Below are 69418 nucleotides of genomic sequence, written 5' to 3'. Positions count from 1 at the left end.
TTAACTGCTGGTCATGTAACGTGGTGCTTTGCATGTATTTTCATGTAAAACGTCAAATCGGTTACATTGTTGGAGTTAAAGAAACTTAATCACAAAAGAAAGGTGCAGTTTTGAGATATATCCCGTGTCAAGCTAAATATGTTTATCAAATTTGTTTATGATTAAGGCTGGGGTTAAAGATATAGCGCATATACCTATTTAAAACCCGGGTCCGCTCCGGCTCAGGCCGGGTTCGGTTGGGTCCGTTCATCGGCCCTTTCTAGAGGGTCCAAATTAGGGTCAACTTAGGAATTAAGAATGAAACACAGCGATGAATTTACATTTATTAATTGACTAATTGGCTATGAATTTATGTATATTAATTGATTAATTGGTAAACAAGTATTTGCATACCACAAAAGATTGTTCTACTCATTCCCTGCACAATCCTTCAGCTAACCCAGCCCGGCCGTTTTAAGTACTTAAGACTTGTTGTATTTTAAATTAATTCATATATATTACTTATTTTTTGAAATATTTTTTTTCGATATTTTTGGCCGAGTCACAATAGTTCAGCTGGTTCAGGGTTGAGTTTGATCCGTTTACGAATCAATATCTATATCATTGATTAAAAAAATCAAATGTATATTGAGTGATAACTAGGGATGTCAAAGGATCATATTCAAATTCGATATACTATTAACAGTATCCTCTTTTTTTTTTTAATATTCACATATTTAGATTCAAATTCAGATTCAATTACAAATGAGAAAAAGTCATATCCAAATTTGAATTCAAAATCTGGCATCACAATCCAAATCCGGTTTTTATATTCATATTCGATTCCGAATTTTATACTAAATCCAACGAATTTTCAAAATGTGATAGCAATGGACGTAGGATTAAAAAAAAAATAAATCTGATCCAAATTTGATTGGATATTTATGTATATGCAAATCTGAATCCAATGAGAGGTCATTTCTTGAATATAATTACAATCTGGTTTCTTAATCCAATATTTTTTTTTTCATATCTAACTTTTCCGAAACAGTTCAGTTGGATGTTTGATCCAAATCAGATACCTTGACATGCTGAACGATCACCCAAAAATGACGTGATAAATTTGGACCTCTCCTATGTCCACATGCCTAATATAACCATGAAACCTGATAATTTCACTCGCTCATTAGCCTAGAAGCTCGTTTGTTAGTTGGATTCTCACCTATATATGGTGTACCAACATCTAATTAAAATCAAGTGAAGGAGTTTAGTTCAAGTTCAAAAGTTGCTGCACCGGTAATTTAAAGAAAACCCAAAAATTCACTGATCGTCTTGCAAATTGTCGAAACAAAAGGTCAGAAACTTAATTTCTTAAGAAAAGCTCAAAAGTTTCAATAATTTCTGTAAAAATGTCTCCAACAGCTCGAACATATAATAATTTCCAACAAGTGGTCTGCATAAGTCCAAAAAAATTAATTTGCATGAATGGAAAGGAACGAGAGCCTCACAAAAAGGAATTTTATTGTTCACGTACATGCAGAGAGGTACAGTACTGTTTGGCGACGAAAGAAGAAGAAGAAGCAAGGTAACCGATCACCACAGCCCAAGAATCCTATGCCCACTTCAGTATAACGCCAAGGTGCACTAAATACTGTTTTCACATGGTCCAAAGTAAGGGTGTTTGGAAAACCAAAGAAAAACTTTCCAAGGAAAAGGATTCCTCCCAAAATCGTTTGGTCTCCATATGGCAACAGGTAAACATGATTAAATTCTTTGTTTGGTTCGCTTTAATTGTCTCTGAAACTTTAGTCAGTAACAACGGAGGATGAGAAAGGGTGAAAGACTTTTCCCTTAAATAATAGTTGGAAAATTTATATTATGCTATGCTATGGACTAGAAATGACCAAAATGTGTCTACTGGTCAAATGGAAGACCTCTTCCTTATAAGGGCAAAAGTGGAACACAAAAATTTTCCCATATAAAATTACTGAGGTACCCATTTGGTAAAAAGTGGTAGCATGTATAAGGAGTATGATAACTAGGTAATGAATCCATCTAAAAATAAAAAATAAAAAAATCCACACTATGCGCATAGGTACAGAGTTCAAGAACTGCATGTTTCAAAGGACAAAATGAACCATCATCTTATGACTCATTCGGCAAAAATAGAAGCAAAGTTGTAGATCGATGTTTGACTGCGGTGTGGAAATTATAATCGGCTCCGGTTTTCCAAATAAGAAAGTTTGCCGACAAATGAAAGAGTAGATTAAGATCAAATCGACTTCATGGATATTGGCTCCCAACAACAAGGCAATGACACCAACAAACAAGGGCAGTGCCATGGGCACCCCCCGGTGGCCTCCTCCGGTCTGATCCACCGGAAGATTTGCAATTTGCAAAAATCTTGATCTTGGATATTATTTTTCAGAAAAAGAAGAAATCTATGAGTCCCCACTTTCGAGATTTAATTTGATGAAATGATATTGGTGGCTCCCCTTAATAAATAATTTTGTCAACACCCGTGCCAACCAAGAGAATCCCTTGTTTCCTAATAGTCAAAGAGTTTAAATTCGGTTTCAAATGTAAATAAAGAAAAAATCCAAATCCAAAGTCCGATATCACAATCCAAATCCAATCTCATGAATTCGATTTTTATTATTTTTTATTTATATCTGAATCCAAAATTTTAACTGAATTTTGCCAATTTTCAGTTAAAATATAAAAGCATTAGATATATGATATTACGCTACCAGCCAGGTCCTTGTGTACGAGTGAGTTTGTCTAAAAATAAATGCAATTCGAATATGATTGGATGCCATTTCATTAACAGAACCCAATCAATCTGATTTCTTAATTATCATTTTCTTTATCCATTTTTTTTTATTGATTCGATCATATATCCAATTCAAATCAGATATATTGACATCCTCCCTTCACACCAGTCCATAACAAACAACCATCTCCAAAAATTGCAATGCTTATTCTTTCACATTCAAAAGTAAAGTAAGTAAAGTTCGGAGATAGATTTGCTAATAGCTGAAAATTTAGGGTGCTTTTGTTGTACTTTTTTTATTTTTATTATTTGCTCGCCCATAGATGTGAGAAAAACAAGAGACTCGACTTCAAGCACACTCTAGTTATATATCTAGAGAAAGAGTCATCAAGAGACGCAGGCTCAGAGAGTTATCCACAGAATTGTTAAACAGATGATAATGACATCTGTTTATACCATTATGGAGAAAGATATTTTATCAATTAAGAAAATTAATGTTTTTTCTGACAATTCAAGTGCAACGTCAATTCCCTGCCAATTTTCTTTTCCTTTGCTAAAGAGATGTTTATGAGGCTATTAAATACGAAGGAAATCTAGACATATAAGAAACATCTTTTCAACACCCTCCGGTGAAATACCTTAACAAACAATCAGCTTCGAAAACTTTAGCACCCATTTTTTTCACATTCAAAAAGTTGGGAGGTAGGTTTGCTAATAGCTGAAAATTGTGGGTGTTTATTATAATTATAATTTTTTCTATCGTTTATTATTTGTTCGCCCATAGATTTGAGAGAAACAAGAGACTCAAAAACACTTGAGTTTGATGTATAGAGAAAGAGTCGTCAAGAGACTGACTTAAGCGCAGAGTTTTCCATTGTTAAAGTGATGATAATGGCTCTTACAGCATCTATGTACACCATTCCCACCTTAATGTGATACCTGCCAAAATCTACTCGCACCATTTATTGTACGATCATATCAACCATCTAAATCACTACATATTCCTTTTCTTCTTTCTCGATCGGATCTTTCTAAAACCGCTGCACATCTTGTTTTTGCCCAGTCAAAACAAATATGAAGGTATGCGCTCAAGAAAGTTGTGGGAACAGTTTCGTTTTCTGTTGATTTCCATCTCCTTTTCTGTGATTTGTGAAAGTAATTTCGTTTGACATGCAATTGAGGGTTTGTCTTTGGTTTTCTCAATCTTTATAAGGAGGTGGTCCTGTCAGTGGAGTGGCATGGCGAAAAAGCGAAGCAGAAGGCCAGTGAATCCATCGCTTCTCTTTCAGGTACTTGGTTTTTCTTGTGATGATGTTGGAGGCGGTGCTCTTTCTTTTGTCAGAATTCCCGTTTTGGGGGATACAGAAACGACCCGAAAAACTAAAGCGATTGCAGCAGAATTATAGTGTCCTATGAGTTTACCTTTTTTTTTTTTTTGGTTGAGTTCATGCAGAGGAACTATTTGAGAAGTTGTTTGGCTACAGTAACAATCTGTTACTGCCATGAATCTAGTACAAAAATATAATATATTCATAAAACACTGTAATATGAACCTACCAAAAAATAGAGGTAGGTTCATGAAACACCCTAACAATTGTTTTATTATGAATGAATCTATTCCATTTTTTTGTAGTAGTTGCCAAATGACCTCTATGTTCCCCAAGTCTATATTAAAACTAAAGGCCAATCATCCTCTTTGAAGGGGCCTGCTTTGGCGCAAAGAAATTGTTGGTCTGAGCGTGATTGTGTGTTTGTTTGTGCATTATTTAAAATTCTTAGGATTTGAGAACTCTGGATTTAAAACCACACCCTCCTCCTTGTTTTCTAAATACAACAAAAGTAAAATAAAGACCCTTAAGTGTGACCTGGGATGGATCTTCAGCTTGACAAGGAAGAGATTTTACCATAGCTGTTTTACCAGCATGCCCCATGAGATCCATTCATGGATTTCAAACAATCAAAGGGCCCCTCAGGAACTCACCTGCGTACTGTCCACCTGTTCCAAATCAAATGAAAAACCACTTTGGTAGCGGGTCATGGGGTCTTTTGTTCCCTCGGCTTCGTTGTGATGTTCTGCGTCGAACAGGCGTCCATCACATATGCGTGGACCCGAATGGCAAGAAACTGACAGTTGTTGGAGATATGGATCCCACACTTTTGGTGACAAAACTGAGGAAGCTCTGCAAGACAGACATAGTCACAGTGGGTGATTACAGGGAAGAGAAGGAGGACGCGGCCAAGGATGTAGAGCCCATCCAGGACAAGCGGGCAAGGCGTGGTCACAAGACAGAAGACAAAAAACCAGAGCCAGAGAAGAAGGGTGGGGAGAATATGGTTGCAGCATTGGCGAACAACAACCCTCCCAAGAAATGAGAAAAGAATGTTTACGTGGTTGACGAGACAGAAATAAGGAGTTTTAGTTTCTCTATGTTTTTGGCAAATAGTATGTTGTGCTTTGAATTGTCGTGTGAGACGTGGCTGAATGAAGAGTCATGATATCACCCCGTTTTTCGTCGCCTATAATTTCTGTTTTCATCACTATATATGTATCTTTGACTGCCTTGTATGTTAGCTCCGCCGGCTGCCTTATAGTTCGTATGTTCAGTTGCCTTGTGCAAGGATTAAGGATTAGCTCCAGTTCTCCCGAGTTCAGCTCAGTTGGACTAGTTCCGCCTTGGCCAAGCCCAGCACAGGATTGAATCGAGCTCAAAGTTTGAACCTACTCAACCTGCTCGAACTCAATCTTGACACGGTTAAGCTAGAGGCTGGTGCGCTTTACCTTTTTTCAAATTTTAAAGGCGAAGGACAACATGCGAATTTGAAAAGGAGACATTCTTTTAGAAAGTCCAATGACCAGACACTCAATGTAGCGAGAAAATTGGTTTGGTTAATATTAGGAAACATGTTATGGACAAACTTGCTTGAGCCCAAGTGTGCCGACCTTTTGTAGTTCGAGCTCGACTTGATAAGAAACAAGCGTTCAGTTTTGACTTGAAGCGAGCTTGTTTAATAAATTAATCGAGCTCTAGTAGCTAGATCTGTTGTGCACCGGTGGAGCCAAGAATTTGCGGCTAAGAGGCATTAATGATCAAATTTAAATTTTTAAGGAGCATGAAGGTATAACAAAGAAGTACGTGCGTTGGTCTGCGCGAGCGATGGAGCTATAGGAATGCAACATGGAGTTAAGGAGATCAACCTGAGTTAAGGTTTTTGATCGCTTGGGGAAAAGTTCAGCGATTTAACAAAGGGGGAGATGATCATGTCTTGGATTAATCAAAGATAAAGAAGGCATCTTTTGGCCGATCATATACAATATGATGATTGGCCTGGATTGGTGGCACTTCTTTTTGACGGCACTAGGTTTTTCTCTCATGATCATGAAGATGTTAACAGGAGGTAGTGTTGTTTCCTTTGCCTCCTTCTTGCAGAACTAAAGGGGGCACAGGGAAATGAAGTAGACATTGCACCTTAGGAGGATGAGGGGTTACCTTCTGCCTTCAGCCAAGGGGTGGAACGATTGAACATGCATGCATGTTTTTCATTCACTTCCCTTCTTTAAAATTTGAACTACATTTGTTTTCTGCACTTGCAACATCTAAAGCTTTAACATTCATTGTTTCAGAAACCATTTCTCCAATAAAAGCAGCAGATTACGTTTTTCCTATCAACTGAGATGCATATGTAATTTTATGAAAAAATTAGAGTAAGAGAGTAGTAGCTGGGTTATGACAATTAATCAATAGATGGATGCACTATATCTATTTGCATGCATGAGAAGGCATCTTACGGATTATTTAAATTGCCTTTGTGACGATTTAATTAACTCAATTTGGCATTCAAGTAAAAGAGTACAAAAATATTTTGTATATATATATATATATATGAAACAAAGTCTAGATAAATGCAATTCTGGGTTTCCTGTGGGCCTGCGAATTATGTTCTGCGTAAAACAGGGATTCGTCGGATATCCATGGACATGAAGGAGATGAAACTAAAAGCAGTTGGAGATGTTGATCCGATAGATTTGGTGAACCAACTGAGGAATCTACAGTATACCTTCAACTCGAGTCTCATGTCTCTTGCTGCTCCGTTGTACTAAAGAAAACATTGATTTAAGTTGGGGCAGAGTACAACATTCGACCTCTGAGTGGGGGACGTCTTTAAAAAGAAGCTCTTCAACTATGCCAAATCGGTGTAGAATGCAAAGCGGAGAAATAAAGGATATACTGCAGCATTCTACCTTTGAGTTGTGAATCCCTTCTCAAAATAATAATGCCAAATATATAGGTGTAGAATGCTGAGCAGAGCCTCAATTTCCAAAAAATGGAAAAAGAAAAACTATCATTCTATCAATAATTTGGCCAATAAAAAGGCAAATTGCAAGTCATCTCACAAATTACGCTAGAGAGTGTAGTTCGATGTAGTTAATCGCTGTCCGAAAAAAATATGTTATTGGATCCCTATCCAAGTACCAAAATTCGACTAGTACTAATGAAAAAAGTACAATCGGGACAAGTTGAGGAGAGGAAGGATCCAATCAACTATATGGATCTTGGCTCCCAACAACAAGTGAATGATACCAACAAAGGGAGAGGCAGTGCTAATATATAGGCCTGGGTTTTTTTAAGCGGGTGAGAGGATTAAGGTCCACCACTCATAAAAGAGATAGAAGTCTTCCCATCCCCTTGCTTTAGGAGTTTTAGGTTGAGTCCATGTTAGTGATGACATTGGTGTACGTCAGGGGTGGAGCCAAGATTTTTTTTAGAGACAGGTCAATCAGTCCAACCTCGGATTTGGGTAGGACCAAACTGAACTTGAATCTAAAAAATACATTGAACAACTAAAATTTTTATAATTTTTTCAATGTATTTTTTTTTCAATCCCTCGGTCGTGTACTTTCCAACTTGTGTAACAAATACAATACTTCGAACATGCATAACACCCACAAGAATCCAATTATATATAAACGTGCCTTTCACACGCTTCTAATTAGACCAGTTATGATATGACACTTGAAGTGGCTTAAGGCCTCATATTTGAAAAATTTTGGATTTTGGTTCAATGTTGTTAGATGCATGACATGAAGATACTAAACTCCTAAAAAAGTAAAGGCGAAGAGTACTTGACCTGAAGTGCACACCTCACAAGGTGATGCGCACTCCATGATGATGCATACCATACCTGGTGTATGGTATGAAAATAGCTACTCCAGGCACTTACTAATGGCCGGCAGGATTTTTTCTGTACGATGTTTTTTTTAACTCCAACTTCCCATATAGAAAAGAGTTCCAACTTGCAAAATGGGTTTTCCATTGTCCATCTGTCCGGCGACGACATTTATGTCCCCCCGCTATTCGGCGAACTCTCCGGCAGCCATTTTTTATGTCTCTCTTATCTTTCTCTCCTCCTCTCTTTCGGTTGAACCTTGATGTTTGTCGACAAGAATAATGAGTCGGTTGTCCAAGATATCGCACACGTACTGTTTCATCTACATTCTATGAGACATCTGGATTTGATGTTCTGTGGAATAAAATTTATCTTAAGAAACAAGTCTAGTCAACATAGTTTCATCCACTATTGGGTATCTCTTTGTAAATTCTTACATGTTAAACTCTTTTACTTCCAATTTCACAAGTTTTACGAACTAAAAAAAGAGATTTTTTTTTTCTTTCATGCACGATCTAACAAATGAAAAAATGATTTGGACCTTTAGTTTTTGAATTTTCATGAAACCCTAGTGTATTTTGAAGAAACATGTTTTTTATCTTTATTTTTAGGTTTTTGACAATTGCACACCATCCTTTTGTAGTTAGTTTCAATGTACAGAAAAAATACGTATAAATAGTTTTCATATAATTTACTTTCTCAAATCATTTTTACCTTATTATTTTTTGTTTTTTACATTTTAAGGATATTATATATTTGAAAATATTGGACCCGATGCTTGCACTCACATACCCGTATCGCCTTGGCTCACAAGCTCACCGCATTTCTTCGCATAAACAAACTTAACAACATAGTTTTTGATACTATTTAAAAAAAAAAAAATCTTTCCGACCCCACTTGAAACTTTGATGAAATTGTGGTGGCTCCCTTAGTAACTTTTTTGCCAACTAGAATCCATACTGACCAAGCGGATCACTTGTTTCCTCATATATATTCAAACAAGAGTAGAATACAGTAGAAAGTAATGAAAGATCTTGGAGAGGAAAGCACCTGCTTTGGAAGATATTACATGCATCAGCACAGTTGATGGTATTAATTGTTTAAGGTAGTGGTTGGAATGTCAAGAAAGCAAAAGTGAAAGCAAAAGGCGAGTGGGGTTTCCTCGAAACCACGGTCTAAGCCAAGATACCTCAGGTTTTGGCCTCAATTTAGCTTTGTTAATGTGAGTCCAACAAATTTCAGATCAATCCCATACCGATAACGGGATGGGCATGGGCTCAAGTTTCTGCGTCAATGCTTTCTCACGAAACTTCTGCCATGGAACTAATTATCTATCTCTTATTTAAACTATTGCTTGATGACAATGAGATAGACGTCAATCAGATAACTCCTTGTGGCCCTCAAATATAAGAATTGGGCTGAATCTGCTGAGAAACGGTGGCAGTACTTTTTCTAAATGCCAATTGCAAAAGTACTTCCCATTCTTCTCCAAAAGTGATGCGGCTTTCTCTTGGAGAGTTTTTATATGGTACTCCATTTGTTGGCTGACCTCCGAAAGTTGAGCGCATACGCTGTTCTTTCCAATGTTTTCTGCCTTTTATTATTTTTTAGCCTGCAGATGTACGCAAAACCAGAGTCTCATGGCAAGCCGGCTTGAGTTCTTAAGTAGGTAGATAAAGAAATTGATTACGTGTCGGTGAACAATGACTGTCACAACATCTATCTATTTAGACAAGGCCTCTTCCTTTAGAGTTAAATATTTGGGTACTCTTCACCTTTAATTTTCTGCGTTGTCGTTGACAACTTACAGTCTTGTTATATATATATATATATATCCTCCCCCACAACATCACAGCCCCCATGATTATCTGCTCGCACCGTCTATCGAGAGATAGCGTCTTAAGATTGGTCCTCCCTCATCGCTGCCACCGTATCAGCTGCCATCTAAATCTTTTGCTGCCCCCTTTTCTTCCGTCTCAAGCTACCTAGCTTCTTTAAGCCATTAGTTTCTTGTGTTGGTGATCTTGTTTTTGCTCATAAATCAGATATGACTGTATGTGTTCGAGAAATTTGAAGAAGAACAGCTTTTCTGGTTTCCTTTTTTCCTCTTCTTCTTCTTCCTGGTGTGGCTGGTTTACTATGCTATTGATTATTGACGGTTTATCTTCGGTTTTTCAGACGAAGGTTGTCCTGTCGGTGCAAGCACATGGCGACGAAAAGGGAAAGGTCTTGCGAACTGTCACTTCTATTCTAGGTACTTGGTTTTCCTTCGGTCCATGTTGGTGCTGGTGCTTTGTATCAACCGATTCAAAGAGAATCAGATTTTTCCTCAGTCCGGTGTATGGTATCCATTTGTAGCTGCATTCACACCCCCTCTTCCCCTCTTCTTTGTCTCGCTTTCCTTTTTAATGCAGGAGTAATTTTTATTTTTCAATTTCACCGTGGCCTGAGTGGACAATTTATCATTAATTGCTCATAATTAATTGGCTTAGAACCAATTGTGGACCATGATCATTAGGCTACGTTTTTCCCGTCTACAATTTGATGAGAGATATCTCTCAAAAAATACAAATATAAGAGGGTACTAATCAATTATTAATAGAAAGGTGGGCAACATGGTAATTCCTGTTTGAATTCAACTAATCCAAGTCACAGGCAATTCCTGTTTGAATTCGATTCACTGATTCCGTAAATAATTAGACACTTAGATTTCATTAAAAGTTCAACTTAACTTAGTAGTATTATAGATTTCAAAAATCTAAGAAGTCTTCCCAAGCTGGGCCTTCTCTATTTCTTGAATCCCCGTAAAGGGAAGGGATTGGTGTATATATATATATATATATATATATATATATATATATATATATATATATATATATATATGTGTGTGTGTGTGCGTGTGTGAAACTCTAACTATCTAGAATCACCTAGTATAATCAATGCATGATTGATAAATGATTGAGAGAAAAATATGAGAACAAATTGAGAACTAATATTAGATGACAAAACTACTCATCATCTTTTTTCTCTTGATCATCCATGACAAACAACTCTTATTAAATGGCAGGGTGACTCTAAAATAAAAAGGAGTCACCATTCAATTTTCTTGTATATATATATATATATATATATATATATATATATATATATATATATATATATATATATATGAGCTTTGTGGTGACGTTCTGTGTCAAACAGGAATCGATGACGTATATACGGACACGCGCACTGAGAAAATAACAGTAGAAGTGGTTGGAAAGATGGATGCGATCGATTTGGCGGTCAAACTGAGGGACCGCTGGCGCAGGACACAGTTGATCAAAGTGTATCCTGTCGAGGAAGAAGCAGCCTGCACAAGTAAGGGTGCTGAAGTATGTGAAGAAAAAGTGAGAAGGGAACAAAGTGGTTGGACTGCGTGCACATGTTAGGACTGCCAAATAAAGAGCTTTTCTCCATGTTTTTAGCAAATGTGTTTTCATTATACTTGGATGTGCTTCCTCCTTAAGCTTTTACCACTTCCTTCATTGTTGTATGTATTATCTGAGACCTTTATTGGAATGATCTTAATACCACTTCTATTATTAATTCCGCTTCTAATTCGTCGTCTACAATTTTCCCTTTTTAAGTCACCATTTTATAAATTGGCTGATTTGCATTTCAGCCTGCATATATAGTACCTCCCCAGTCTGCCTTATATAATTTGTAAGTTGCCCCAATGTGTAGGTCTCCACGGCCCAACTTCAGCAGAGTTGGACTGGCTCGACTGCTGCTAAGCCCAGCTCGAGATTCGGTCAACCAGACTGAGTTTGAAATTATGGCCAACTCAAACCTGCTCGAGCTTGAGCTCGACTCAGCTAAGCTAGAGCTCGACTCATCTAAGCTAGAGCTCAACTTAGCTAAGCTAGAGCCAGCTACACGATTTTTTTTTTTTTCATCTGTGAATTCGAGAACAGGTAAAGGGCAATATGCAAATTTGAAATGGAGACCTCCTCTAAACAAATACAATTGTTAAGGAGAAACTACATTCACGACATTAGGTGAAATTATTGCAAGCAATGCTTTTTGAGGAAAATTAGACCCCATTTAACATTATAATATTGGACTAATTATCAATTTCTTATTAATTTAGATTCTTTCCCTAGTCGATATATATATATATATATATATATATATATATATATATATATATATATATATATATATGTATATATATCTTGCCCTGACGTCAATCGGATTAGTCCCTTTTTCGGCCGACATACATGTATATATAAGAATTGGCCTGAACTTGTGGCAGTAATTCTTTTAAATGCCAAATGCAAAAGTTCCCATTCTTTTTCAAAAGTGAGAAGGCTGGCTCTTGGAGAACTTTTATAAAGTACTAAATTTGTGGACCTCCAATAGTTGTGGTTATTGACTCAAGTGTTGGGCTGTTTTTTTCCATTTTTTTCTACTTCTTATATTTAATTATTGGCCTCCAGATGTAAAACCAGAGGCTCATGTTAGACCCGATTGGATTATTTATCTAGAGAAAGAAATTCTTAAAGCGTCGAGCAATATTGAGTCTTACAACATCTATTTAAACATTCATATTTCCCCTTTAACTTCACAACTAGCCCCCACGCATATTCATGAAACATTGTTTTCTAACATTCAAGCTGTTATTGATTTATTATCGAATATTAATTTTTTTCCACATTTGTTTTTTTGGAACAATTCCATCAGATATCTGATCCAAATCAGATATATTAACATCCATACCATGACCATGCAACACAATAAAAAAAAAAAGACCAGTATAACGGCCTTTGTTTCCTTGATATATAGGACTTTGGGGCAGCAATCCTACAAAAAAACTTACCAAAATACTGTTAATGACAGGAACGTATGCACGTAAGAACAAGGGGTAACATATTAGATTGTGATCAAATGACATTTACCGCTCCAACAAAAATGCATATAGTAAAATACCTCATGCATGCAAACAGAAGAAACTGAGCGTGGAGGATGTCTTGGCCTCAGTTTGGCTTGTTAATGTGAGTCAAACACTTAGATGAATCACTCACTGCCACAATATTTGTGATTATGGGTATGATTAATATGGCCGGATGTATGTTTGGTACTTGAGCTCGACCAGATAAGAGATAGAACTTCCCTCTTGCTCTCCAAATTAAGGGATCATCTTGCACTGACACCCTTCTAGCTAGCTAGGACATTTATTTATAAATAAGGCTTATCATTAGCTTAATTAATTAGACTACCGGTACAATCTTATCTAATTTTCACAAAAACTGAAGGGAAAGACTAAGAATACTGCAAGTACCCGACGATCTAGAGGAAAAAGTCACCTAGAAATTCCAGGAAGTACCTTACGAGAGGACCTAGTGCTTCGATGCCGTCTCCACTTTCCACAAACATGCAGAAACTACCGGATATTAGGTGGGGCGGGGTCTAATGCTTTTTGACGAATTGACACTGGACTTATGATCTATCTCTTATTTAAATTAATACTCCCATGATGACAATAAAGTATAATTAACTACACATGATATCATGCAAAAAGAGATCATATATTGCCCTGACCATGCTAATCGGATATAATTTAATTAAGTGCGTCTTTTTGCCCATATATATTAGAAGTGGACTGCTGACTCCGCCGGCCACGGCACTTTTTTAAATGCCAATTACGAAAAGTTTGCATTTGCGTCTGGAAGTGAGGCGGCTCTTGAAGAACTTTTAATGTTTTCCAATGTTGTCTACTTTTTATTATTTTTTAGCCCGCAGAAGCAGATGTAAAGAAACCACAGACTCAGTTATATCTCTAGAGAGAGAAATTCTTAAAGAGTCGATCGGCAACGACTCCTACAACATCTATCTATTTAAACCAGTCAACCTCCTTGAACTTCACAGCAGAATCCCTCCACCATTTCTGGTAGAGAAATAGCTAGCGTCCTGCATTGGTGTTATATCTCATCTCTAGGGCCATTATCAGCCATCTGAATCTCTGCCTATTCCCTTTGTTCTTTCTCTGGTTTTTCTGAGGATCCCTGTCCTCTCTTGGTGATCGTGTTTTCGCTCGTAGAAATCGATATGAAGGCATGTGTTGAAGAAAGTTGGAGGACTACTTTATTTAATTTTCTGTTGATTTTAATATCCTTTTCTCTGAGTAGTTTGTGGGATTTGTTGCGCATGCAGCTAACGGTTTGTCTTGCATTTTCTCAAATTTCAGTTGAAGGTGGTCATGATATTGCAGCTCCATGACGAAAAACAGAAGAAGAAGGTCATGCAAACCGTGACTTCTTTTGACGGTACTTAGTTTTTCATAATCAAGATGTTAACTGGAGGTGGTGCTGTTTCTTTTGCCACCTTCTTGTAGAACTGGAGGGGCCACAGGGGAATAAGGCAGACCCTGTACACCTTAAGAGGATGCGGGGTTGTCTTCGGCCTTCAGCCAGGCAGTGAAATGATTTAGCATGCACGCTGCAGTTCACCCCCTTCCCTTCTTTAAAAATTGAACTACATTTGTTTTCTGCACTGGCAACATCTGGAACTTTACCATTCACTGTTTTAAGAAACCATTTCTCCAATAAAAATAGTACATTACTATTTTCCTGTCAACTAAGATGCGTATATAATTTTATAACAAAATGAGGGTAAGAGAGTACTAGGCAGTTTATGATAATTGATTAATAGAGAGATGCACTATATCTATTTGCTTGCATGATAAGCTTCTTATGGATTAATAAAATTGCTTTTGTGACAGTTTAATTAGGTCAATTTTGGTAAAGTAAAAGACTAGTAACATATACATGAAACAAAGTATACATAAATGTAATCCTGGGTTTCCCATGGGCTTTCTAATGATGTTCTGCATCAAACAGGGATTGATCGGATATCCATGGACATGAAGGAGATGAAACTAAAAGTAGTTGGAGATGTTGATCCGATAGATTTGGTGAACCAACTGAGGAATCTCTGCCACGCAGACCTACTCTCGGTGGCTCCTGCCATGGAAGAGAAGAATGACAAAACCAACGAAGAAAGTCCCGAGAATACACCAGAAGATCGGCCTGAGGAAGAAGAAGAGAGTGGGGCCGAAGAAGAAGCAGGAGGACCGGAGAAGGATGCAGCCTTGGTGAAATGAAAAAGCAAAGTTTACGCGGTCCGACTGCATATTGCTATGACAGCAAAATAAAGAGTTTTTCTCGATGTTCTTAGCAAATGTGTCTTGATATAGTATTTCAGGATTGTTCTCGTCATGCTTTTTAAACTTCCTTGTATTGTGTAAGTCCTTGAGTTAATAATAATTTTCATGATTCCAATTTGGGTTTTTGGTCATCTCGAAATACTTCTGTTTTCCTCAATCTATATCTTTGGCTGATTTGTACGTATTTTGCCTGGAAGAAGCACACTGTTCTTGCCAAGATTTTGAAATAGAATTAAATTTTTTTTCTTCAATGGTAAATAAGTATGAACGTGGGTTGTAGAATATGTCAACTTCATGTTCTTCAAAGACATTTTTGGTCAGAACTGAGTCGATGAGCGTGACAAAAGTATTAACATGCTCCCCAAAAGTTGGCGGATCGGATTTGCTTGCTTTCATAGTCTTATATCTGTTTTTAGGCTTTGTTTCATTTTTCTTGGTGGACTGCCTAGGCCTGTTGAAGGTACTCTTATCTTTTCTTTGTTGTTTGATTTTTGTTTTTTGTTTTTTGTTTTTATCAAATTAATGGTTGATTCATGATGAACTGGCAAATTCACCCCTTCCTTAGGATCTCAAATTTATTCACTTAATGTTTACTTGAGGATCGGGTATTGGAGTACACTTATGAGAATTAATGTTGAGAAAATCGTTTCATGCTGGCCGATTCAGTAATTCAGCTGAATTATCAGCCAAATATAGTTTAAAACCCATCTGCGAAAATTGAATGAAAAACATGCAAAATTTAATTAAACTTAAAAAGTCTTAAAATATTTAAAAAATAGTTATAAGATGACAAGTGGCGCCGTGGAATCAGTATCCTGACAACAATATTGCTCACGAGAACACGTTGATGAAGGGATAAGATTGTTTGATGACTAAGGTTTCTTATGGGGTGACTTCATGCCCAAGTCAGGTTTTTTTTTTTTCTTTTTCTTTTTTTTTTTTATTGAGGGGCACTAATACCTTAAATTGTATCCCTTTGAGTAATTAAATGTATGTAAGGTAATAGTATATAGTTATGCAATTTATTTGAGTTCATGTGAGCAATTCCCCACACAACCCCATGTTTAGCTCTGTCACATGGGTGACTTGATCCTTACTCCCATAAGAACAAAGCTCAAACGTTAGTAGCCTCTGCAAGCACTGATTTAACTTTAATGTTTATTTAAGAAAAATTATCTTCAACATAAAACCTCTAAAATCATGTCTTTATTTCTTCTAAGCTAGTTTTAACTTTGCTTCAAGACGTGGGTGGACCTATAGTACACCCTTCAACTCGAGTATCATTTGTGACTGTTTACATCTTAGAAAAGTAATACACCTAAGCAAGACAATAGCTACGAGAATTGTGCACTAACTCGATTTATTTGAACTCTCTTGCCGCTCGGTAGCACTCTGCCCCTAAAAGCAAACAGTGATTTAGGTTGGGCAGAGTACAACATTCAACCTCTGAGTCGGGAACCTCTTTAAAAATTAGCTTCTCAACTATGCCAAATAGGTGTAGAATGCATAGCGTTGATGTACTGCAGCATTCTACCTTTGAGCAGTGGATCCCTTCAAAAAAAATAATGCCAAAAATATCGGTGTACAATGCAGGGCAAAGCCGTAATTTCCAAAATTTGAAAAAAAAAATCATTCTACCAATTTTCGGCAAGAAAATGAGCAATTTGCAAGTCACTTTATAAAGGACGCCAGAGAGGTGCCCAGTTCGATGTAATTAATCCCTATAAGCAAATAATATGTTATTGGATCGCTATCCAAATACCAAAATATGACTAGTATTAATGGAAGAGTTCAATATAAGTTAAGTCGATGAGAGTAGGGATCCATTCAACTACATGGATCTTGCTCCCAACAAGAAGTCAATGACACCGGCAAAGAGAGGGAGAGGAAATAGGTCTTGGGGGCTTTAGGTGAGCGAGAGGATTATAAATGAGCTTCAAGACCCCCTATTCTCTTGCATTAGGGGTTCTAGCTAAGTTGTCAGAAAGTGATGATATTGGTGCATTCTTCAACTTATATACCGAATGCATTCCTCCAGTACTTATGACATATATATGTATAACACCCAAAAGAATGGAGAGGCTCTTCTAGTCATACCAGCTATGGTATGGCCCTTGAGGTGGCCTGAGTCTTTCACTGTCCCTTTAGAGATTTGATAACTTTTGGATTTTGGTTCAATGTTGTAAGATGCATATGTATCAAGGCGTGATGTGCACGCATCACAGCCCATCAAGGTGTGAAACGCTTCAAAAAGTAAAGGTTAAGAGTACTTGACCTGATATGCACATCTCAAGAGGATCACTTGTTTCCTCGTATATATTAAAAGAAAGTAGAATACGGTAGAAAGTGTTGAAAGAACTTGTAGAGGAAAGCACCTGCTTTGAAAGATATTACATGCATCAGGACTAGATGATGGGATTAATTATTTGAGGTGGTGGTTGGAATGAGAAGAAAGCAAAAGGTGAATCCAACAATTTAGCTCAGGTCATGCCCTCAATTCGGCTCTGCTAATGTGAGTCCAACAATTTTCGGGTCAATCCCATAGCGATAACAGGATGGGCATGGGCTCAAGTAATTGCGCCAATGCTTTCTGACGAAACTTCGGCCTCATTTAGTATCGGAGTAATTTAAATTATTGCTTGATGACAATGAGCTAGACGTCGATCAGATTACTCCCTCTTGTGGCCCACATATATAAGAATTGGGCTGAATCTACTCAGAAACTTTGGCAGTAGTTTTTCTAAATGCCAATGGAAAAGTATTTGGCATTATTCTCTAAAAATGACGCGGCTATCTCTTGAAGAATTTTTATATGGTACTCCATTTGTTGACTGACCTCCAAAAGTTGTGCGTATTGATTCAAGAGTTGGAATGTTCTTTCCAATTTTTTCTACCTTTTATTATTTTTTAGCCTGCAGATCAGAGAGTCAAGTCATGCCGACTTGAGTACTTGCGTATGTAGAGAAGGAATTTGATAACGAGTCGATCAATAATGAATGTTACAACCTCTGTCTTTTAAACCAGGCATCCTCCTTTAGAATTAAATACTTGGGTATGTTTCACCTTTAACTTTCTGCGTTGCCTTTGAACATTCACCGTCTATATCTATATATATCCTTCGCCTCAAGATTACAGCCCCCAAGATTGTCAGCTCGCACCGTCTATCGAGAGGTAGCGTCTTCCATTGGCCATACCTCGTCGCTGCCACCATATCAGCCATCGAAATCTTTACCTGTCCCCTTTTCTTCCGTCTCTAGCTGGCTTCTTTAAGCCATTAGTTTCTTGTGCTGGTGATCTCGTTTTGCTCATTAAATCAGATATGAGGGTATGTGTTCAAGAAAGTTGAGGAAGAGCTCTTCTGGTTTCCTTTTTTTTTCCGTTGTGTTGATCTTCTTCTTCTCCTTGGCGTGGATGCTTTAGTATGCAAATTTGATTATCGTCGGTTTCTCTTTGGTTTTGCCAGACGAAGGTCGTCTTTTCAGTGGAGGCGCGTGGCGACGAAGAAAAGCGGAAGGTCCTGCAAGCCGTCACTTCTCTTCTAGGTACTTTGTTTTTTAGTTTAGTGATGTTGGTGCTGGTGCTTTTCTTCTGCTTCCTTTGTGTTCGCATGTTTTAAAACAAGCAAGCCAAAGTAACAAGTGCTTGATAGTTTCAAGCATTAACTATATGAAGATCAGCTCAAAATTGGCCGATTTAAATTGAGATCAACTAACAAAATTAAGATTTATGAAACATTTTTTAAAATGTCTAATGAATCTAAACAATTTTTGAGCTAGATGCAGAGAACAGTAACCTAATGACAATGAATCCAACTTAAATTGATAATATTAACTCCTGCCTACGGCACCCCTGCTCCAATATAATCAACATGGAAAATCATCATGAAAAAACATAACAGCGGAAGATGGTGATTTAAGCACAAAACATCGTTTGATCTGTGGTGGCTTTTCAATATGTGGGCCTTATGGTGATGTTCTGTGTCAAACAGGGATCGATCACGTATACACGGACACGGAAGGGAAGAAACTAATAGTGACGGTAGTTGGAAGTATGGAGGCGATGGATGTGGGGAAAAAGCTGAGGAAGCACTGGGCCACAGATATGATCAAAATGGGTACAGTTCAGGAGAAGGCCGTCGTTTCCACGAACAAGAATACTAATCCAGATCATTTGCGTATGGTTGCTTTGCATCGAGGGAAGGAGGTAGTGGCAGTCAGGAAGGAGAAGCAGGAGATTGTACAAGTAAAGGTGCGGGAGCAGAAGCAGGAGATTGTACAAGTAAAGGTGCGGGAGCACTACGAAGCCCGCCGCCACAGGTCCTAAAAATGAGAAAGGAACAGCACGGTTGAACTACTGAGACGGCCAAATAAAGAGCTTTTCTCTATGTTTTTAGCAAATGCGTTCTCATATAGTTGGATGTCCTCGTCTTGCTTTTATTTTATTAGTTGCTGTGTTGTATGTATGCATTATGTGAGGCCTTTATCAGAATGCTCATTATATCAGTTATTAATTCTCGATTTAATTTGTCATTTAAAGTTTCTCTTATCATCATTATCTTAATCTTAATTGTTGGGTGAACATAAAAAGTATTTTATCCTACCCCACAACAAACAAAAGAGCAGAAGCTCTACCCTTTCACTCATTCTTCCAAAGTACCAAACCTGGTTTTGGTGCATGGGGGCAAGAACGCCCTTGGCAGTCTTTACTATCTTAATTGGCTGATTTGCATTTTGCTTGGACAGTAATGGGTCTCCATGGCCCAAGTGCAACGGAGATGGACTGGCTCGACCCTGGGTCGACAAGCTTCAGTTTGAGCTGGCCAACACAAATCGAGTGTTTGAGCTGGCCAACACAAACCTACTTGATCTCGAGCTTGACTCTTTTAAGCTAGAGCCAATTAGGAGTGGAGCTAGAAATTTTTTGTGAGGAGTTGAATTAAAGTTTCTAAAATTTTGACATGAACTGAAATATCATTCTTCAAAAGTTTTATATAGGATCAATAAAATTTTTTAAAATTTACATGTAATTTTTTTTTAGCACCTTTGGCTCACACCCTAATCAGCCAACAATAGTCAGCCAATAAGATGTTTTTTTCTTCCTTAAATTCTAAAGAAATGAAGGCCAATATGCCAACTCGAATTGGAGGCCTCCTTTTTAAAAAGGCAAATACGACGCTCTCCGTCTACCAAAAGGATTGGATACATTTGTATTTTAGGACATATGTTATTGTCCTTTTATATATATATATATAAATATATATATATATATATATATATTTATATATATATATATATATGAAAGCTTTAGTAATTTGACTCGTTGTTCACACTTGCGTGACACATGGATAGTATCGTTTTCCTATAGTAGTCTTCCTCAAACGAAGCAGTGGATGAATCGATTAGCCAAGTACCAAGTGTTTTGATGGATCCAAACGATTTTATTAAGATCAGTGCAAATCGGCTTGTTTTAAGAAGTAAACTATCACTAATTAATTTAGAAACCTATATGTTCCCATTAGATACATTTTTCCCATCAACTTTTTTAGAAATTGGTCTGAAAATGTGAAAAATGCATAGATAGTTTGTTGAAAAAAGTAAAATAAGAGAGGACTAGTAAATAATTAATAGAAATGTTTCCCTTCTCTCCATTAAAGCATGTTAAATGCATTTTATCAATTTTATCCAGATATTCTGATTTTTTAAATTCACAAAACGTTCTTCAATCTCATAAAACTACTCATTCTGATCGGCCCATTGATTCTCACCATTCTCGCCTTCTAGTGATGTTCTGCGTCAAACAGGGATCGATCTGCAGGAACGGTAAAAACCAATGTTGGGAAAATTCATAACAAAACACAAAATGCAAAACTGTTTTTACCGAATCATTAAAATTGAAATTAAACAACAAAAAGTGAAAGCTTACCTTGATGCATCATGCCATAAGGCACGTGCATAGTACTCATAATAACAATTCGAGATGGCAGAGATTGCAGATCAATTTGAATATAATATATATATATTATGCGACCCGTTCATCCTTCCCCCAATAATTTTTGACGAAAATTAATAAAGTTGAGATCATGTGCTTCCGAGAAAGAAGGCCTCAAACAGATTAATTATCTTGAACCGAAGTCACATCAAGCACAAAGTAGTAACAATCAGAGGCTGATATAATGTAGAGTCGGTGATGTCGGATTTCAATCAGAGGCTGATATAATTTCCTAACCTGGTGTCAAAATTTTTTCTGTATCCAATTATTTTAAGCAATTTGTTCTAAATATCCAATCCTAGTCGAATTTATTGGCAGTCCTATGGAAGATGGAAGGCCCTTCCAGGAAGCTTCAAGAAGCAAACAGAGGTGTTGAAAATGCCAACACAAGTGGGTCCGATTTCATATGGTCTCAAGCCGCCTGCAAGTACGGAAGATCATTGAAAAACAAAGAGACAACAGAGAAGCAGAATATTTTTCTTCCTCATATTGGTCATGGCGGTCGGTCAAGATAGACGGCCGACTATCACAGTGGGTGCAAGAAAAACCATCTGCCAAATTCTCTTTATGATGTTATCACCGTCTGTTGATCTCCACGAGCCATTTCCTAAGTTACATCATCAATGTGTGGTGATTCGATGAGAGGTTGAAACTGTCTCTTTTTCCTGCCCCTGGAGTCCCACGACTGCGTTGGGACTTGAATGGAAAGCAGGATACCTATTTACTAGAGTGCATTATATCTACTGTTTGCACTTAACAGAAAAGCATCCATGGGAGAACTGACGACCAGATTTTCACTAGCCTACCAAACCAACCAACTACATTACACCCCCTTGGAGTTAATATATATCAAAAGTTGATCTACTTTTCTGATTGTGATCACAGCGCCAGGCCAAGATGCAACTGCAGTGCACATATACATGCCCGAGTATGATCAGTACCACTTGGCCACATTGTCTCCTGCATTCTTTTAAGATTGGAAGCTTCATTTGTGGTTCAGTACTTTTAGAAAAAGAAATAACTTTGCTTTTGTTGATTTTCCATGTTTCTTTTATGTCTCTAGCGGGAGAAAACCACACTAGAGACTTGAGACTCAAGTCAAGACTCACTGTGTTGTTGTTGGTCTTCCAGGGCTCCACAGAAGGTTCAATGGGAGTTGGCTTAAAGCTTATAAATTGTAAGAGCTTTAGAGGCTGTTTGGGAACCGTACCATTATGTTATATGTTATGGCTCATGCATCTAACCCAAAAAATTTATTGAACAATTTAAGAAGTGTTCATGAATTTGCTCTACTTTCTAGGGTAGATGCATAGAACAATATGTGTCTCACTAGTTTCAAAAAGCCCCTTGGAGGCAGTTTGGTAGGAGGAACAATTGGTTATTATTTGATGAATATGTTTCAAAATTTGAGGAAGATCTACAAAACATTATGTTACAATATTTCATAAACTTGTTTTAACAGATTCATAATACAGTAACAAACTATTATTGTTGCCAAACATCTCTTTAGAGATCAATACTTGCCCTTCTAAAAGTGCAAGACAAACCAAGAAGGTGTGTTTAATTGTGTTGGCTTCAACACCCCCCGATGGGCTCAAGCTAAATGAGCTGAGTTTGAAGCCAACCAAGAACAAACATTGATTCATGTTTCCTGTGAATACTCATCTCTCCCTCTCTCAAAAGGTCACTTCCTCGAGTGCAGTATACTGAAATGCGTTTGATATTTTACAAAACCAGCTGTTGTGATGTTAAAGTTACCAAATTGGCTGCCTTTTGATATTGTATAACAATTCAGATCGAGTTCCGAGCCTTTTCACTTCCCCAGTATGCTATTCATGCACCACAAGAACATAAAATTTGAGGATACTCAATCAACTGTGCATGTAGACGACCACATCCACGTGATTGCTTTCAAAAGGGATGAAAATGAGAAAAAGGGGCTTCAATATGTCGGAATTGTATACAAATTGACCCTAAAGAAATGAAGTGTACGGGTGTATATATATATATATATATATATATATATATATATATATATATATATATATATATATATATATATAGAGAGAGAGAGAGAGAGAGAGAGAGAGAGAGAGAGAGATCTCAAACCGTCCAATTGAACCTTCATAGATCGATGTTATGAAGATGCCAATAGGAAGAATGGAGCCCGGACGACTTCAAACGACAAAACGATGCTTCTAGAAGAGTGTTGGTTGTTGAACCAGCGAGTCAAATTGAGGGTGGGTTCGTTTCTCAAGGGCCCTACATGAGGCCTTCAACCATACGTCAACCGAACAGTAGTGGCGGAGCCAATATTTTTCATCCATGGGCCACTTGTGTTGGTGTCTTGCATATCATTTTAGAATCATAACAATGTGAAGTTAATACTTTATAATGAAATTTTTGATGGACTGGCATGAGCGGTGGCCCACCCCAGCGAACAAGTAGCTGCTACTATAGTTTGTAGATAGTAACATCATGTTATATTTTCTTTCTTGTTAGATTGATTGGACATTTTTTTAAAAAGTGTTTCGTGAATCTGCCTACTATCTGTGTAGATACACGACCCACACAGCCTCTAATGGTTGGCAAAATGTCTGTAAAAATTTTACCCGTTTTCAGAAAAGATTGTGTCAGTGTAGGTAGTGTGAAGAAGCTTTATTGAAGCTAACTAATGTCGATACTAATAAATTACGGTTCGACCCAAACGTCAGTGTTCATTTGGTCTTTACGGACGTTCAGAAAGTAAAGGAAGCTTTATTGTCATTTCATCCCCATCAATGAAAAGTGTTTGTATTGAAGTTTGGCTGCACGTTAGTGATAATGTATTATTGACGGGCTTTTCAGGTGCGTAAATGTTCATTTCTCGCATCAACAAAGATTTTCTTATTATTTTATGCAATTTACGATGATTAGATATCCCAATATGAGAAATCCAAATTTTCAGTACAAATGTTCAATACGCATATCCAAGATATCTTGTCAAATTGAAGGAAAAAGAAACATCATCAATGTAGCTCCCATCTATGAAGATTAGCATCAACAATGTACTTGATAAGCATTAAAAATGCAAACAACATCTTCACCATTACTGAAGCTTGTTTCCTCCTGCTGCTTCACTGTTAATGGTCCTGCATCAAATGAGAACATCCTCGACACTCGTTAAAGCTGCTTCCCAACTCTCTTGCGGTTTCGTGCAACCATGAATCAAAATATCATTCCAGAGTTTTTAACAGTGAGGTTTTTCTAATGCATTTTAATTTCACCAAAATTGTTTTTCTTGAGAAAATCTTTTTCTGAAACATCAGTGGTTTTTTTAAATGAAAAAATCGTTAAAGTTTGGTAAAATTAAAAGAAAGAAAAAGTTAATAGGATGATATATGACTACATGACACGATAAAATTGATGTCTTAGTGACGATAAAAATGATAATTTAATTTAATAGCAACAATGCCTTTTTTTTATCATTAACCACTTTACCATAGGAATTAAAAACGCGACAATAATATGTGCATGTCTTTTTAGAAAACATACGTGATACTATAATAATATGTGTAATTTGTGGCTATATATGCATTCCTACAGCCTCTATGAACCTATTCATCCTGCGATATGCAGCTGCGAGCCAAAAAAAATTTAGTGAGCACCTAGCGCTAATACAAAAAATTGGACACTTCAAGTATATATATATATATATATATATATATATATATATATATATATATATATATATAGAAAAATGATTGTGGAATGCCATATATGAATAGCTAAATGTTTGTTATGCAAATGTATATGGTCCATGGTATGTAAGTAAATGAATATGCAGGCAACTATCCACACAAGCCCCATGTGGCAGATGTACTCTGTTTTTTTCATTATGGTATGCTATAGAATATCAAGTCATTTGAGCTCAAGCTTGGTTTACGTTAGGGGGTGTTTGATACATTTAGAATCATGGAATTTTACAATCAAAATGCCTATTTTATAATAAATTAAAATTATTAAACAAACAAGGTATTTTGTTTTTTGAAATTAGGAAACTAAAACCTGGAATTTTGATTTCATTCCAGTGTGAAGAGGAATTATAATTCTGGACAAACCATCGAACGCCCCCTTAAGGAAATTGGTCAGTTAAGTAATTTTACGAAGGCATTCGAATGAAGAAAGGGGAAATGAAAAGGAAAAAATCTCACGTTGTCGAGAAAGAAAAATGTGAGGAGCTAAATGCATGGAGAGTTGATCAAGGACCAATGGCAGTGATACATGCAGGGGGTTGGTGTGTGATTAAAAATTTGTAGGAGAGGATTTGAAATTATAGTGTGATAAATCAAGAATTGCATGTTGCGCCAACACCAGACCTCGGCGATGGCTCGATTGCCCCTTAGCCAAAAAAATTCTAGCTCCGCCACTATCGCAGACCCGACAAATTCACATACTAAGTTAACATGCACGTACAAGTAAAAGTCCAATGCTGAATGTAAAATCAATGGGTAACAGAAAGAAAATCCATTTCCAATTCGGATCAGACACTCAAAATTAAATGCAGCAAGCCTTACACCGAGTCCCAATTGTAAAGCTTCCTCTACCAAACTTGCTTACGCAGAGTCGAGCTCCAACCAACATCCAACCTAAACATAAACCATTGACAACCATTCTCAAGTCGCAGTCATATATGTGTATATATATATATATATGGAGTGTGTGGCACACCAGAAATAACATTTTCTATGAAAAACCTGAAGGATGTCAACTCTTTCACAAAAACAAGAGGTATATATATATATAGTGGCGCACCCAAAATAACATTTTCTATGCAAAACCTGTAGAACGTCAACTCTTTTTTAAACTAAGATTTGGCTAAAACAGAGGTTTACAAAACCCTGACTGTCAAGAAAAGATGCCTTCATTAAATAGTGTTTTGGAAGCCAAACGGCGCACATCGAAGGTGAGATCCAAAACAAGGCCTAAGCCTCGAGAAGCTTTACATTCTAATAAAAAAACACGGTCCAAGTGTGAACTCCAAACCGGCAAAGTCAATGCATCTACAATTTAGATTTACAACAAGGAATTGAAATATCTAAAGTCCCTGTTTTCTGGTTCTCTCTCTCTCACTTACGAGCCCGCACGAACAAATGTACAATATAATGTAAAAGCATGATAATGAAAAGAGAATGATCAAATGAGAGCCATCTAAAACCGTGTTTGTACAGATTCTCAGATCGTGTGGATCAAATTTGGTTGTTTAGAATGCATTGCCGTCGCGGCATGGCGAAATTGACCAATGCATGCTGTTTAGTCAGCAGAGGCGTGGCGTGGCCTACAAGGCCAATGAGGACAATCTTACCACCCTCTCTTCTTCCTCGAATCAACCACCTCTCTCTCTCTCTCTCTCTCTCGCTCTCTCTCGCTCTGCCCTCCTTTCTCATTCTCTGTATTTCCTTTGACCCTTTCCGATCTTTTTATATCCTCCCCCCTTATTATCACAGCCCCCACAATCTGCTTGCACCATCTGTTTAGAGGTAGCCTCTTCCATTGGTCATACCTCATCGCTACCACTAAATCCTTACCTATCCCCTCTGTTGTTCCGCTAGTTTTTCAAGCCATTTCTTGTGTTGGTAATCTAGTTCTTGCCCGTAAAAATCAGATATGAAGGTATGTGTTCAAGGAAGTTGAAGGAAAATCTTCTTTTCCTGTTTTTGAATATCTTTCACTCTGATCTGTGTGAGTGGTTTGCTGTGCGCTTGACGGTTTCTATTCTGTTTTTCTAAAATGTTTGCAGAAAGTGGTCGTGAAATTGGATTTGCATGACGACAAAGCAAAGCAGAAGGCCATGCGAGCCGTCTCTTCTCTTTCTGGTACTTGTTTATTCCTTCTTCTTTTTTCTTATGATTGTTGTTTGTGGTGGTGGTGTTTCTTTTGCCTCCTCCCCGTTTTGGGGGCTTACAGAAGCAACTCCAAATACCAAAGTGGTTGATGATTTCAAGGAATCCCTATGAGAATCAGGTGCTCCCCAACCTGAACTCCTCTGTTTCTTGAATGCCGCCAGCAAAAGGGATTGGTCCCCAACGTTTACAGAGACCAATAGTGAATCTGCCTTTTCTGAAGGGGCTTTCACCAACAGAATCATACTTCCTAAAAAAGGGAGGAACTGGAGCAAATTCCGGACAAAAATTGTTGGGGCCGGATGGTCAAAAAACTCGCCAAGTTTCCCATTTTCTTTTCTTTTTCTCACCTTCCTACCGCCCCCTGTTCCAATCACACGGAAAAATCATTCTGGCGGTGGTCTGTGAGTAATAGAACTGTGGAAGATGTTGATAAGCACAAACTGTCCTTTTGTCTCTGCTTGGTTTTCTATGGGTCTCGTAGTGATGTTCTGCGTCAAACAGGGATTGATCAGATATCCATGGACATGAAGGAGAAGAAACTAACAGTGGTTGGAGACGTTGATCCGGTAGACGTGGTGAGCAAACTGAGGAAGCTCTGGCACACAGAGATAGTCACTGTTGGTCCTGCTAAGGAAGAGAAAAAGGAAGAAAAGAAAGAAGAGAAGAAGGAAGAGAAGAAAGAAGAGAAAAAGGAAGAAAAGAAAGAAGAGAAGAAGGAAGAGAAGAAAGAAGAGAAGAAAGAAGAGAAGAAGGAAGAGAAGAAAGAGGAGAAGAAGGAGGATCCCAAGAAGAAGCAGGAAGAGCAGATAGCAGAACTGGTGAAGGCCTACAAAGCCTACAATCCTCAGATGACCACTCACTACTATGTGACTAGTGTGGAAGAGGATCCCAATCGCTGTGTAATCTGCTGAGGACCATCCATTCATTGGTATAGCTTTTTTACATTTTTTTGTGTTTTTTTGTTCTTTTTTGGGTCTTTTTCCCCAGGAGGAATTGAGAAAAAAATTGTTGGCGGCTTGGCGGTTGATCCATAAGCCATACATGAATGGAAACCTGGGCTGTGTATAAGGTGATACGTGTGCCTGTAGGATATGAGGTTACAGCATACTGATATCTAAGAATTGATGCCACCAATAATAACGCTGGCTCTCTTCTTTTTCAGTTTGGTACTTCGGGATTAATGAAGAGTTCCCATTTCTGCTGGGAAATTCATTCACTCGCTGTAATGTTCAGGTGTCGTTCATGTCACATTTGTTTGTGTGTGTGTGTGCGTGTGTGTCTGTGTCTGTGTGTGCGTGTGTCTCTCTGTGTGTGTGTGTGTGAGAGAGAGAGAGAGAGAGAGAGAGAGAGATGTTACATTGGAAACATGGCTAGGGGTGGAAAGTGTGGTCTCCACTGTCAGAGTGTTGGTGACTAGGCATGCTAAAACACACACACACACACACACACAAAAGAGACATAGGTAAAGGTGGATGGTTCCATTCAATGACGGAAAAAGGGCTTTAGCATAAGTTCAGGAACCTCGTGCATGTTCACAACGTCAGGCACAAAACCTGACCAAGTTTGTGAATGCCGTCTTGCAACATTATCAATTCAGTAAATCGTGATTGGCAGCTCATTAACAGTATCAATGAATTTCCGTGAAGGACATTTCTTGGAGTTGTATTTGATCCAAGTTTCTTTTCTGTGCTTTTTTTTTTTCTTTTTTTCTACTGAAGAAACCACATCCCCATTACAGAAGCAGGATTGACCATGGCCGATTTCAACTCGGCCGGAAATGAAACCCTTTTGAGTGCCTTTCTCCAAGCCCATTGAGAGTAAAATATAAAACTTCCAGCTGGCTTCAGCCTCACAGCAAAGGACGCAAAGTAGACTTCATGCTCTCTTGCATCTTTTCATTTGAATGTTTTAAGCCAACCTATTTAAGGGATGGGTGAGGTTACGCTGGCTGGTTTTGCTGAATCTAATTGCAGAACATGCTAAAATAGGCTTCAGACTCTGCAGATCCTGTCGAGGCTAGAATCACTAGTCTGACAAGTCTGTTTACTCGAAGACAAGGTTTCTTAACTGGATTCAGAGGAAAAACAAAACCAAATTTTCAGGGAACAGGTTTCAAATGAATCAAATCACATGACAGAAATCTCCAGGCTGACCATTCTTGTTTGCTTATGTTCTGAACCACGGTCTTGGATGAGTTTGAAGAGCTTTCGCCATATGATCAATCGGACAAGCCTGCATATGCAGCTGCATATAATGGTGCCACACATGTGGAATATTTGATTGTTAGATTGACACCATGGCAGAATGCTTTTTAACAGTCTTAACTCATGCATGGATCAGAAATTCTTCATGATGGCATCATCTTCTTTTGTTTGTTAATGTTTTGGTTATTGGTTGGCGCCTACCATATTTAAAAAATGAAAAATGAAATCTTTATCACAACTTCTCGTGGTGGCATCATGTTTTGTTTGTTAATGTCTTGACTATTTGGTGATATAATCACATATAAAAGATATCAAGAATCAAAACGACAAGAAACGGCAGTGATTTCCAGATTTCATGTCATCTAGTTGATGCATAATCAATTCGTCATATATTCCCCCTCTCCAAAGTGCAGTACGCGTCATCTACACTTCTTGATCGATAGTCTTGGATAAAGATCGAAAAAACAAGGAAACATAGCAGAGAAGTTGAAGGTAGTTCATTGTGTTTGGTAGCCAATCCCATATAATAAATCAAACTACCTTGGTTATGCGATCAGCATCTGATGCAAGAAACTGTCCCTAACAACATAGACCAGAGGCAATGATATTAATAGAAAGTGATTTAATCTTTTTGAACAACAAATCTTTTACTGATGATGCAACATAAATGAGCTAAGATATTTACTAGCTACTTACTCTATACAGTTGTTTGATGATTGTGTGGCTAAAGTTTGTTCTGTTGCAAGACAATGCCCTTTTCTTCTTTAGCAGGGTTCCTGGTTGAGACATGATATGATAAAAGTATTATCTAGGAGTATGAAAAGGCAAGTAGAGGTAATATAATGGCAAGCGAGACACCAAGTTCTGTGGCAGCCGATGACAGAATACTACCCACTTTACCCAGACATGTCAGAAGCAATTATTGGTTACTGATGTGTCCTCAAACAGCAAATTCTGCAGTAAAGAAAAAAAGTTACTTGATCGGTTTCTAATTTTTCTGAGAAATTTTTCCTCTCAAAGGCCGACTTTATGTCCCACTTTTTTGAATTTCTTGATATTTGATGAAGATGCTTAGAAAAACGAATGCCTGAAACCAAATCTTACAAGGAGAAATATAAGAAATATTTTTCTGCCTAAATATTTTCACAATCAGCTGCCAGTTAAACAGGAAAAAAAGGTTGGTCAAGCTTTCATCATTCCTAAGGCCCTTGTTAAAATTTCCATTCTCCTAAGCCATCTGGTGCCATTTGCAGTAATGTAGAATTCTATAAGTTGATCGCAGATCAAATCCATCCCAATTGGCACTTATTGAAAGTATCCCACATTGAGTTGAACACTCCTACCTTCAACTCTTAGCACAATGTGATAAGCATCCACCTAACGCGCTCTTTCCAATTGAAAGAAAAAAAGACAAAACGAGAGAAAGACTTGGAGAGAGAAAAGTGATGCCCAACTTGTACAAACTTGAGGTCCCCATATCTAACAACTTTACAAGTCACATCAAGCAAGATATCGATGATTTAACCTAAAGAATAGCAATCTTGAGGCGCCTCAGTTTTCCCCTTTGATAAGCTTCTTGAAGGGCAGTTCAGACGTTGACTACGACTGCTGAAAAGGATAGTACTGTATCGATCGATTGGTAGGAAGCAAAGTTCAAGGCGAACACCAAAACATGAGAAAAATATATGGCAACATTGTGTCAAGGGCATCCCAAACTCCTAACAAGAGACAAGAAGATGAACTCAATTTTAGCCAGCCAACTTCCCATCTAATTGTAAGTTTGCTAGAAGATTCACATCTATCGCACTACTAAGTAAAAAAACATAATTTCTTCGTATCTTACATGTAGAGGACAGTTTGCGCATATCGGCTATGCATTGTATCAGCTATGCATTGTATCAGCTGAGGGTGACATGTGTCGTATCGACTGATACGGGCCAATATCGAACAATAGTAACAATACTTGGTGTAATTCTTGATCAAAGATCTTGGCTATGTAGAAACTGATCTTTTAAATCCACGTTATGTTGAATCCACAGTTTAAGTAAAGAGTGGATTTCTCAACTGGGGAACCTGAATCCGTGTTACCTTATGAAAACTACGGATCTGTGGTTCAACGGAGAAAGGGTCTGACCATAAATCCACAGTTTTAAAATTTATGGTGAGATCTGAAGCTATCAAACATAACCTACAAAGTTTTGACAATCAACTAACAAGGAGGAGAAAAAAAAAAAAAGTTAACGGGCAAGGAATTACCGACATACGTCAGGAATCATACAGAAAATCACATGCTAGATGTCTTCCATGCTTGGTAGATGTATAATTGGTCGCTTGAAGAATTACTTTAACCACTAATTATTTTTTAACAGTCGAACGATTTTGTCACTATGCGTGGTTGATGAGGATGCCACGGCAAGGAGTCTGAATTATTGACGATATGACGTGCTGACACAGCACGAGCTGTTTGTTTATTAAGCATCGTACAAGATTGAACCATTAATATTTCTTAGGCCTTTAGCTGATATTGAGAAAAGAAAATTGAAAAGAGAAATTAGCTAAATCTCTAGCGAAAGTTTCAGTTTGTGTCAAATTGAATGAGCCCATAAACTAAACCGAGATTGCAGTCACGCAGTGATTGGAATAAAATGTGACAGTCACGGATGCCCAAAATGCCCATGGATATCTGTTTATCCATATTAAATGGGTAATTAGAAAGAAGTAAAATAAACATGCCATGAAGATGACAATGCAATCAACATAGTTGTATATCAGTCAATTTTTTGTCAGAATCGACCGACTGATCAAATCCAATCTGTGTAACACCGATTCAATTCAATTTGATGTTCAATCCTCAAATGAATGATGACTCTAACTATCCAAAATCACTTAGTCATTTAATTAGGATCATCCATCAAATGCATATAAATGGTTCCGAGAAAAACAAAGGAAAAAGTGTGAACTAATGAATAGATGACAAAAAAGTTCATCTCCTTTTTCTCATTGTTTCTTTTTCAATCGTCTGTCATGTTTGATTGTGATTAAATAGCTGGGTGACTATAAAAAGTTAGAGTCACTGTTCGATTTATATATATATATATAAGGAATAAGGCAAGCTTCATTAATAATCCTAATCTCGGTTACCATCATGCAGTTAAGCAAAAACGAGCTTGCTTTCCCCATTAAAAGATCACTTAGTTTTTTATATTTGCCACTAGACAAGCTTTTAGTGTATGAGTTTGATTAAAAATATACCAACAAACAGTAATAAATGCCTTTCTGCTTGCGAGATCAATTTGGCAGTGTTCTCTTGAAGTGGGCAGCATTAAATTGAAGACTAAAAAAAAGCCTGATTGACCCCATTGAGTTCTACATCCAGGTATATCTTGTGCAGTTCTTCTGGTTTAGGAGGCCGATCAGTTAGCACCAACTTTCTGGCATCATGCTGAGGTCTGACCATCTTTGTTCCAGACACATCATACATCTTCCCCGACTCATTCATGGGTCCCTTTACTTGAAAAAGGCAGAGAACCATTAATGAGTACGTCAAGAACAGTGGCTCGGAATTGGGGGTAGCTAGTATTAAATAAAGAGCCGATTTCCATGATTTGGACTACACAAAATCATCATATTAATAACATAGTCCACGTCGCTTTAATGAATTCTATTTGTTCTTGTGGATCATACACCTCGGAGAATATATAAGGCCGACCCTTGTCGATGTGGGTATGATATTTTCTTTAACATTGTTTTATAAATCCAACTCTAAAATTATTTTTTTAAATTCATAAAACTGAAAATTGGAGTTATACAAAACACTTCAATGATCCGTATACTGTTGGCCGATAAGTCATACCAACGACCAATGCGGTATGATACTTATATTTATAGCATTGACTTGGTTGATGCTGCTGTCATTATACTTCTAGTTATCCGATGGGAACTTAGAATCTGAAACACTAAGATTGTGATAGCTAGTGCAACATTATATATAATTTTATATGTGTATACAATTTTATATACCATCCAACTATTTCATTTGTGCCTTAAACCTACCGAATCATCAATAAGGAAACTGCCCAATTGTGTGATCGATTTCATGCTACAGTTTGGAAGCATACTTTTAATAGAAAGATAGACTTTGAAAGGAGGAGGTCACATTCTTCTTTTTAAAAGTTTGTTAAGAGGTCATTATACAACAAAGCTGAAAAGGGGAATAAGAAATTCAAAATTAAGGATGCAGCTGCCAATCAATGGCATACAGTCGGACTTCTAGAAACTACTTGTATATATATATATATGTATATATATATATATATGGTAAATGGTCCAAGTCAAAAGTAATGTAGTTATGCATTGGCTATTCCACCCAACACTTCCAGGGCGCCGTCCTAATGGGAAAACGATGGGGTGTAAAAAGATATGGATATGAAAAATAAGATTAAGGTTTTTCCTAAAGTATGTACGTAGAGAAGTGAAAAAAAAAATGCATGAAACTTTGAATTAGTGTTTAATTTAGACGTTTAAGTTCTACTTAATTTTGGTGAAAACATGCAGGCAGCTTGCACTAGAATATTCAGGAATTTCAAGTTTCGCAATGAAGATTAAGGCTCCTCCACCTCTAAAGTCATGCAGTTTTTTTACACGGCCATTTTCTGTCAAATGGGAAAATAAAACCAACTTACGAGTGAAAATAAAACCAATTTCAACGGGACAGTCTTTTCGTGGACAATATTTCCTGGGTATACTTCTTCCGGATACCATTTCCCTTGGTAAGTGATGAAAACTTGGAGTTCTTACAGGTGGGCAGGAGTGAGATACAAGATTTCACCAACTGAAGGTCTTTCGGTCTGCGGTTGGTGACTGGTTTTAGGGCAGAGATGCGTCGCCCTTGATAAACAAATGAATATGGTAATTGATTAATCAAATCTCTATAAGTAAAGGGATTTAAAGTTGGCACAAGATCGGCCAAATTAATCCGTTTGGCAATGTTCATGATCAAACTTTCAATCACTTAAGAAGCCAAATCTGTATATATATGATGGGAAAACTATCCTCACGGCCCGGAAAAGTTGGTCGCGCTAGTTTAACCTGTAACTGCATGGGCACTATATGATCCAAACAGAAAAAAAAATTATGTACATTTTTATTCATTTGTGTGAGAACAAGATCAAAGGTTTCTTTTACATAAGATTTTAATCTCCTCTACTTCCCTTAAACTCTTATTTCATCGATCCTCTGCCCCTTTCTTTCTCTTATGTTCCTGTTTTGCTGTCTGCATAAAACACAAACTAATAGAAATATTTGTTGCTTCCTAAGTCGTATCTTATAACTAAATTCAGGGTTTGGTGATCCGTCCATGTCCTCATTCGTCTTCCATGAAAAGAAATTAACTACTATTTATTACTACCATATATCCACCGACGCTATAAAGTTGATGCAAGTAAGGCGCAGTGTCCATGTCCCGAGTTGGGTCTGTGAAGTGGGATTTTAAACGATTCGGATATAGATCGGCTGAGCACATTTAGAATTGGAGCGAGTTAGGATCTATTAAGCTGACAACTGCAATAATATCTTTCCCCAAAGCACAACCGACCATTTGCAACCTCAAGTTTAGGTCTAGACATCTGATATACAGGTTAAATAGATCGGGTCTGGTCCAACTCACAAGAAGTTCTTTATAGTCATTTGTTATATATATATATATATATATATATATATATATATGAATGTTTAGTCTTAACAAAACCCTTGCTTGAAATATTGAAAACTTCATTTAATTTCTCAAGTTTTGGGGGATGATTTTGTCTTAGCTAATTGACAACAAAATCATCTTTCATAACACGAACAGTAAAATTTTTGAGAAAACATTCAGGATTGGATTACGTTTGGTACCTAAATATATTATAGTTCTTTAGGGAATATATGAAGTGTGCATGATAAAAGTAGGGGCAAAGGCAGGTGTGGGCACTGTGTGGCCAACTGCTCACACTGACGTGTAAAAAAATTGTGTATTTTCATATGATACTTGAGAGTAATTTTTCTCCTTCACATATAAAACTTTAAAAATTTTATAATTTGTGACCCTTAACCAGATCTTTCTAGCTCCGCCGCTGGTTGAAGCTGTCTCAACTTGTAGGAACGCCAGTGATCGTTAAAATGCTCGTCTCTCCACCTTCTTGCTTTCCAGCCTGACCATTCTCACGGTGAAAGATGAAGGCATCAGAGTTTGGATAAGAGATTTAGTAGACATGAGAGACCGACGAAGACATTATATTTCCCCTGGGCTATAAAAAAAATAAGCACATTACAAAATTTTTCGAATTACTGAGAGATTTCTTTGTTTTCCTTTTAAGTTTTATGGAGAAATGGCAGATGGATCCACAGAGTACATTGCTCGTGCAAGGGACTAGCTAGCACCCATGGACTTGGATACAAGCCATTAATTGTCTCAATCAATAGTCGACTTCGACTAACCTAGGGATGTCAATGTATCTGATTTGAATTGGATATTTGATCGAACCAATTCAAAAAATTTTAGAAATCAGATTAGATTCAGATTTAATAAATGACACAGATTGGATTTGGATTTGGATTTAGGTTTGGATCAGATTTATTTTTATACAGATATCCTATATATTATGCTCTTGCATTTTGAAAATTGGTAAAATTCGGTTCAAAATTTGAATTTGGATTCAGATTCAAATATGAGCTTTGTTGCTCAAATTCAAATCCAAATTTGAATCTGAACATGAACATATGAATATTTGACAAAGCAAATATGGTTAAGGGTATATTCGATGCAAATCTGATCCATTGATATCTTGAAACTATTGTAGTGTCTGGCCCCTAGCCCATATTTGATGAAGTGCTTCTTAGGTGTAATTTTACCAAGTTATACTTTCTCCCCAGAATTAATTGAACAAGTCGGAGCTCTCACTCGATTTCGAGGGTTTAACCATGCACGACATCATCAAGTAAACATTTTTTTCACCATATGTTTGATTGCCTTTCATAGGTCCTAATAACCATTGCGTGAAATAATGGTCATCTAGGAGATCAAATATTACCCTAATTTTCCTTATGTATTTAGTTATCCAAGATATTATGTATTTAGTTATCCAAGATATGACTCGTTTGCAACCATAAATAGACATTGCGGCTTGTTCTTGTATCTACATAATTTCTTGTTCCTAAATTTTGTTATACATTCTCATTTTATTGGCTCTTTCTTTTTTTAACATGCCAAAATTGTTTCTCCAAATTACAATTTTATAATGTAAGGAGCAAGAACCAGATCATAGCGTGAAGGATTGGTTTTTCTAAGTTGTGATGATGACTAAAGCGAGCTAAGAACATTATTTTAAATAGTTGGACAGCTTTGCGTTGTATGTTGTCCTACCCTCTGCTTATTCGGTAGTTACGAATTGCGCGTGTCGACAATTAGTTGGTTCTATACATTACCCAATGCCTACCATCGTCGCATCTTGCACCAACATTCAACCTAATAACCTTTAGGCGTCTGATTCAAATGGAATCAAGGGGAACTTCTATAATCGTTATTCTCATTCTTTAAAAATGAGAAGTTTGTTATCAAACGAACAAAGAATTTTGATTCTGAAATTATAGGAATCAAAATTCTAGAATTACGATACCACTCCATGGGGGGAATTATGATTTTGGCAATTTTTTTGGTTTCTTTTAGAGCATAAAGTATGAAGGCTTTAGTGTATGAACACTAAAATTTTGATTTTTTTTTTTTTTTGCGGAAGCCACTCAACCCCTTTTCCCTACCCACGAAGTCTAAGGCTGATTCAAGACTTGGGTGGATCGGTAGTACACTTATAAGCTAGAGTATCATACTTTAACCGTTTGTTGTCTAAATGAGTAGCGTTTTTGAGAATCAAGTTAACCATCAGATTCCTGACATCTTGACCTGCTCTAACAGGGGTTTTAAATTCTGGGTTTCTCTTCAAATTCATCTGTAAAATGTAAAGAAAAAGGAGGCGTAAGACTTGGATCTGGTGATGGACCAATCACACCATGTAGTTTCAACCTGAATCTTTAGGCCCAGCATTTGATTTTGTTATTTCCATGTTCGCATAGTATGACCATGTAAGCATGTGAACATTGTACTTGATTTGATTAATCATAATTCCCCTACCTTAGCACATTAAGTACATTATTCATAGTTTTCACATTTTTTAAACACCTCTCTCTCTCTCTCTCTCTCTCTCTCTCTCTCTCTCTCTCTCTATATATATATATATATATATATATATATATATATATATATATATATATATATATATATATATATATATATAGCACAACCGGTTGGATTGGGTGGTGTGTCTTTAGTTCGAATTTTAGATGGTGCTATCTTGATGGTATTGAAAATTGTTGAGCTTGGGATTATGGGTGACATTAGGAAGGCTAAGTAGTTGTCTCTCCCTCTTCCCCCCATCTTCTTTCTGTCTCTCTCTCTCTCAAAATCGTCTAAAGTTGTCATAAGTGTTAGTCAAAATTCTATGATTATATTAAGCCAAACGAGCTTCTTTGAACCCACTTTCCAAATCAAGACACTGCAACTTGAAGGCATTAATGCTCGTATTCACCGGATTCATGTGAACCCACATTGTGCTTTTCTTCACATCCCTGTCCAAGAGTTATTAGGGTTTGTTACCTATCTCATCAACTGAAGCAGGTCCTTGGATTTACCTAGCCCAACTCCCACACCAACATGGCCCAATAATCCAACCCTCAATCAAGAGGCTTCTGGGTGTTGATATAAGACAAAGAAAAACCAGTAAAAAAAGACAGCACACTTTCCATCCTACGGTTAGACAACTCTCTGTGCTTTTTCTCCCCCACATTCACTTTTTTTGTTGCGACTTTCCAACTTGATTGAAGACATCCCCACCTGATCCAAGAGAGATCCAAATGTAGGGGCAAAGTGGGTTCTCTTTTCAAATCTTTCTTTATCAACCCCATGCACAGAGGAATCCCAATTCCCAACAGTCCCTTTCTTTGGGAACCCAAGTTAAAATATGACTTCTCATGCAACACTGTCCCTACCTCCTTCTTCTTTTGCTTTAAATTTTGGCCTTAAATTAGGTATAAGATGTGTTTAATTGGCGTTGTCTAGTGGAAGAATATGTTTGGGAACTCAATGCAGTAGAAAAGATTTTGTGGGGAGGGGACAAACTTAGGGTTAGGGTTTCTTGTTTTTTACCTCTTGCAGCTTTGTGAAGAGTTAAGGTGTGGTTGTCCTGGATGAATCTGTGATAAGGCGTTACAGGGTTCCATCTTTTTCGGTGGGGGCGGCACTGCCATAAGAGTGCCAAGCATGTGGACCAGCACCCAACTCAGACTAATGGAGAAACATGGTGGAGTGCCCTTTGATTATGGGGACAACACCCAAGAAAAAGATAGAAAGTTGGATCAGTTCAAGATCTCTTGGATTTTCTCTCAATGATCTCAACTTTTCTTTTTTCATTCTGATGAAGAAACCATCGCAGAGGCATTAATTCCTTCTACTGTTTTCAGAATGTGCACTGTTGTATGTTCCCCAAGTTTGTAACTCCTAAAGAAACATATATGCGCGCTTGACTTGTTCATTGTTCTCAATCTAAACTAATTCTTAAACTAAAGAATCGAATATGACACCAGTGGCTAAAGTTTACCTGTTTTTGGATCGTATTTATGCATCATGAATTGAAGATACAACACTTTAAATTTAACTCATCGGCAAGTCAAGACAAATATCAAATTAATATCTAAAATATCTTACACCACATTGAACTCAGTTTCTTAAATTTGTATTTAACGAAGTCTAGATTTTAGTTGGGTGCATTTCTGTATGACAGAAAAGTCGGAGCCAATTTATATTTATTGCAGAGCCTCAAAGCCTAATTGCATTTACAAAGGTGCTTTTAAAACCTGACAATCGTCACTTTCTTCTTCTATCTATGATTGTCTTTTTGGCTGCTACTGTGACATGGGTTTCGAACTGAAAGCACATAGACCGAAGATTTCATCAGTATGAGGCAAGAAGACAAGTTCGGATTTTCTGGAAGCGACCAAAATTCCCAGATGTTCCGGAAATTGCTCATCGAATTAGCACAGACCTCCATTGGAAATGGAGTAGCAGCTATCCTTTTTAGGTTTTGCTACCTAAAAAGGCCGTCTGCTGCCATAGTTGCCTTTGGGGAGTTGACCTTCTTCACCAGATAATAGTTTCATATCTGCATCAACTATACTATGTGTCCACTAATGCTTTCTTTTCAAATTAATAACAGCCCTTTTTATGGTATATATATATATATATATATATATATATATATATATATATGGGAGCCGACCTACTGTGAGGATAATTGAATCCACAATTGGTGTGCGAGGTATCAACTTTATCAGACAAATCGGCGTCATACCCAACGGTCCTGGTCGGTACCACTGGCTGGGATGTGCTTCTGCAGGGAGAGCTGCCTGCCGGAGGTCCAGCCGGAAAGTGCGTATTTCTCCTTGAATTTTATACATGCTCAAATTAATCCGGCCAACTCTAGCTTTGGTTATTCTGCGTATTGAATTCTTGACCTACTTGGATCATATGAAAGGGAAAAGACACCAATGTGTACCGATGTAGTATTATTTTCTCTGATGATTGTGTCGGCTTGTCATTTGTGGGTGCACAGGATCATACTTGCCAGTATACTTTACAGTTTACATGTGCATATAAAAATGACTTTCTTATCCTCCTTCAACATGTATATGTAGAGGTTTCAAATTTACAATTAATTATTGTTGGGTGAGAATATCTGAAAAATTGAAGCTTTAAAAAGCATTCCGATCTAAATTGCTAAATATGGGGTGAACTCCAGCCGAGTAGAGCTTGAGTTCAGTCAGCTTGAGCTCGGCTCGACTAATGAAACCTTGAGGTTTACTCGGTTCGAGCTCGAGGATAGCTTAACAGAAGCAGTTTGAGCTTGAGTCGGCAGTTACGTGTTGAGCTCGACTCGATTAAGGCTCGACAAACTCGATTAAGGCTCAAGTTTGACTCGACAGTTACGTGTTGAGCTCGAACTTAACTCGATTATTTAAACGATTCAACTCATGAACTTGAACTCGACTTATTAAGCAAATGGCTCGGCTTGAACTAGTTCATGAGCCGATACTCGTTGTTTACCCTTATATGGATGTGGTAGTGTTGTCAAGAAAACGATCCAGTCTTTACTTGGTGGATGTAAAGCAACAAAGACATGACACATGCGCTGTTGCAGGTTCAAAAGAATAGCAAAGTGGACCTCACCTGTAATGTCTTGCAGCTTGTAAATGATATTTTGCCTAATTTGTTTTATTTTCTTTCATTAATTTATCTTCAATGCTGTAACAATTGTTTTATTGAATTATTTTTCTTTTTTTTATTTGAGTTTTTTTGGGTTATAAACTGATAAAGATCTCCCAAAATGAAAAATTACATCTTTTACCCATCGTCTGTTTTATATTTGTAACTTTGAACACAAAAACAGATCTCTCTCTCTCTCTCTCTCTCTCTCTCTCTCTCTTTTCCATTTATTAGTATCAATCGGTAGGAACTCAGGCTTCTCTCAGGGCTTGATAGCCATCAGATTCAATTGGGCAAGCCACAGATGATGATGAAGTCCTCCATTAAAGCTCTCCACCAAAGCCTCTGCACTCTCCCTCCCCGGGCGCAGACCTGCCTCTGTGTCCACGAATCCCAGACCGACTCCTTCCGCCTCGCCGCCGATGACCTCTACAACGACTTCAACTCCATCCACCTCGGCAAAGCAGAGCAACAACGAGAAACAGAGAACAACCATACCGACCGTTGCTGCCACCACCACCTCCTTCCAGCTCGTGACTCCACCTCCTTCGACGAATCCTCCGCCGAGCCATGCTCCTCGTCAGCGGCCTCGTCGTCGGACTGCGCCCTCGACAGCTTGGCAAGGAGCCTGAGCTCGAAGCGCTTCTTCTTCTCTCCCTGCACCACCAACTCCATCCTGGAAGAAGGCAAAAGGGAGAAGGAAGATGGTAGTGATGGCGGCAGCGGCAGCGGCATCAGTGGGGACGGTGATGGCGTCTTCGAGCTCGGAAAGGGAGAAAGGTTGCCGCTCCGCGAGGAGAGCGTTTCGTTGTCGGTGAATTCCGAGGACCCGTTTCAGGATTTCAGGGCGTCCATGGAGGAGATGGTGGAAGCTCTCGACATCAGAGAGTGGTCTGGCCTGCAGGAGCTGCTGCAATGCTACCTGAGGCTTAATGAGAAGCACGCTCATAGATTCATCATCTGCGCCTTTGTTGATCTCATCATGAACATTGCCGATCGCACCAAAGAGCGCTAGATTCATAAGCAGTCTCCTCCTTCCTCTAATTGTGCTTATAATTTTTCTTTCCTCTCTCTAATTGCTTCAATGAAAAACTATTTAGTTTTGGAGAAATGACCATCCTCCTTTTTTAACAAATGTTATCAGTGTACTCGACTTCGAACTGAACCCGAGAAAAGATCTGATTAGGTGGAAAATATATAGTAGATGTACTAAGTACCCATCTTTTTTGTAAATGAGTTTGAACAAGACTGGAACCTAAACCCTCCTCGGACCAGCAGTAAAACCTATTGGATGTATTTCTATACTGTTGGATCTTTTGGATCTGGATCCTTCATGATTGAGCAGGATCTAAAACCCACATAACAACTCAAATGTGTTGCTTAACAGTATAAACCGGCTACCAATGTGGTAGTTATGGAAACAGATATACAGTAATACAAAGGTGGAAAAAAGATAGAGGCAGATAACGGAGAGAATGTGTGAGAATCTTGAAGAGGGCTGTGAAGATGGAAGGTTCTCCATTACGTGAGATTGTAGCCTCCTTAGAACACAGAGTCAGGCAGCGACCATCTTCAAAGATGAGAGGTACGTGAATCTATCTCAATGCAAAGATGTTTTGGGGTGAATATATGTATAATTTGCATTATCTTTTTCCTGACACGAGCCATGGCTGCCCACAAGAAGTCGAAGGCTATCCACTGCTTCCTTGGCTTGTAGCATTAATTTGGAATGAGAATTTATTAGTACCCTTTACGTTGTGAACTAGAGCTTTGTTTTAATAATGGAGGTGGATCAGTAATTGAGAAATTTCTTGAAGTTTTTCTGCTTGTTTTCCTCATTACTGGACCACATCAGTCCTCGTCTTCTTCCAAAATCTTTTAATTTATGTTTCTTTTCTTTTATTTGCAGGAAGGTTTTATTGCCTTCTTTTTTTTCTTTTCACTTTAGTCCGATTAGCAGTAACAGCATTCATGCTTCTCATATCGCGTAGAGTGTTTGAATGACGGTCAAAACCGAGATTATAAAAAACAAAGTTTGAACAAAATGGCACTCGCAAAATGAAGCGAATAACCTGGCCCCCTCCAAGTTTTTCATTGAAAATGTTGTTCTCGACAGTGTGCCTCACAAACACACAAACCCGGTTTTTTTTAAAAAAAAAAAAACTGATTAAATAACCAAGTTTAAATAAAACTTTGTTTTCACAAATTAAACGACATATTCTGGGGTGCAGTCCCAAATTTTACTTTGAAGGCTGTTTGAAGGCTGTTTGGCTTCAATAATATATTATATTGTTTCTGTCTGATGAATCTGTTCAAAAAAATAAAGCAGACAAGTGTTTGTAGGATAGTAGCATAATATTGTTGTTGCCAAGCAATCCCTTAAAGGTTTCTTGCTTGTGTTGTGGTTGAAGGTCTCAATTAACATGAACATGGCAGTGTGGCATCTAACAGTCTCTCGAACTTCTAAATTTTTATAAGTGTACGTATAGTACTTAGAGCAAGTGAGACACATACGATTTCAAATTTGGATCCAAAGCTGGTCACATCAGGTCAGCATATATGTGTCAGACTTGATAGAATCTAGGAAAACCCAAGCTGGCCTTATGGCAGTGGGTTTTGGATCAATTGCTTATTTTCAAATGTAATCAAAAACTAATATGTTGTTATGTACAACTGAGAAATCATGAGTCCCAAATAATTTGGTGGTATCGTGAACTTGTATTTAATTAATTTTCTCAAAATTTTACAAGCTAATGGATTTTGATGCGAAAGCAACCGGCAGGGACAAGTGAGATACCCCATTATAAATTTATAACCTAATTTTGTTTGTGATACATCTTAGCCACGGAATCTACCGGAAGAAGGAGGCTAAATGTTCAACAATCCAACTTCTTTAATAGAATATCTTCCAAGAATATGATAGATTACCTGATCGATCACCTCTTCCATTAAAGAGCGGCTCTCCTGGGGAAAAAAGAAGAAAGTAAATGTAATGCCAATTTGAATTTATAACAAACATAAATGCTTATAAGAAAGAATCTGAAACAAAAAAACAAAAATCACTTGTACAATGTTTGTAGTCGCATTGCATGTTGGAAGCATCAGCAAGTTGGTCGGTCTTTAGTATAATCTGATAAGATACTGTACAAAGCTTACCCTTTTTCTTTTTTTACCTCTGCCTTTGAGGTTTAGGGCTGCTTTGAGATTTGAGTCGTGAACTGGGCACCCGTCAACTAAAGTGTTATATATCAACCATTTACAATTTAAATGAGTAATAGCCATGGTATGTCGAACTTTCACCGGTCTGTTAGTCTGACCAACTACATTATGCCCCTCGGTACCAAATGCCATGGATCTGGTTGGAGGATTTTCTCATGTTCTCTAACGTGGCACACTCCATTAGCGACTGTGGCCAACCATCTACTTTTGATCGCCGAACAATAATAAGACAAAAAGGTAAAAATCTTGTACATATTAAAATAACCAAAAACAGGACCAGTCTATACAACAAGATAGGGAATCATGTTTTGTATGACCATACCTAAAATCTGCAGATCTTAATCAGAAACTGGATTCTACACCACTCAGTTGTGAGATTTCGGTATATCCTTATCCCATTTTAGGTGTCAAGCCAGAGTTTTTAATTGGGCAGCCCAAAACACTCTTCTGTCTGGATCCGGTCCGGTCCAACTCAAACCCTGGATGCATACAAAGGCAATGCAGCTTTCTCGTGTAATAATTAAATTGAAAAGGGCATTGCAGATTGATTGAACTGGATCATTGCAGCGGTAGATCCAGAAAGTTCTGGATAAGATGATACTCTAAGTTTGAATTTCAAACGCGAAGGAGGCACTCACATGTAAAAAACTGAAAATTAATGAAGTTTCTGTGTGTAAATAAAGTAAAATTTGTGAGTTTAATTCCGGCACTGGACCATTGGAGATTGTGAAGATTAAGTAGAAAAAAATGAGGACTGAGCGTGTTTTCAAGTTTTGTTCCACTTGGTTCAAAATCATCACTAGCAGCAGTCATGCTGATTACTTAAGGGGTGTTTGGGACTCCAAAATGTTGTTTAAGGCATGTTTAGATGATGGTCGAAACTGAGATTATAAAAAATCAAGTTTTGAGCCAATAGCGCTCTCAAAAGAGACAAAACGAGGTTCCAAAAGCTGATTAAGGTTTAAACAAAATTTAGTTTTCACAAATTAGACGCCGGTTTTTTTACAGTGTCATCCAAACTTTACCTTATAGAGTTTCCGTTCGCTTGTTTTGGTTGGAGATATGAATGGATCAGATTCATCTGACTTGAGTCAGCAATCAAATCTGAATATGGTAGTCTGGCATCTGAGAGTCTCTCGAAAGTCTAAATCGAGATGAATGTACGTTTGGTACTTTGAGCCAGTCAGACTTGCATAAGATTCCAAATCTGGATCCAATGCTGGTCGGATCAGCTATTTATGTCAGAGTTGATTGAATCTAGGAAAACCCGAGACTGACCATATTGCAGTGATTTTTGAAGCAATTTCTCATGTTCAAATTGATCGTTTAAACAAAAACCAATAGATTGCTATACCCAACAAAACCTCAGTCCTAATAATTTAGTGACGTTTTATTTAACTAGTTTGGTCAAAATTTTACATGCTAACGAACTTTAATGCGAAACCAACCTGCAGGAACATGTGAGACATCCCATCATAATCTAGTTTTGTTTATGATACATGCTACCGCGCAATCTACAGAAAAAGAGTTCAAGAAATCTAATTAATAAAGTTTAACATTCCAGTACTTAATTGGATGTTGGTAGGTATAAAAGCTTTACGAATAAAGTTTTTCAAACACAGAGAGAGTCCAAAGACTCGCTCTCATGGTCGTCGTCCCTACAGATTCAGTAAAAGAACAGCATCTACGGATCCATAGACAGATCCCTTTCGCTTGCTCGTTGCCTGAGAACATGAAACCTGCGATAATTGAACGACAACGGCTGAAGATCTGCGTCGAGGTCGTCGTATTCATTTCCCGTACGTCCGGATTACGTTTGTCGAGAAGCGGGAGGAAAGGGGCCTGTCTCGAACGAATCGGACGGAACGGAGACTTTGACACTTGCTTGAACTTTGAAACCGGTCACCACGGATTCTTCAGGAAAACTGCGGAAAATGACTGCAAATATGATTGCTCCGGAGGGTACGTAAATGTGTGGGCTTCTAGGGAGGTACAGGCCTGGCCGAGAGGAATCTTTTGCAACGGACGTCGGCAGGAGAGCTGCCTTTGCGGGTAAACCAATCTGATTGACGAACACAAGGCAAGGAGTTGTCGCGTTTGCAAGGATTGCATTGGACGGTTTCCGTGGTTCACTTTATGCATGTGATTTTACAGCCAAAATATTATGAATCTAAAAGAAAAAATGTTACGTTAGATGTGTGAACAAATTTGGTGAGATTTTAAACTTGCAGAGTTGGGTACTTTCGGCTTCTAAAACTCATCTTACGTGTCTAGGCTTTTATTTTAAACACAAAGCATAATTGTTTCAAAAAGGACCTTGAAACTTCAAAATTTTGTCAAATTAGTCCTAAAATGAGAACGATTTTAATAAATCCCCAAGGGACGCGGTTTCAACCTCTCATGAATTGCCAATCAATACTGGTATTGTTTGCCTTGTCCATCGATGTGGATCAGCCCGCCCATCTTCTTTCTCAATTAAAAGTTAGTTTAAATTAAGTTTAACTATTAAAAAATAAAAATAGTTTTTCCAGTAGTACCGGCTCCACATTATCTTTAGGCAACCATATGGCATTGGCAGGATCAAGCTTCTCCCCTTTAGGACCCCTATTTGTCGGCAGAACCTGCCACAAACGCCAAATAAATAAATGCGCTCCTGCCAGAGCGTTTGATTCCTGTTCCGCGGGAAGCCAGGGACGGAACACTTCCTTTCCTTGTGTCTCAGGAACAGGAAAAACAATGCAACCATTGTTTCTGGGGCAAAATGGACACTCCACTCAAAGGGGAACATCCATTGATCTGAGGGTAGCCGGCACTGTCCTGCCTTTCCGCCTGTACTTGGTCCCAGTAGCAACATCCCATGCATGCAAACTGAATTTTAATGCAAGCAGAGTCATTGACCATTAAAATTACTAATCCGAAAAGGAATGTGGCACATGCTGGATGGATAAATTTATGGACTATTTACACAAATGATCCAGCTTAGTTACTGTTTAGTTTTACAGATGAATTTTAGCTACTGAGAGTTTCCGTTAGTAACTGATAAAAACACCAAAAAATATACAATTTTTTGGAGGTGTCATGATGTGTTGCCAAATCCGAGAAGATGTAGTTTAATTTCTTACAGGAGTCCGTCTGTGGCACTGTACAAGGGGCAGACAGAGCCGATTAACTAGCATTGGGATCGCAAATTAAGATCATGGAGTTATGCCACGAGCAGTAAAGGAAAAGCATACCTGCTTACAGAATATTGAAAGTACTACACTTGCACAACTTCAACAGATTTTTGAACCAGGGTAGGAGAACAATCTCAGGGCATTACTGTAGCTTGTCTCGGCAAGTTCTTCAGCTGGAATCTCTAACATTGATGCCACATAGTTTAGAACCTGAAAATACTCTTTCAGTGTCATTGCTTTTCAAACAAATATATAATCAAATCATAGTCAATAAATGTTTCGAAATCTGAATTTGTCATGCATTCTTGAATGACTTTTAACTGAAAAAGAACAAATATATAATCAAATTATAGTCACTAAAGGGTTTTTGAATCTTGAATTTATCATGCATTCTTAAATGGTTTTTAACTAAGGAAAAAAACTATATAATATGAGATATTGAATATTTGTAGACATATGTGTATGTCATACTACCAGAATTGCATAAATTTCCCTCATTTTCCATTATCCATGTGTTCAAGGAAATTATCTGACAGCACTTATCGTTAAGGAAATATTTTACAAGACCGAAACTAAGAAACTGATTAGGATTGTTACCTCACTGCTGTGAGAAGAATAAAAGATTATAGTTGCTAATTTTAGATGTGATATTGTTAACTATTTCATCATTAGTAGGTCTTGAACATTGAATATAACATAAACAAATTGAAACCTAACCTGCACCAAAATACCATCATATAGAAATTAATCATCCAGATGATTTCCCTTACAAACATGCTGACGTGCTGTAAATGCCAACCACATGACACCAGAAGATTGAACAGCAGAAGCCTTTGATAGACCACATAAAGCAAATATAGGGGATATTGTCATGCTACTCTGATTAGGGGTGACATTTTTTCCTTGTGCTCCTGGCCTGTTTTTCAAATTATTCAATGTACCCAAGATGTAAATTCTGGCATGATATTCCCTCTCTAAGCAATTCACAAACCGTTGAAATTGACAGCATAGGCAATGGGTCCAACCACAGGAATTGGACAATTGGACACATTAGGAATTAATTAGAGGAATATACTTCAGAAAAAAAAAAAAAAACTAAAAGACTTTAATCACGAAGATTGATGTATCTAGAAGCTATTGTATATGCTTGCAAGACAGATCAAAAGATATCATTCTGTCAACCACTTGACATGCATAAAATACTCACGGTGAAAATATTAGCAGGATGATTAAGTGCTTTGTTTGAGATGGCCCGAGACTCTATGCTTTGATGTTCAGGCTGTGGTGGTGCATTCGCATCACCTGGAACCCATTTAAGAGAACCCATATCTGACTGCGGTAATGCATCAGGAGCATCTGTCTCTAGCAGGATTCTTTCGGTGGGTACCTACAAAAACCTGAAATTTAGGAAGTTGCACTATATAGATAAATTTGAACAATCAATCATGTAACTTCTTATTATGAGAAATCCCAACTTACTGACTTAAGCATCTTCTTTGCTTTCCGTACATTCATTGATGTAAGAAAGCCAGAGAAAGAAAAATAAGCCCCAAGCTTTGCCAAGCTAGGAACCATCTCCGCTGATCCAAGATAAGAATGAAGAATAACACCAGCTGGAAATGGACCAAGAGATCTACCCATGAAAACCAGAAACTATTTGTTACATATCATTATGAATCAGAATTTACCTTAAAATATTGCAAAAAATGGAACAACTAGGACCTGTGTAGCATCTTAAATACCAATTTCCTGCTCAAAGACAAAAACGAGAAATAGATACCGAATAAGCAACCAATTATCAAAATTTCCAAGAAGTGGATTTTCTAAAAGGTCACTTCCGACATTCGAAACAGAAAACATTTGAGATTTAAAAAAAAAAAAAAACGTGGAGCTCAAATTAACAGGAAGGAGTAATTTAACTACAGCCATATTCATGGAAGAGATTGACTATCTGCAGACAGGCATACGCATCAGCAGTAAGCACAGATGCAATATGCACGGTGTGGAACAGGTATGAGGGATCCATGTTGCTAAAAGCACCAGTGGCAGCCTAGGTATTGATTGAATCAAGTGAAGTCTCCAAAACAAGTGAAGTGCTAAGTTGCCACTTGCCAGGTATGAGTGGTCTACATTGTTAAAAATGTAGCAGTATAGATATTAAGTCGCTAGGTATAAGCAAGCAATGCTGTTAAAACTGCAAAGGTGCAGCTTAAAAATTAAGTCATACCCAGAGTAGGCAGGACTAGGGCCACTAGGGACATTAAGTGGTCCAAAAAAAGACAATGTAAACCAATAACATGCAATATGAATTTATAAAAGCATCAAACCGGAAGCATTTCTCAACAAAAAACCTAAAATAAAACAACTCAAACGCATGAAAATACTCACATCAAACATTTCATAAAATAATAGTAAACATCACTAAAATTTGAAAAGACAAATTGAAAAAGTTGAACAGCTAAAGATTATAGGTACATATCATAAACAGGACACATTCACAATCTAGCATCATGTTCTAGACATTGTCACAAATATTGTTCTCAGGAAAATATTGGCAAGGTTTTCTCAGCTATTTTTTGGCAAAGTTGTTTTTCTCGGGAAAATTTTGAGAAAAATATCGGCAAATTGTACAAAAAATATAAAAAGAGAGAAAAATAAAATAAATGAAAAACTAATAATTTTTCCAAAATCACGAAAAAAATTCTTAAAAAGTCACAAAATATTCATTTTTGCTGAGATTTTTCCAATATTTTTATTTTACTTGTTTTTCTCATACATACCGCAATATTTTTGAAAATGTCGCTATATCTGTGATAGCAGTTCTAGAACATGCAAAATCTTCTAAGTTCTAACTTATAGCAAAAATAAGTAGTGACCTTCAATCACTAACAGCCGCCCCACAGGGCATCCAACTCGAGTTTGGCAGCCTATTTGCAGCATCTATGACATAGATTGTGAGTCTAAGTACAAATATATACCTATATGTTCCTAATGCAATCACATGAAAAATAAAAAAAAAATTAAGAAAAAGAAGATCTACACTAAAATAGCATCAACAGCAGAAGAAGAAGAAGAATAAGAAGAATGCCTGACAGCAGAACAGCAGAAGGGGAAAAGGAGGGGGATTGTAGTGTAACTGCTTTGAAAAAAAGCCTAGGCTACGACCAAGGCATTCTCAAATGGCAGCTCACCTAAGAACAGCCAACCCTAGGAGCCAGGTGAGCTCAACCATAACCCTAGATGCATTTTGATGACATAGTGAAGGATACAACACAATAGTATGTTTTGAACCTTCTGGATACAAAGCATGGCAGTTCATCCTTGAACCTCACTTATATGAAGCATGCAACTGTTTAGATGAAAACAGGATAAATGAAATTAGTGAAAGATGTAGCCTCCAGCAAAATTAAACCAGAAACAGCCCAACAAAACAAGTCCAAAAAATATCTTAAACTACAATCCTATTTGGATCCCCATTGTAACAAGCTTAACACCGAGATAATGATAATTGATAAATAAAGCAAAAAAAAGTGTCAAGAGGAGCATGGACCAAAAACCATTTTGTTATTCATAACAAATTATTCTAAACAACAGAGCCTGTATCAACAGTAAACACTACTTTCCCACAAACATGGAAGATCAGAGGCAGAATTCACATATTTACTGCAATATTTCTTGAAGGTCACCAAAGGCACGAACACAGTGAACTGAAACTGGCTTCCCCAACTCCTTGGCCAGTTCAAGTTGCCCTCTGAAAACTTCAACCTAGAAATAGATACTAAAAATGACAATCAGAATCAGCTCATAGATTATATGACAAATATTTCAATCTTTTCGGCAAAAATATAGAAAGAAAAATATATGCTTCCATGTTCTTCAAGATGACAATTTAATGCACATTTTGTAAAAAGGTTATTATTCATCATTCTTCTTAAAAGTACTAGTTAATACCCATCTTATTAGAAATGCAACTAGGTGTTTCACTGGTTGCCTGGGCGGGCTGATTCTACGTAACCAGATATTTGAAACATCTAGGTCATTCTCTAGGGCACATAGGCTTGCGTAGGCACTGAAGTGCCTACTCTTTCTTTCTTCAGTATATTAGATTTTTTTCGTCTTCTTTTTCTTCCTCTTCTTTTGCTTTCCTTCCCTGTTGTAGTCTGAGGCAACTTTTTTCATTTTTTTTTTCTTTTTAATCTAAAGTAGCTTTCTTCTTCTTCTTCTTCTTCTTCTTCTTCTTCTTCTTCTTCTTCTACACATATTTTAGTTTGCCCATTATTATGGGCATTGCATGTGATTTGCATTAGAAATATACATACATGTAGTTACAGATAGTTGCTGCAATTAGGCAGCTATGCACACATGATATACGCATCAGCTGCATTGTAGGTGCAGCTATTAATAATGGATGGTTATTGTACATTATGCACTAGCTCAAACACATATTTTTCTCTTATTTATAATATATAAGCATTTATACATACACACAAGGTGAACTGATTATAAGCCATCGAATCAACTTTTGTTGGTGTTTTACAAGGTGTTATGCATATAAAGATGGACAGAAACTAGTATTTTGAGTTGAAAATGTAACTTCAGATTTACTTTGACCTTCAAGCTGATCAACGTTTCAAATGGCTCATGATCAGACTACAGTCTTCATAGTTACTTCTCATATTTCATAAGTTACACACACACACACACACGGGCGCGCAAACTTTTTATGCCCCAACATTCTCCTTCTTAGACTATTCAATCAAGTGATCAAATGGCTAGAATAATTCGTTGCATGTGATTTACATACTTTATTTAACAAAGAAAGCCTTGAAGCACATTATTTGAAGATGTAGAAAGGAAGATCACGAGTATTAAAAAAAAAAAAATCAATGGACTCACAACGTATCAACTTTTCATGGTCATATTAGGATTTCATTTCCAAAGTGATCCAAAACAATGTTTATAATAAAAAGACTGTTATTCTATCTATGTCATTAAATCAAGTGAAATCATTGTTTTTTAGCCTAGGGCACACAAAGGAACTCCAAAACTATATAATAATATATATCATACTTTTCCTGTTTGATAGGATTTTATAACATAAAGATAGAAGCCATCTTATATAGAAATTATTATACATAGATCTTCCAGATACGTTTTCTTGTTTATTAGAGTTATACTAGAAGATAGGTTCACAATAATCAATGTTAGCATAGAAATTGTGATTATGGTGAAGAAATTAGCACATTTTGCAAGGTTTAAAACATTGCAAAGCAGTGGCATTATATTGTAAACTTGCTTCTTCCATATTATAAGGCCTTTAAACTTTGATTGTGCAACTTTACCATATTTGTTCAAAATATTAATGATGCTTTTTATCATGTTATGCAATGTCTAATGTGAGTTCTTGTGCACTTAATTGTTCTCTTTGTTATAAGTTGATAACTATAGGCTTTTCATTGAGAAATGCTCTAATTTAGTTGCCAATTATTGGCTTGCTTTTTCTTTCCTAAGACCTCTTAATGTGCCTAGTCTCTAGGCTCAAATCACTGCCTAGGTTGTGCCTAGCGCTTTTACCAACAAAAGTCAGTACTCAAGAAAATTTAAAAAACTTTAAAAAGGTTTCTTTTTTATTAAAATTTTATTTGTTTATTTTTAATATAGAATAAACTCAACAAAATCAAAAAAGTTCAAAAAGTTTCTTTTTCATTAGAAATTTATCTTTTAAAGTCTTATGAGTTCTTAAGTTTATCTTCCCATGTTAATGATTCGACCACAAAGTTACAAAAATAAGAAATTCCGTAAGTGTAACGTGACACTGAAAGGTCTTCCTGACAATGTTAAGAGCGAACAAATAATGAACATATATCTTAAAGAAATGAAAGTATCAGAATTTCGATGTTCACAGGAAGCTATCTCAGTTTGTATATCTACTGGTTTTAAGTGACCACCTGCGTCGTGAAGTCGATTTGCTTCCCCCGTGAGCCTTTATCCAAACCGATCTGAATGTGAAAATTCAAAGCAAAGTAATACATTTTTTTCCACATAGATAGAGAGAGAGAGAGATAGAAACAGCCATACCTCACCCACTGCAGCTTCGGGCGTGTTCCTAAAAAAGTCCCTCAATGATGTCAACCAATTCGGAGTCCTCTCTTCGACGAACCTGAAACCCCAAAGTTATATGCCAGAATTCCTAAGCTCCTCCTCTCTTTGACGAAACAACCATCAGGAATCAACATCGAAAAGATCAAGAACAATCCAATAAGGAGAAAGTCTGACTTTAGTTACCAAGGATGAAGGCCAAAGGAAGGAACAACGCAGTCATATTGCTCGCCCATCTGCTTCACGAGATGCCAATCTTTCTGTTTTTACATTCCGCAGCTCGACGAATTATCAGATTATCCAGGACCCACATAGCAAACAGTCAAGGAAACAAAGAAACTCCAAAATTCAGAGAGAGAAACAAACTGGTGGCACCCGGTTTCACCTCGGAGATGCCATTGACGGCGAAGCGGACTACTCCCGATCGAACAGCACAGTCGATGAGCTGTGGCGCCAAGTGGACGATTCTCGGGTCCTGCAGATGACAATGGGCATCGAACAGCCTCATAGCCATCTCTCTCTCTCTCTCTCTCGCTCGCGCGCGCTATGTGTTGTATGTGTTCTTCACCATAAAGCTTCGCGTTGGACGAGCCTTTGCGGTCCGTAGTATAGGATAAACTATAAACTGAAACTGCAAGATCCCGATCTTCCTAGTGATATGCGGGACAAACATCGTTATAAGTTGTCCAAGTTGCCATGAAATAGTTCCTTTGCTGTTAATTTATAGAGCTCTAGCCAAATGAATACGAACAAAATTTCTTTAGCCTTCTTTCATAGAATATTACAGCCAGAGCTTAAACTTGATTCAAACTCGAACTTGAAAGTACAAGTTATCGATCGGCTCGTATCAGCATAACTGTTATGAAAGTTTGTCTTTTTTTTTTCAAAATTTTATATAAATTCACGTCACTGTACAAAATAAACAGGCTGGCAGAATCAGAGTGTAAATTTAAACATTTTTCGTGCCTAGCTTACTACGCGCAAGCAGGCTGCGTTGAGCCAATTCATGTTGAACTAAGTTGAGACGAGCGCGTACGAACTGAGCGGATTAAGCCACGAAATACTCGGGCTAAATTTCCAGCCTACCTTCGCTTCGTGACTAAGAAGGCAAAAATGCCTGCCTGCGTAAAGCAAATAATGAAGAAACGTGTTGTTTAACGATTTTTTTTTATATTTTTTTCATTAGTTTAAACACACTGACTATATTATTCTGCTTTGCGATTAGCTTGACAGAGATGGTTGTGGCCCATTATTTAACGCGCCTTCTGTTTAATTAATTTGGCAGGAAATGGACAACTGAAGCATCGGTGATCATTCCACAAGCAAGCATCCAATAAATCATTGAGCTGCTTCAAATTGGCACCAACTTTGTTTACAAATATGATTCTTTCTCGCCCGTGCTAACAGCAATTTATGACCCATTTTAATACATTATAATTTCTTTGAGACACCAAAAATCTTTGTCAATGCAAATGGAGCAAAGTATTAGAAAGAAAAAAGATTGTATGAAACTGAATGTAAGTAAACACAATCAAAGCCCACGGAGAAAGTTTAACACCACAAGGCCAAAAGCTGGGGTACTCCTGGCTGAGAAAAGAAGCCCTCGATGGGGATCGCAAACCCCTTGGTACATGAATTGTTCATTATCGACATTCTTGTTTCTGTATAATGCGGAGAAGAAGATGCAAAGGATTTGATTTAGCTGAGATTTTTCATAAAAAATGACTAATGTTACAAAATTTAAAGGGAAGCCTACACTCGGTAACAGTAGCAAAACAGAACGCTCCCTGTTACATAGTGAGAATCAAGATAGTCCCGCTAGGCAAACTACCTGCGAAAATGGATATTCACAACAGTTGGCTGCATGTAAGTTTGCTGAACTGAGATAATCAAGGGCAAGATTGGATGGAACAAGAATGAACAGATCCTCTTTGGTCGAACATCTCCGGTGCCAGCCTCTGGACCTGTAAAAATGTAAGGAAAGTCTCTTGTTAAACTGAAGTTTAAGACTTTAAACTAACCGCTGGAACCAAAAAATTTACACTTTGTCCGACTATAAATAGTGGTGGTTCCACTGCAATTGGCAATTAATATTTTTCAGCAGATTTTTTAAGTACCTGTCTTTATTTTGAATCTGAGTGAGCATGGAGGCCTCCTCAAGATAAATTTGATAGGATGTTCAGTCGATTGTCTAGGACGGTCTGTTGCTGAAATTAACTGCAAATTGACAAATTCTTGCGTGTTACTTTGCTTCACGATGAAGAAAGAAAATCGAACCAAGAAGGGATCATTAAAGAAAGTTAATGCAACAACTAAGACATTAATTTAATGCTTGTAGATTCCAGACCACCTGCCTTCCCCCCACAAAAATACAGAAAGGATCCCAAATATAGAAATAGTGAAATTGCACATAACGAAGAGAATTAAAACTATGCATCAAAATAATGGATAACTTAAGCTGCTTTACATGATGATAAGGTAATACAAATAAGTTTCCATATGAAAGAAGTCTTGCAGAGCATCAGGCATATAAAGTAGAAAAGTTTCCAACTTTCTGCTTTCCTAGTTTACATGTGGAGTACAGTCAACCATAAATCTCAAGAAAAAAGGAAACCTGCTACTTCGTTGTATCATATTTTTTACATTTTATATCCTTACACACCCGTAAACATGAGTTGGAGTCTTGAAGGAGAGCTTCTTAAAAGACCAATAAAATGCTACAGGCATTTTATCAGTAAAATGGCATGCATGCGGTAGCAAATAAAGTTGATGGCCAAAACATAATGTCAAGCATTATTCAAATGCCAAATAAGGTAAGAAATTCTTTATCAGATATTGAATCGTTGAAGTTCAAATTTATGAAATGCCAGCCAATCCAAAAAGAACTAACGTTTCCAACACAACACAAATACTTTTTTTTTCATTAAGCTGAATCAGAAGATCATAATTCCTTATGTTACCTTCTCATCGTAGCGAAACAGAGAATGATCAAAGTAGGCTGAAGGACTTTGTGACTGGCAACTGAACGGCAATGAAGATAGCATCCTCTTCACAAACTGGAAGATTAAATATGGGTTTAAAAAATCTAAACATAAAATAATAATAACGTATGAAAGAGTAAGGTACAAAATGACATACAACAGATTGACAGTGACCTAGCGATTGATATAATAGAAATCAACTATAAGTAAAAGCTTATGAGTTTCTAATTCAGAGAAAACCATAAGAAACAATGAAAAGTGGATTGCAATTAATTCAATGGGCAACTAGATAAATTTGGTGAGAGTCAAACATCTGTTTGAGCACTTACAACTCGCAGCCAATTGAACTTTTTGATGTCATAAAGAAAACCATATTATCGGTAATTTCAACCACCAAAATAAGCACATAGGCTTACTACAGTTGTTTATTATATAACATAGAGGTTGCACTTCTGAAACACTCACAATTTTTTTCCCATTTCATGCAAATAACCTATTGCACTAAGTTACAAATATACCTGTGAAGAACCACTTGCTTTGCCCTTCATGTTGTTCAGTTGATCAAATGCATAAACGTTATTGGAGTGAGATGATACAAAATTTGTGTGCATCGAACTTCTTGAGTTGGCACGAAAGTGATCAGCATATTTTTCAAATAAATAGTAAAGTTCCTCTGCAGAGTTTTGCTGGTAAGATGAAAAGAGTCAGCCGCTACAAATTCCAACATACCCAAGAAAAGGAAAGAAAAGAAACAGTTAATGTAAAATACCATGTAAAATACCTGGTAAAATGCAATTATCTCAGTTGTTTCCATGTTATACACCGCAAAGAATGCAGGATGATGTTCCGCATTTCTTGAAACCTGAAATCCCAATAGTATACCACAAGTAGTATGAGGGAGGTAGATAATTAACATATTATCAGGTATTCAGTAAATGAAGATAGTCCATACCCCCCCATCTACACTGCCAAACTTGATCAGCAAGTGATGGCGATCTAAGAACTGCACCTGTTAAGGGTCAGCAAAAACTTAAAGACAGCTCTAGGCCAATATCAATTATATGCATGATATGATGAACTTTAAAATAAGAGATCCCCACTTTCAAACAAAAGTAGTGAGAAACTCTTCTTGACTTTGAATTTTGTGAACATAAGTGAAAATTTGAAAATATATGACCAGTAAAAAATTTGTTATTTTAGACTATTAAAAATATTTTCAAATAAAGAAATATTTCAAAAGAACAATAAACGTACCTTCCACATGATTAAGTCAACATAATCTTGAAAATGAAAGTAAAACTTCTTCTTCAGGTATTGAACCCTCTGAGAAACAAAAAAAAAAAAAAAACATGTCAACGAATAAAATTAGACCCAGCTATGTAACAAGCCCAGAAAACCATATGTCCAAGTTGCTCGTTCAATCATATCAATGAAGTGGGTGTAAAAGCAAAACAGGGATACAACATACAAGATAACAGGACATGAGTTCAGTCTGGCATTTTTACAAACTAAACCAACTATTTCAAGCAAAAATAAATGCTTGCCATATTATACAATGTGCAAATAAGAAAAAGAAATTTAACTAGATTAAGGTGGTGAAGAGTCCTTGTTCACCCAGCTAGTTTCAAAACCAACTACCTAGTCTCTACCATAAAGAATGAATAACTTCAATTTGTTTGATCCAATGAGAAACTATTTAACAGATTTCCTTCTTGCGGTGACCAAGCTCCTGTATCCACATAGACTACTAGCACATGCATAAATATGTGAGAGGCATGATTTACTATTTAAAGTTTAAAATAATAAAAAGAGAACTGCATGTGTATGTGTATGTGTATGTGCACAGGAAGGGGGAAATAACAAAACTTGACAGACAAAAGACAATCTTCTTTTAGCCTGCCAAAAAAAGTAGAGATCATGATCTCATGGATGCAACAGAAACACCCCTAAACAGAAATTCTTAGGAGATTGTCGATGCTTTACCAACAATACAGTCAGTCAAGTATGACTAGCTAAATGTCAATAACAAGCCAAGATGCTATTACTTATAACTTGATCTTTCATCAAGCTAAGCTGAACTTGATCTGTGTATCAATAGTTAACTGTAATATGGAATGCCAGCAAAATTAAAAGGTTCAGTTATGTTTCCAGGTATGATGACAAGAAAAAGAATATAGATAGTTGGTGCATCCAGTAAAGGACTTCCTTTTCCTTGCTGCTATACTGCATTTGTTGTATGCAAAGGAAAAATTCATTTCTGTCCCACTTCTCAACCAGTCCATCTAAGAGCTTCCACACCGTGCTCAATTCAGATAGTTGGGGAACTAGCACCATTTGTCTCTTTCACAGAGATACAACTATTTTTGTTTTCCTTAACCATTATTAAATAAAGAATCACTATTAGAAGTTCAAAAAGTTAGTAACTTATATTTATTCTTTGATGCCTAAATTTGTGAAAAGTAATAGCACTTGTTAAAAATTATTACTAGCTACATATTTACATAGACATTTAGGATGGAAGAAGCCAGATATATGCTCAGATGGGTGGACAACATGTGACAAAAAAAGTGGAAAATAGTGGAAAATTGAATTGCTGGTTTGGCATGAAAGGAGTTGGGGCATATGAGTTGTGGGTGGACTCCTGAATTCATGAATATGATGCTCATGTCACTGCTGGAAAATATAATGCCACCTTTGGGAGAGACTCGTTGATTTAGGATCTCTTCAAAATGTATCTTGATCCCAACATTATTTCATATGTTCTTGTAGGCACGAATCCTCTTCCATCAAAAATATTATCCTTCGAGATGTTACCTTGCAGAGGGAACATACTGCAATAGTTATATTGCCCCTAAGAGAGGAAAATGATAGTTTTCTTACAAATCGGTGTACATGTTCTAACATTTGATGAGAGTGCCTTTAGCTAGATACAAAAGCAGTATATACCCACATAAATGGCTAGACCATATCCAGTTTTAATATTTTTTACTATTGGTAAAACATGTATCATTTCCAACTCTTAGAGTGAATTACGAGAACATAGGGCATTCAAGTTATTCACATTATTCTGATCAGCAAGAGAAGAAAACCAATCTGTTAATTGCTACCTGCCAATAAAACCAAAAGACCATGACAATGTTCATGGAGAGAATTCATTAGTACCCAAAAACCTTTGAAGAAAAATCAAATCATTAACATAATTGACTCTCAATATGGTAAAAAAGCATGTAAATTTTTAAAGACATTGCGCATTTCACTCAATGCCACTAAATTAAATTTCCAACTTTGTTCTCAGAATGCAGAAATAAATTGCAAAATAGATAAAGAATCAACAACTAACCAGAGTATGATCTGTTTCTTCATTCCATATTCCGCGAAAAATAAAGGAAAGCAAGCGCTGTTTGATACCACTCAAGAAAGGCCCCCCTTGTGTTGGTTGAAGATGCTGCAAGCCATTCTCATTTTGAATATTGGAGGCCTCCTCCTTTTTACCTTTATCAAATGCCACCAGACCCTAAAAAGGAAACCATATACTATCAAGCCGCATAAATTTCAGTTGCACAATTTATACGATTATTAGTCATTGAAGCCTCAGTACGGTAGAATCCTTCTAATGAAACAGAAACAAAATGATTAAGTGAGTCTACATATTGGGCGAATGAATGGGTAATTCACTGATCCAATCATAAGATGGCTAGACCCAGTGAGCAGAACAAGAAGATTATAGCAAGACCCACTTAACAGAACAAGAATAGCTAGAGATAGAAAGAGGCTTGGATTTTCATTTGGAGCACATACATGATACATGTCAATCATTCTAGAGCAACTTTTGGTGCTATCCTCTAAAACGTGCTTGTACAAAAGTTCTGCACAATCTTTATGTATTTAATTTTCCTTTTTTCCTTTTTAATGACAACGCCTTTATGTCTTCCACTAATATGTCCAAAAGCAATTATAAGTTTCCCAGAGGCTTCTTATTCCGCTGCTGAAAATCCAGATCAATAGACATCAATTCTGAAAGCCACTTCTCAAAAATCATAATAAAAAAAGCCAGCACCAAATGAAAATTTTCTGGAGGCTGAGACCAAGGTGGTTATAATGCCCACCCAGCACGGAAACCAGTTCTAGTTCTTACATTCATATTTCTGGAGGCTGATATGTGATTAACTGATTCTAAATGTCCAAGATCCAATCATAGTTCTTTAATATTTGTATTTCTGGGAATCAGGAGGCTGAAACTTAACGTTATTATAAATGCCCAAGCTACATGTATAGTGGTACTTAAACCTTCATAAACCGAACAGCCAATCAGGTTGAAACATAGGCACTTATTTACCTGAGCATGGGAACTGAGGAAAAGCTCATCATCTTCTCGACAGAATGACCCGATAGCTCGTACATCCACAAGGGTTCCACAGTCCCGAATCTGAAGAATGTATATTGTCTGGTAACGGATTGAAACTATAGCTAGCAAATCATCATACAGAAAGACCCCATTGCTGTGGCCCAAGTTCACGAAATCATTATGGAAGACCCTCTCATCCATTATCACTCCATCCTCCAGTCTGATGTCACAAAATAGAGTTTATAAATATTATACAACAGAGCTTTCAAGAATGACAAAGAACAAAAAGACGGACATGCCAACTATGAGCCAAAAATATAAATCAAACATCTAATGTTCCCACAAGGAAAAAGTAAGAAATATCACTAACAAATGTAAAAATGATAACCAGAAAGCTGTAAACAAGAAGACTGCTACTCCAAAACAAACCTCACAAGATAAAATGTTATCTTCCCAATAGATGGGATGCCACTAATCGCTCCTTCAGCAGCAGGTGCATCATGGTTTTGAGCCGTTGAAGTAGCAAATAAACCAAATCGGTTGTTCTCCATGTAGAGAAAGAAGTCCTTGCAGATAAGTTCATTGCTGGAAGCAAGTTGTAAGCTATAAAGATGCGTGAAGAAGCTCTCGAACTTTTTAACTTTTGGAGGTAGATCATGCGAATGACAGTCCTCTTCCTTGCATGAAAATGATGGCCACGTTGGCCTATAAACAATCAAGTCTTGCTGATTCCGACTGAAACTTACCAGGTATAAGCCATCATCAGTGAACTTACGGAAACAAATGTCCGGGCAGTCAACCTCATAAATGGTAAAACTTGGAACCAGATTTTCATAGAATTGCCTGGCACAATGGACCTAGGAGACAGGAATAAAAGAAACAAAGAAAAGGAAGAAAGGAATAAGTTTTGTCCATCACTCCATTGACCAAGTAAACAGTGCATGTCACCAAAAAAAGGGGGAAGCTACATGCGTTAGAAACAGCTACATGATATACAGTTCGATTACAAAAGTCTTCAGAATTTCTTAGGTAGAGGGAAATTGTTCATAAGAAGTAAGTCGATAAAATCAGTGTGAGAGAAAATAATGTTAAGTTGGAGTTTGAACTTCAAAGTTCAAATATAGATGGAATAAGCAAGTACCAACAGAAATTTTGAAATGTTCGTTTCCAGAAGGCAGAATTGTCATTCTTCTCATCGGGTACTAAAAGCTCCAACACTACCTCAAGTGAATAGCTCAAAATTCACATACCCCTCAATTATAACACAACATGCAAGATATGAGAGAAAGAGAGAGGGTATACGCTAGTGCCGGGCGAGGGCGTGGCGATCTGACGGTGGAAGATTCTTGCAGCAATGTTATTGCTGCTCCTGAACATCAGTACAGGAGATTACAGCAGGAACCACACCAGCTTCACCCCCACCGCCCCGCTCGTTTCACTTCCTCCTGCTGCAGCTCCTCTTTCACCCGACCACGACGACGACGACGATGGCAAGCGGCGGCGGCCGTTCCTTCAATAACGGGCATCACTCTGCCGACCCAGCGACCACCCACCAGCCACAGACTTCAAGTACTGTATAGGCGCCTACCCACAACTCCCTTTTCTCTGTCGCTTCTGACTCTTCTTGGGTAGGGTGAGTGAGTGAGGACGAGACACCGAAACCGGAAAAGGGTGAGAGAGAGAGAGAGAGAGGAAGCGGGCAAGGACGATGACGACGCGACGCGACGCACCAAAAAGGAGAGGGCGAGAAGTTGCCAACCCGACCTCTGCTCAGAGGGCCTTCGTACGGACCACGGGACCTCCCCTCGTTTCTCTCTCTTGACCGTCTCCCTCTCCTCTTTTCTTTTCTCCGTCTTTTCCCTCTCTCTCTCTCTCTTCCTCCTTTGTGTTTGCTGTGCTGATAAATCGGATTTTACCCAAATCAGACCCGACCCGATCTCGTGCTTGTGGTAGCTTCTCGCACCTACTCGAGCTTTAACTCAATCTCGAACTCCACTTGAGTTCAAGTTGAGCTCGAACTCCACTCTTTTTATCATCTAGACGTGTTTCTTTTGACTCATTCAATTGTTATCCTTTAACTATTTTTTCATTATAATTCAACATAAATATACAGTCCAACCAAGTTAAGTCGTGTTCTTACAACTCAAACTCGACTCTTTTAACATTTCAAACATACATTAAACTTGAACTCAACTCATTAAACTCTAATTTTAACAAGCGAGTTTCCTTCTATGTCAAATATAGACAGCCAGCACTCTAATTCAACGTTCATTGTTCAGTCAAACCGAGTTAAGTTAAAACGAGTCGTGTTCTTACATCTTAAACTCGACTTGTTTAACACTTCTAACATACATTAAACTTGAACTCAACTCATTTAAACTCTAATTTTGACGAGGGAGCTTGAGTTGTGCGGCTCTATCTTCTATGTCAAATATAGACAGCAAGGACTTGAATGTTTTTTGTGTACTTCTATATTAAAAGGTTATATTTTTCATTGAAAATGTTATGTGATCCATTCAAAGTGTTCATACTGAGCCACTCGACCTCTAAAATGCGTTTCTCTTTCAATTTTTTGCGACGAAATTAGAACTTACTTGATAATAAAGTAAAACCTTAAAAATCTGATTTAATTGGTTGTAAGAGGTGCGCCAGTGTTAATAAAATCAACCTGAATTGGCCAATGACAAGTCTATTTGATTCACTGGCCCATCTCCTGGTGCCACACCCATTGTTTATTTTTCAACTTTTAAAAAATGCATATAGATATTGTAATTTATTAACTATCACCCCAACTTGGATCTGGTTCGCCCGATTATGAGCTGCCCAATTAGATCCAAATTCTGATTTTCATAAACCTTGGGCCACCGCTCCTCAAATTCAAGCATAATATGTTCTCTTTAATGTAAAAACATTTACAAATATTATTAAGGTATGTAATATACGATTTAACTTATTCATATGTATAATCTTGTGAAAATTTTGAAGGTTTTCGGTCGAAGGCTGTGGATAAGGTAGTGGCTGCCACTCGTCGTGTTTGCATTCTTAGTGTTCTTTCCCTTTGTCCTAAGCTTCGTTGGCTTCTATAAATTTTCTTTCATTAGTTACGGTTAAAAGTACGAAATATTTGATGTAAATGGAAAAAAAAAGTGGAGCATGTGATTCTTCAATAATAGATATTCTGTTATACACTCTCATACGTTAAAAAACACAAATAATAAAAAAAAAAGCTGCAAAAGAACAAACCTCCATAATCTACTAGTTACAAAAAGCAGTGAAGTTTCTACGTAACCGTGAAGTTCCATAATCTACTAGTTACAAAAGGCAGTCTGGGAATTCAGATAATCCAAATACACGATATTTTAACTTGCCTCAACTCTTCATTTTACTTGTTTTAGGTTTAATGTTTATTAGCCATTAGTAACGCATACGCTGCCTTTCAGTCGAATAAGCAAAACCAGAACACCAACGTTAAATTTGCTCATGTTCTTATTCGAATTCACAACATTGATACAATGCAGCAGACATCAAACGAGAAAACTAACAACAATTCAAGCAATACCTCCATCGATCACCTCTACTGTAGAATGCGCTTTTATTTCTCAATTAATGAAAACCCTGTTGGTATTCTAATGTATAAGAGATGTATTTTCATCCTTAGAATAGTTCCAACTTTATCGGATGTCCTTCCGAAAGGTATGTCGTCCCACCAACGAGCGTAACCTTTTGTCTAAATCGAGTTCAAATTTTCTCAAAAGAAAATCTGACAATATCCGGATATCTTTTTCTTTTTAGCTGGTGGGTGCGCACATCAACTTGCTCTGTGGTTAATAAAGGGAAAGACCAAGGATTCGGAATCAAAAATCATTGCATGTGTAACCCACACCCACTTCTCAAAAAAGACGAGATAAGCTGGAATATTGCAAAACTCAATGGAAATTGATCTTTTTGACTTTTGGGATAACATGGTGAATCCGTGAACCTCTTAAACATCATCAGCTCACTTCATTACTTCATACTCAGATGAGACTGACATGAATCCATCATCATGATGCCCGCTCAACCAATAAACTTTGCCACAAAATTGATGGGACTGAGACGGCCATCATTGTAAAATCAACTGTTAGTGAGATTCATTAAGATTATTTATCCCTCAGCAATAAGAGATGCATATGCTCCATAAGGCAAAAGGGAACTGCCTTTCTTGGGAGTCAAGTCACAGAAAACAAGGTTGGTAATGGAGTGTGCACCATGAAAGTAATGGATTCCCCACTTTTATGGGGCCCGAGAAAGAAAACCCGAGGACCAAGCTAGGGAGATTCATGGGCAGGATCCATCTCATATAGAGGGAGCGCAATAATGGAGAACCTCATCGTATGAAGAAACCCAGGAGGATTTTCCCTGCTCATGGTTCCAGTTCGTCATGTCTTCTGTACAAAGTTTTGAGAAATGAAAAATTCATTCAAACAACACTTGATTTCGTGCACAGAGATGAAAGCCTACAAGTTTCTGCAAATATGAAAGCTTTTCCAAGGAATAAACCGAGCAGTTTTGGGTTACAACATTTATGTATTGCTGCCATCACACAGTTCTGAGAAACTTACAGTATACATTTTCGAAGATTTCATTCATTCACAAGCCAACTTTGTGTCGAAGCTGCTGAGACAGATACCAAATGCCTGAAATGCTGAAAGTGGGTAGCGGTAATCCATGGTGAAGATATCCTTCCCGATCTTGCCAAACTGCAGAAGTATCTTGTCATGCTCACTTCCTCCGCTAGTCTGAGTCTGAGATGTCCCAGCAGCGGCTGGCTCTGGTGACTCAACAGCAGCAATTAGCTGGAAATTCTTCACTGATGCTACTGTGACACGCCCACGGAAGTTCAAGCACCAGCATTGCAGTTGCTCATGCCACCGAGGTGCCTTATTCTTCAGTATCAAGGGAGCCTCCTTACCAAGCACATCAACTGCTATTTCTGAAAACCGTGCACTACTGGCAAATGAATCTACCGGACCCAGCTCTCTCCCAACAATGTGGTCCATGGACTGAGACAAGGAGATGCTAGAGAAGGATTCTTCTATGGAACGGGGAAGCTCTGTGTGGCATGGAACACAGCCCCCAGCCTCGAGGGAAGAAGCAGGGATCGAGTACATGGTGCAGCGCATGCGCCTCGGCCCCCGTGTGCCCAACATGTTTAGCTCATAGGCTATGTGTGCAATGCCATAGCTACCAGAAGGAACCTTAGGAGAGACCTTCCGTGAGTAGAATCTCCGGCTTGACCTGCCCGATGACATCACAGCTCCAGTATAGGGGGGCTGGCTGTCATAAAGTGCAAATTTTGTGCCCAAAAAGTTTGATCTGTCGACACAACAAACAGCAGACAGTGAAAAAGGAGACCAGATATGAGAGCCCTTTAAGAGTACTCCATAGCAATGTTTTGTCCTAATGACCCATCAACAATCTGTCATCAGATCAAGTTCCAAAACCCACACCCAATGGTTGTTCAGCAAATGGAGGTTCCACTTTTTAATCAAAGCAGGCCCTTGTAGAATGTACTTGCATCAGGACTTGGACCACCCAAAGAGACCCTAAGCAAGGCCTTAAAGAAAAAATCGCAACTACTGGGAAAGGAAAAAAGAGATGAAGAAATATCCTCATTACCAAACGCTAAATAGCTAGTGGAACAGTAAGAAAAAGAATACTGTTACTGCACAAATTTGATTACTGCTAGAACAGTGGCCTGTTTTCCGACTATGACAACAGTAAGGTTTTCATAAAACCATCACGGGTCATCCAGTACTATGTTGACCGACTGTGTGGCACTTAAATAATTCAAACTACTAATTTTTACCAATAACAAATATTTAATATACATATAACACATTCCATGAGGGTAAACTATCCACATACCTTAGCTTGCCCATATAGCTGCAACTGTTTCGTGATATGTCCTCTGCATCCATAGAAATAATGTACTCTGCACGAGTGGGGCGCCTGACCTTCTTTGCAGCAAGCAGGAATTTCCCATTCTCTGAAACAATGCAGTGAGTTAACAGCCAAACAAGCAACCAGCCGACAACAAAACGAAAATGCTAAAAAGGATATGCAATAGGTCTATCCTGACGCTAGGTTCCATCTCTCTTGGCCTCAGCCAGAGAAGGAAACTGACATTTAAAAGCCATAACTACAATTTGAGAAACGGGGACTAATATATGTTAATGAAAATTGTATATAGTAGAATGCATAGACCATCAGCATACATAAGGAAACAACTGTCAGCTGTTGCAATATGAGATAGTGCTTTTTCTGAAAGCCCCATGTCATAGAGAACTTTCCATGGGTTATTTTGTTAAAACCGTCCAGAATATTTCACACAGATCATTATATCCAGAATAACGGATATCAAACTCTGTCTGTATGTGTTATATACATCCAATATACTTTTGGTTCTTTCAGTATTAATTGTTTTAAACTTTAATCTATTGAGTCTACATTCAAAGCTATCATAAGCCAGTCAAGTTTGATATTATATACACCCTGCATGGAAGGAACCTCATAACACAAGACTTCTTTGGTTCTATTTGGCTAACATGCTGACCCTCATGCCGTTTACTACTATACTCGACCCATTTAGGAAGACACCAAAAAAATGTAACCAAACCATCAGTCCAAGAAGGCAGCTTCCAACCCTCAGGTTGTCGATTTAAGAAAGTTAAACAGCATGGTGTTCAAGAACTACATGTCATTTAAAAGAACCAAGGTGGTATCTGAAATCTTCTAACAACTAAAAAAGAAGAGAGCTAGACTCATGCTGATTTCAAAAATCTGGATGTTGCTACAGGGAGCCCCATAATCAAGTAACAGATTTATATATCAGTGGACTGAGTCATAGGCCATTCAACCACTATCAATCTATGCCAGTTCACTGTCACTTAAATCGCTATATCAACCTAAAGTTCTTCTATATACAAAAATGCAGAATGTATTTGCGCACTAACAGAAAATGGATCAAAAAACGGATAGGTTGCAATATACGGCCACCCGGAAGCATTAGCAAAACCTTGGGTCGGTGCGATTTGCATAAAATAGAACTATAACCCGTATATCATTTTGAGCAAGCAATACACGTTACACACGCAATGCCCACCTTTTTTAAGATACTGTGGTTCTGTATTAAACACACCACCAAAGAAGCAGAGTGGCCACCTAGATATTAATTATACATGATTCAGTCTTATACATGATTCAGTCCTTCACTTCTCATGTCTGTTCTACTCGGAAGTCATAATATGTTCTAATCTGTCACTAGCATCAGCAATCACTTGAGAAGTTCTCGTTACTAAGCAACAAGAGCCATTCGTTAACAGAACAAACTCCACAAATATAGACAAATCTGACCACGAAATAAACTTCCGAGGGATGGAGCTTCAGTTTCAAGCGTACCGCGAGCTCCCCAAATTTATACCAACAAAAAGATTTCACTAGACCGAGGGAGAAAAGATTGACAGAAAAAATTCATTTGACCGTCATGAAAGGCGCTTAATTTGCCAAAAATTGGATTTGCACAGGCACATTCATCCCATCGGCGTACCAAGGATGTATAGGACTCCATTCACTAAAAACATCCTTCTTTCTCTCCGCCTCTACCATGCCATCACAAAAAACACATAAATTTTCCTTCTTTGGAGTAAACCTCTTAAATCAATGGAAGGGGACGCGAAGAGAGCCAGAACAACCAACTAAAGAAACAAAAACCCCCCCAAGAAATTCAAGAAAAAGAAAGGCAGGAGGAAGGAGAAAGCAGCTCACCAGGACTCAGACCCAAGAAGAGATGGTAAGTGGAAGACCCTTTGTTCCTCTTTATATAACACTGAATCGGCCCGCTCCTTGGTCCCGGCTGCCAGATCCAGAACTCCCCACGTCATTACCATCACAAAATAAAGCAGAGAAGAGAGAGGAAGGCGAAGAGAGAGGGAGAGAGGGACCTGCTTGAGAGAGACGGGGAAAGTGAGCTTGGCGCAGAGCTCGGGAGTGGCGACGACCTCTTTGCACATGAGCCGCCAGGCGCGGCACACGGCGGCGCAGGCGACGACGTTCCGGCGTGCCGGCCAGGCGCTCTCGCTTGCCTCCAGCCTCTTTATCACGTCCCTCAGCAGCTCCGGCGGCAGTCCAGCCCAGCAGTCCCTTCCCCCCTCACCATTTCCCTCCTCCCCTTCTCCGTCCCGCCGCAGCTGCTGCTGTTGGTCATCCTCCGCCACCAACGACTGCACCACCTTCGATCCAAAGCCCCTCCTAGACAGACTCCCCAGACCATCCCGCAATATGCTCCTGAACGACATGTTCCACTCCTCCCTCTTCTCCTCCTCCTCCACACTAGGCCTCGTCGGCAGCAACCATGGATGCACAAGACGACGGACGAACACTTGGGATTTTTTGGAACGTTGGGGTGTTGGGATTTGGGATGGCTGAAGGTGGAAGCCTGGTTTTCAGCAAAGGGAAAGGGGTAAACCACTGTGGTTTTGATGTTGCAGAAGAGAGAGAGAGAAAAAGTGAGAGAACAAAAAGCAAGGTGTGAAGAGGGTGTGAAGAGGTGTTGTTGGTGTGTGTGTGTGTGTATGCTTTTAGCCTTTTACACTTGTCTGGTTCTTGAATTTTTTTTTTTTTTTACCTAACCTTTTGAATCCTCTCTCTCTCTTCTTTTTCTTTTATTTCTTCTACTTTTTTTTGTTAATAATTATTTTAATAAGCTGGTGACAATTTATTGTCTAGTCCTTTTTCAGGATGGTATTGACACAGGCACTCCCTTCTTCCCCCATCTCTTTATTGCTTTTACTTTCAATGTCTTATCAATGGCTTTGATTAAAGTGGCAGGAATTCATTGTTCATTTCATGTGGAAATGGCATTGACCCAATCGCCCTTCACCAACAATGAGAGTGCGAGAGTTAAGTCGCAGAAGCGTTAATCAATTCCACTCCTTCCACAAAAAGCAAAGACTCGAAAGGATTCTCTTGTGTTTGTTAAGGGGCATCAAATGGTTCTTTTCTTACTCTCAAGTGT

General features: G+C 37.8%; 9 protein-coding genes across 13 annotated transcripts; 6 read left to right on the top strand and 3 right to left on the bottom strand.

Annotated features, from left to right (window-relative positions):
• The first annotated feature begins 3591 nt into the window (after positions 1-3591).
• On the top strand, positions 3592-5351 carry LOC116248761 (heavy metal-associated isoprenylated plant protein 39-like). Its single transcript, XM_031621726.1, has 3 exons — positions 3592-3832; positions 3966-4041; positions 4839-5351. Exons 1-3 carry the CDS (start codon positions 3827-3829, stop codon positions 5123-5125), a joined length of 369 nt encoding a protein of 122 aa, XP_031477586.1. The 5' UTR covers positions 3592-3826; the 3' UTR covers positions 5126-5351.
• A 4434-nt stretch (positions 5352-9785) lies between these two features.
• LOC116248835 (uncharacterized) lies at positions 9786-11464 on the top strand. Of its 2 annotated transcripts, none has more exons than XR_004171063.2 (3): positions 9786-10010; positions 10097-10172; positions 11120-11464. XR_004171063.2 is itself a non-coding variant. In XM_031621828.2 (3 exons), the coding sequence occupies exons 1-3, from the start codon at positions 9966-9968 to the stop codon at positions 11347-11349; spliced, it is 312 nt and encodes a 103-aa protein (XP_031477688.1). In that variant the 5' UTR covers positions 9786-9965; the 3' UTR covers positions 11350-11464. The 2 variants fall into 2 exon arrangements, 1 of the variants encoding a protein (XP_031477688.1); XM_031621828.2 differs by having other exon boundaries at positions 9786-9971.
• A 2333-nt stretch (positions 11465-13797) lies between these two features.
• On the top strand, positions 13798-15232 carry LOC116248892 (heavy metal-associated isoprenylated plant protein 39-like). The gene is made up of 3 exons (XM_031621919.2): positions 13798-14014; positions 14148-14226; positions 14800-15232. The coding sequence occupies exons 1-3, from the start codon at positions 14009-14011 to the stop codon at positions 15060-15062; spliced, it is 348 nt and encodes a 115-aa protein (XP_031477779.1). The 5' UTR covers positions 13798-14008; the 3' UTR covers positions 15063-15232.
• Positions 15233-18191: 2959 nt separating this feature from the next.
• On the top strand, positions 18192-19640 carry LOC116248598 (heavy metal-associated isoprenylated plant protein 39-like). The gene is made up of 3 exons (XM_031621480.2): positions 18192-18450; positions 18589-18667; positions 19114-19640. Exons 1-3 carry the CDS (start codon positions 18445-18447, stop codon positions 19446-19448), a joined length of 420 nt encoding a protein of 139 aa, XP_031477340.1. The 5' UTR covers positions 18192-18444; the 3' UTR covers positions 19449-19640.
• A 6812-nt stretch (positions 19641-26452) lies between these two features.
• Positions 26453-28214, top strand: LOC116249041 (heavy metal-associated isoprenylated plant protein 39-like). Its single transcript, XM_031622152.2, has 3 exons — positions 26453-26765; positions 26893-26968; positions 27500-28214. The coding sequence occupies exons 1-3, from the start codon at positions 26760-26762 to the stop codon at positions 27907-27909; spliced, it is 492 nt and encodes a 163-aa protein (XP_031478012.1). The 5' UTR covers positions 26453-26759; the 3' UTR covers positions 27910-28214.
• A 12499-nt stretch (positions 28215-40713) lies between these two features.
• Positions 40714-41657, top strand: LOC116246854 (transcription repressor OFP13-like). Its single transcript, XM_031618751.2, has one exon. The coding sequence runs from the start codon at positions 40851-40853 to the stop codon at positions 41559-41561; it is 711 nt and encodes a 236-aa protein (XP_031474611.1). The 5' UTR covers positions 40714-40850; the 3' UTR covers positions 41562-41657.
• Positions 41658-46671: 5014 nt separating this feature from the next.
• LOC116246853 (uncharacterized) lies at positions 46672-53733 on the bottom strand. 3 transcript variants are annotated; one of them, XM_031618749.2, is made up of 10 exons: positions 53423-53733; positions 53224-53297; positions 53017-53098; positions 52887-52937; positions 50603-50703; positions 48661-48687; positions 48418-48571; positions 48146-48325; positions 46999-47148; positions 46672-46905 (listed from the first exon to the last, which is right to left on the bottom strand). In XM_031618749.2, exons 1-9 carry the CDS (start codon positions 53549-53551, stop codon positions 47038-47040), a joined length of 909 nt encoding a protein of 302 aa, XP_031474609.1. In that variant the 5' UTR covers positions 53552-53733; the 3' UTR covers positions 46672-46905; positions 46999-47037. The 3 variants fall into 3 exon arrangements, with proteins under 3 accessions (XP_031474609.1, XP_031474608.1, XP_031474610.1); XM_031618748.2 differs by having other exon boundaries at positions 46672-47148; XM_031618750.2 differs by lacking the exon at positions 48661-48687 and having other exon boundaries at positions 46672-47148; positions 53423-53732.
• Positions 53734-54522: 789 nt separating this feature from the next.
• Positions 54523-62207, bottom strand: LOC116246852 (light-mediated development protein DET1). Of its 2 annotated transcripts, XM_031618745.1 has the most exons (12): positions 61666-62207; positions 60793-61220; positions 60355-60583; positions 59359-59532; positions 57273-57341; positions 56971-57027; positions 56800-56880; positions 56537-56704; positions 55998-56093; positions 55155-55254; positions 54869-55001; positions 54523-54698 (listed from the first exon to the last, which is right to left on the bottom strand). In XM_031618745.1, exons 1-12 carry the CDS (start codon positions 61738-61740, stop codon positions 54569-54571), a joined length of 1740 nt encoding a protein of 579 aa, XP_031474605.1. In that variant the 5' UTR covers positions 61741-62207; the 3' UTR covers positions 54523-54568. The 2 variants fall into 2 exon arrangements, with proteins under 2 accessions (XP_031474605.1, XP_031474607.1); XM_031618747.2 differs by lacking the exon at positions 54523-54698 and having other exon boundaries at positions 54721-55001; positions 61666-62205.
• A 2593-nt stretch (positions 62208-64800) lies between these two features.
• Positions 64801-68957, bottom strand: LOC116248052 (tubby-like F-box protein 14). The gene is made up of 4 exons (XM_031620627.2): positions 68346-68957; positions 68170-68257; positions 66271-66391; positions 64801-65718 (listed from the first exon to the last, which is right to left on the bottom strand). Exons 1-4 carry the CDS (start codon positions 68697-68699, stop codon positions 64989-64991), a joined length of 1293 nt encoding a protein of 430 aa, XP_031476487.1. The 5' UTR covers positions 68700-68957; the 3' UTR covers positions 64801-64988.
• Positions 68958-69418: the final 461 nt, after the last annotated feature.

Source organism: Nymphaea colorata, chromosome 2 (assembly GCF_008831285.2).
Source record: "Nymphaea colorata isolate Beijing-Zhang1983 chromosome 2, ASM883128v2, whole genome shotgun sequence".
NCBI lineage: Eukaryota > Viridiplantae > Streptophyta > Magnoliopsida > Nymphaeales > Nymphaeaceae > Nymphaea > Nymphaea colorata.
This window is presented reverse-complemented; position numbering and strand designations above follow the sequence as displayed.

What these genes read in the sequence shown, in the direction of transcription:
- LOC116248761 (XM_031621726.1), top strand. An exon ending in ATCCATCGCTTCTCTTTCAG is followed by an intron (nt 4,042 to 4,838) that starts GTACTTGGTTTT and finishes TGCGTCGAACAG; the next exon opens with GCGTCCATCACATATGCGTG.
- LOC116248835 (XM_031621828.2), top strand. An exon ending in AACTGTCACTTCTATTCTAG is followed by an intron (nt 10,173 to 11,119) that starts GTACTTGGTTTT and finishes TGTGTCAAACAG; the next exon opens with GAATCGATGACGTATATACG.
- LOC116248892 (XM_031621919.2), top strand. An exon ending in AACCGTGACTTCTTTTGACG is followed by an intron (nt 14,227 to 14,799) that starts GTACTTAGTTTT and finishes TGCATCAAACAG; the next exon opens with GGATTGATCGGATATCCATG.
- LOC116248598 (XM_031621480.2), top strand. An exon ending in AGCCGTCACTTCTCTTCTAG is followed by an intron (nt 18,668 to 19,113) that starts GTACTTTGTTTT and finishes TGTGTCAAACAG; the next exon opens with GGATCGATCACGTATACACG.
- LOC116249041 (XM_031622152.2), top strand. An exon ending in AGCCGTCTCTTCTCTTTCTG is followed by an intron (nt 26,969 to 27,499) that starts GTACTTGTTTAT and finishes TGCGTCAAACAG; the next exon opens with GGATTGATCAGATATCCATG.
- LOC116246854 (XM_031618751.2), top strand. Translation starts at nt 40,851, where the DNA reads ATGATGATGAAGTCCTCCATTAAAGCTCTCCACCAAAGCCTCTGCACT.
- LOC116246853 (XM_031618748.2), bottom strand. Translation starts at nt 53,551, where the DNA reads ATGGCTATGAGGCTGTTCGATGCCCATTGTCATCTGCAGGACCCGAGA. An exon ending in CCGTCAATGGCATCTCCGAG is followed by an intron (nt 53,298 to 53,422) that starts GTGAAACCGGGT and finishes ATGTAAAAACAG; the next exon opens with AAAGATTGGCATCTCGTGAA. An exon ending in TCCTTTGGCCTTCATCCTTG is followed by an intron (nt 53,099 to 53,223) that starts GTAACTAAAGTC and finishes TTGGGGTTTCAG; the next exon opens with GTTCGTCGAAGAGAGGACTC.
- LOC116246852 (XM_031618745.1), bottom strand. Translation starts at nt 61,740, where the DNA reads ATGTTCAGGAGCAGCAATAACATTGCTGCAAGAATCTTCCACCGTCAG. An exon ending in CGCCCTCGCCCGGCACTAGC is followed by an intron (nt 61,221 to 61,665) that starts GTATACCCTCTC and finishes CCTGTCTCCTAG; the next exon opens with GTCCATTGTGCCAGGCAATT. An exon ending in TCCTCAGTTCCCATGCTCAG is followed by an intron (nt 59,533 to 60,354) that starts GTAAATAAGTGC and finishes TTTCCTTTTTAG; the next exon opens with GGTCTGGTGGCATTTGATAA.
- LOC116248052 (XM_031620627.2), bottom strand. Translation starts at nt 68,699, where the DNA reads ATGTCGTTCAGGAGCATATTGCGGGATGGTCTGGGGAGTCTGTCTAGG. An exon ending in TCCCCGTCTCTCTCAAGCAG is followed by an intron (nt 68,258 to 68,345) that starts GTCCCTCTCTCC and finishes TGGATCTGGCAG; the next exon opens with CCGGGACCAAGGAGCGGGCC. An exon ending in AGCTATATGGGCAAGCTAAG is followed by an intron (nt 65,719 to 66,270) that starts GTATGTGGATAG and finishes TTGTGTCGACAG; the next exon opens with ATCAAACTTTTTGGGCACAA.